General features: G+C 38.7%; 2 protein-coding genes across 12 annotated transcripts; one reads left to right on the forward strand and one right to left on the reverse strand.

The window, feature by feature from the left end:
- Positions 1–6018: 6018 nt before the first annotated feature.
- LOC140212441 (chromobox protein homolog 3-like) lies at positions 6019–22172 on the reverse strand. 4 transcript variants are annotated; one of them, XM_072283232.1, is made up of 6 exons: positions 22064–22172; positions 20772–20852; positions 16051–16192; positions 11566–11731; positions 7887–7984; positions 6019–7196 (listed from the first exon to the last, which is right to left on the reverse strand). In XM_072283232.1, exons 2-6 carry the CDS (start codon positions 20821–20823, stop codon positions 7067–7069), a joined length of 588 nt encoding a protein of 195 aa, XP_072139333.1. In that variant the 5' UTR covers positions 20824–20852; positions 22064–22172; the 3' UTR covers positions 6019–7066. The 4 variants fall into 4 exon arrangements, with proteins under 4 accessions (XP_072139333.1, XP_072139334.1, XP_072139335.1 ...); XM_072283233.1 differs by having other exon boundaries at positions 22099–22122; XM_072283234.1 differs by lacking the exon at positions 22064–22172 and adding an exon at positions 21796–22047.
- Positions 22173–22713: 541 nt separating this feature from the next.
- Positions 22714–50522, forward strand: LOC140212440 (heterogeneous nuclear ribonucleoproteins A2/B1-like). 8 transcript variants are annotated; one of them, XR_011889719.1, is made up of 12 exons: positions 22714–22884; positions 25434–25547; positions 26043–26189; positions 30075–30285; positions 31501–31602; positions 33005–33082; positions 33172–33237; positions 36837–36917; positions 41262–41381; positions 43630–43699; positions 45227–45428; positions 47089–50522. XR_011889719.1 is itself a non-coding variant. In XM_072283225.1 (11 exons), the coding sequence occupies exons 1-10, from the start codon at positions 22879–22881 to the stop codon at positions 43674–43676; spliced, it is 972 nt and encodes a 323-aa protein (XP_072139326.1). In that variant the 5' UTR covers positions 22714–22878; the 3' UTR covers positions 43677–43699; positions 45227–50522. The 8 variants fall into 8 exon arrangements, 7 of the variants coding, with proteins under 7 accessions (XP_072139326.1, XP_072139325.1, XP_072139327.1 ...); XM_072283225.1 differs by having other exon boundaries at positions 45227–50522; XM_072283224.1 differs by lacking the exons at positions 45227–45428; positions 47089–50522 and adding an exon at positions 44058–44545.
- Positions 50523–72089: the final 21567 nt, after the last annotated feature.

The following is a 72089-nucleotide window of genomic DNA, read 5'->3' on the forward strand; positions in this document are numbered from 1 at the left end:
GGTTTGTCTGGATGCTGCCTATGCCTAGATAACATAAGTTTTTTTTAAATCATGAAGTATAGGTAGGGCACATGGTCAGAATTTTTTCACCAGGATAGAACAGAGGATGTGCTTCTGAGGTTAGATGGGTGACGTTAAAAGGTGATGCAAGGAACAAGTTTTCTTATGCAGGGAAGGGAAGGCGCCTAGTGTGGGTTACAACGGATGGTAGTGGAAGTAGGCAGTTTGGTGGAGTTTGGGGTTTTTAGATAACCATGGAAGAGAGTGGAGGGATTTTAATAATAGAAAGAAAGAAAACATTTAGTATAAATAGGCACATCATGGACTGAATGGCCTGTCTGGATCTATGTTCTAATTTTATATACCTCATCTCTCAGCCTCCTTCCTTACAGGAAAACAGACACAGCCTATCCAAAACAACACACACAAGATGCTGGAGGAACAGGTCAGGCAGCATTCATTTGGCATGGGCTTTAGGTATAAAAGTAAAGAAATCATGTGCTGCAGCAATATAAAACTTTATTCAGACTGCACTGGAAGTATTGTGTGCAGCTCTGGTTGTCCCATTATAGGAAGAATATAGAAACAATGGAAAGGACACAAAAGACTTTTGTCAGGATGCTGCCTGGATTACAGCATATGAGACATAAGGAAAAGTTGGACAAACTTGGTTTGTTCTCTCTAGAGTGTCAGAGACTGAGACTAAGTTTTTAAAAAAATCATGAGAGGCATAGTAGGGCACATAGGGAAATGAATAAACAGTCAATGTTTCGTGCCGAGACCCTTCTTCAGGACTCATAGCCTAACCTGCTGAATTCCTCCAGCATTTTGTGTGTATTGCTTTGGATTTCCAATATCTGCAGATGATGCGCAACTCAGGGTTGTGTGCTTAGCCCATTGCTCTACTCTCCATTTACACATGACTGTGTGGCTAGGTGTAGCTCAAATACCATCTACAAATTTGCTGACCATACAACCATTGTTGGTAGAATCTCAGGTGGTGACAAAAGGGCGTAAGATATGCTAACTAGTGGAGTGGTGCCACAGCAACAACCTGGCACTCAACATCAGTAAGACGAAAGAGCTGATTGTGGACTTCAGGAAGGGTAAGACGAAGGAACACATACCAATCCTCATAGAGGGATCAGCAGTAGAGAATGTGAGCAGCTTCAAGTTCCTGGGCGTCAAGATCTCTGAGGATCTAACTGGGTACCAACATATTGATGTAGTTGTGAAGAAGGCAAGACAGCGGCTATACTTTATTAGGAGTTTGAAGAAATTTGGCATGTCACCAAATACACTCAAACACTTCTATAGTTGTACCGAGGAGAGCATTCTGACAGGCTGCATTACTGTCTGGTATGGAAGGGATACTGCACAGGACCGAAAGAAGCTGCAGAAGGTTGTAAACCTAGTCAGCTCCATCCTGGACACTAGCCTACAAAGTACCCAGAACATGTTTAGGGAGCAGCGTCCATTATTAAGAACCTCCAGCACCCAGGGCATGCCCTTTTCTCATTGTTACCATCAGGTAGGAAATACAGAGGCCTGAAGGCACACACTCAGCAATTCAGGTACAGCTTCTTCCCCTCTGCCATCTGATTCCTAAATGGACATTGAAGCTTTGGACACTATCTCACTTTTTAAAAAAATATACAGTATTTATTTTTGCACATTAAAAAAATCTATTCAATAATTGATTTACTTATTAGGTTTTATTTTCTTGAATTTTCTCTCTCTGCTAGATTATGTATTGCATTGAACAGCTGCTGCTAAGTTAACAAATTTCACGTCACATGCCCCTGATAATCAACCTGATTCTCATTTGCATAGCCTATTCAGGCGGTTTTGTAAAAGACTAATCACAATACTTGGTATTTGTCTCCATCTCCAGAGACAGATTTCTAACATAGCAACACACACAACACATAATGTTATCTACTAACATCTTTTACAAACCTGCTGCCCAATTGCAACAGCAAATTACGACTTCTCAATTACACATGCACAGAACCTTATACAGTCTTTCCTCAGATCTCCGTATACATCAATTGTTAGGAAATATTTCTGGAGTTATGGAATCACTGTTGGCAGAAATTAGTTAAATTGAGGACATGAGAGATTGCAGAACCAGCCTTCCGGAAATAAAATCTGTTCATAATTCAACTGCAACTATTAATTTAATTGAAGCCAGTGGGACAGTGGGACTATAGAAGGTGTGGGACGTTGTCTGATTTGGATGTAATTCTGGATAAACACGAGAAAGTCTGCAGATGCTGGAAATCCAAAGCAACATTCACAAGATGCTGGAGGAACTTAACAGGTCAGGCAACATCTATGGAAATGAATAACAAGTCCACATTTCAGGCCAAGACCCTTCTTCAGGAGTATGGATTCTCTCCATATCTGCTGTGTTAAATACTTAGATTTCCCAGTTAAAGTGTGTATGGCTATTTTGTTGGTAACAACAACTCCTTATAAAATCCTCCCATATCCTTTCCAGTATTGTTTTAAACTTTACTGTAGTGACCAGAATGATAAGCAGTACTGAAATTATGGATCTATGATTATACTTCAGCAGATACACTAAGGAAGTTGGCAAGTAGTGGTTGCTGCTTAAGTGGCAACAATTAGCAATACAATGAACCTCCAGAAGATCAAATAGTGGAGGCTCTCAAAAAGAACTCGAAGCCCAAATGGTGAAGAAAATGTAAAGGGGCAAAAATGGACTGGGATAGGAATGTGGGGATTCAAAAATAGGAAGATATTCAAAGTTCGAAGTAAAATTCACTATCAGAGTACATACGTCACCACAGATAACCCTGAGATTCTTTTTCCTGCAGGCATACTTAGCAAATCTATAGAACAGTAACTATAAAAAGACCAATGAACAACAAACTGCAAATGAAAATATAATAAATAGCAACACATAACAAGCATGAAATAACAATATAAAGGAGTCCTTAAAGTGAGACCATCAGTTGTTAGAACACCAGAAATAGCGTGAGTGAAGTTATCCCCAATTGTTCAGGAGCCTGATGGTTGAAGGGTAATAACTGTTCATGAACCTGGTGGTGCAAGTCCTGAGACACTTGTACCTTCTATATGATGACAGCACCATACGAGGGATGGGTAGAGGACCTTTGATGATGGATGCTGATTTTCTATGGCAACATTTCAAACAGATGTGCTCAATGGTTGGGAGGGTTTTACCCACAATGTACTGGGCCAAAATCCACTACATTTTGTAGTATTTTCCACTCAAAGACATTGGTGTTCCTATACCAGGCTGTGATGCAGCTAGTCAGCACACTTTCCACCACACATCTATACAAGTTTGCCAAGATTTTTGATGACATATAACCATATAACTATTACAGCATGGAAACAGGCCATCTCGGTCCTTCTACTGCGTGCTGAACTCTTACTCTCACCTAGTCCCACCGACCTGCACTCAGCCCATAACCCTCCATTCCTTTCCTGTCCATATATCTATCCAATTTAACTTTAAATGACAACATCGAACCTGCCTCAACCACTTCTGCTGGAATCTCATTCCACACAGCTACCACTCTCTGTGTAAAGAAGTTCCCCCTCATGTTACCCCTAAACTTTTGCCCTTTAACTCTCAACTCATGTCCTCGTTTGAATTTCCCCCATTCTTAATGGAAAAAGCCTATCCACGTCAACTCTATCAATCCCCCTCATAATTTTAAACACCTGTCAAGTCCCCCCTCAACCTTCCACGCTCCAAAGAATAAAGACCTAACTTGTTCAACCTTTCTCTGTAACTTAGGAGATGAAACCCAGGCAACATTTTAGTAAATCTCCTCTGTACTCTCTCAATTTTATTGACATCTTTCCTATAATTCAGTGACCAGAACTGTACACAATACTGCAAATTTGGCCTTACCAATGCCTTATACAATTTCAACATTACATCCCAACTCCTATACTCAATGCTCTGATTAATAAAGGCCAGCATACCAAAAGCTTTTACCACCACCCTATCCACATGAGATTCCACCTTCAGGGAACTATGCACTATTATTCTCATATCCTTCTGTTCTACTGCATTCTTCAATGCCCTACCATTTACCATGCATGTCCTATTTTGATTAGTCCTACATGTAGCACCTCACATTAAACTCCATCTGACATCTTTCAGCCCACTCTTCTAACTGGCCTAAATCTCTCTGCAAGCTTTGAAAACCTACTTCATTATCCACAACGCCACCTATCTTAGTATCATCTGCACACTTATTAATCCAATTTACCACCCCATCATCCAGATTATTAATATATATGACAAATGACATTGGCCCCAGTACAGATCCCTGAGGCACACCGCTAGCCACCATCCTCCAATCTGACACACAGTTATCCACCACTACTCTCTGGCGTCTCCCATCCAGCCACTGCTAAATCCATTTTACTACTTCAAAATTAATGCCTAATGATTGAACCTTCCTAACTAACCTTAAGTGTGGAACCTTGTCAAGGACCTTACTGAAGTTCATATAGACAACATCCACCGCTTTACCCTTGTCAACTTTCCTAGTAACCTCATCAAAAAATTCAGTAAGATTTGTCAAATATGACCTTCCACGCACAAATCCATGTTGAATGTTCCTAATCAGACCCTGTCTATACAGATAATTATTTATACCATCTCTAAGAATACTTTCCATCAATTTACCCACCACTGACATCAAACTCACAGGCCAATAATTGCTAGGTTTACTCTTAGAACCCTTTTTAAACAATGGAACCACATGAGCAATACGCCAATCCTCCGGCACCATCCCCGTTTCTAATGACATTTGAAATATTTCTGTCAGAGCCGAATCTCCACAAATTTCTGACAAAGTAGAGATGCTGTTGTGCTTTCTTTACAATAATATTTATAATGATGGGTCCTCTGAGATAGTGACACTCAGAAATTTAAAATTACTGACTCTCTCATTACTGCTTTGGACTTATGGCTTTATCAACTCAATCTAAACTGATCCAACAAATATTAATAAGATGCTAGAAACACTCCGGTCAGGCAGATTTCTATACAAGGAAACAAGAGTTAATGCTTCAGGACAATTGAAAAAAAAATTAATATAAATTTGCTGTAGGGTGGAGAGCAAAGTTGCCCAGAAGACAATGCTCCCAGAGTCAAAGGGTTAATAGATGAATGTGGGCAATCGAGGGATCAGCAGAGGAAAGTGTGAGCAGTTTCAAGTTTCTAGGTGTTAACATCTCTGAAGATCCATACTGGGCCCAACATATTGATAACAAGGCATGACAGTGGGTATATTTCATTCGGAGTTTGAGAATTGGTTTGGCACTACCAAATTTCTGTTTTGGGGAGAATTCTAACTGGCTGCATCATGCTCTTTATGGAAGGGCCATTGCAGAATCGGAAAAAGGCGCAGAAAATCTGAAAATCAGCCAGCTCCATCACAGGCACTAGCCTTCCCAGCATTGAGGACAGCTTCAAAAGGCAACGCCTTACAAAGGTGGCATCCATCAACAAGGACCCCATCACCCAGGATATGCCCTCTTCTCATTGCTACCATCAGATTTCTGAATCAATTAAAGTCTATTTTTAAAAATTTTGTTCTATTCTTGCACGACACATTTTATTTATTCTCATTGTTATTTAGATTTTTTTTGTTTTGCAATGAACTGCTGCTTAAATAATAAATTTCATGACTTATGGCAGTGATATTAAACCCAATTCTGACAGAACCAATAAAACAGCTGAGAAGTAACACACATAAAATGCTGGAGGAACTCAGTAGGCCAGGCAGCATCTACAGAAAATAGTAAACAGTCAACATTTTGGGCTGAGATCCTTCATAAGGACCCTCATTTGTGAAGGCAGCCCAGAATATGTGTTCCATCCAGTTTTTCCCAACTCACTACTGCAAATCATGCCAGAATGTCCGATGATCTTACGTAAGTAATGCAGATCCCATCTTTAACTCCACACACCACTTGAATGTAAGCAATAAAGAGGCAACATTTGTATTCAAAAAGACAAAATAGTTTTATTAAACTTTTTTCCCCTCAACAGTCAACGAGAAATTAAACCACATTACTAAAGAACTTAGGTAAAACACTTACAAGTACTCAAAAGAAAAATAATAAAATCTGAATTTATAAATAAAAATAGTTCAGGTTTCAAAATTAACCCATGCTTCAAAGTCGATCAGAATTCCATACTGTCTATGTTACTGCATCAGCTCAACAGTAGAGCAGGAGTTGAACTGATTGGTAATTTCATGATCACGTTTCATAGGTATAAACTGAGGGTGCAGATAGTTACAGCTTTAATATACAAACCAAATGGCATCTAGGAACCTAGTCAAATATACAATTTTCAGTTCTGCAGCTGTATTACAACAGCACTCACTGAATTTGCATTGCTTGACGAGTTTCATAGTCTGAACCATTCCAAAAACAAGCGAGCTCCCATTCCATAGAAATAGTGCACGTCAAGTTACATTTTAAAATCACACATTTACAAATACCAATTAAACTTTACAACAGTGACTTTAGAAACAGGATATCAAAGTAATTAAAACAGCTGGAATAAATGCTGAGCCAAAGATACTGCAAGTTGGACCTTAATCTCATATTATGGGTCTTAATCATTTGCCCAGATAAAGCCTTGATATTTTTCCAACTTGCAGTTTAGTTTTTAAAAAAACTTGACAATGTAAGCAAACAAGTAGACAAAAAAAAATCGATAACAATGGTGAATGGAGTCTAACCTCAAATCCTCATGGTGGATTCAGTGTAAGCTTGTGATATGCACAAACAATTTTTGGTAAACAATGCTCAATAAATGAAAAGTATATTTGATATTTTATGCATTTTATCGATGTATCCCAATGTCCCAGCTTCAATGCACAAGTTTGTTCAAAATACTTGCAGTCAATGGGCAATAAACAAACTGAACTTTATAATTCAGACACTGGTTTTAAAAACTTGGGACAGTAACAGTACATCCAAACATGAATAGACTTAATTTTTCCATTATATCCTTTAATTATAGTGCATCCTGTAGTTAATTTTCCTCATCATCTGTGGAATAGGAATGCCATGTCAATCTCTCTTCATAAAATGCAATCACAACCTGTGGGCACTTAACATTAGCTTCTTTGGACGGGACCAGATCTGCATCATCAGAATCCTTCCTAATGAGGCAGCAAATGAAAAATGTTTAAAATGATTAGGTGCAGAAGAATGCTCAAGGATTGCTTCCATCAGCCTTTGAGGAAGAAATCCAAAAGCTCAATACTTAAAAAAAAAAAAATCACATCTTAAAATATGCAACTCCTTCCTTTCAACAGTGACCCTCAACTCCCCCCCTCGCCCCACAGTTCAGCTTCTCTCACAAGAGCAAACTTCAAGGCCCAGTTGGATCTTGTTTCAATGAAAACACTCTCTTGGTCAAATAAAAGCTAGCTTTTCCAACCTTTCATCATAAAATAACCCCAACCAGTACACATTCCACTCTTGAAAAAAAAAATGAGCATACAAAGTAGAGTGATACACAATTCTTACTCACTCCCCTTAAGCCCGTTCTTTCATTCACTAAGACAGATCAGGGCTCATATTCAATTACATAATTCCCATCTACTCATCTTCTTGGTTAATTTACCTCCATTTTTTAAATATTCAGGTCCTGGTTCCATCACATTGAGAAGCTTTCAAAGACTCTCAATGAATTGACTGCAAAAGCAAACCTCTTCCCTATATATATTTTTTAAAAAACAGCACCAACTATTTTTAATTTGAAGATACAGTACATCAACAGACAGGCCAATAAATAATTTCAGTTTTCTCCTTAAATGGAGTAGACCAACTCAAAATGCAGTCCTTACCATTTCATTAGAAACATCAATTCACCGCTTGAGTCAGTTGCACCAATAATGCGTTCCGGTTCCAGTCCTCTGGCAAATCCTCTTGGTTGATTGTCATTCTTAGGAGGGGAAATAAAAAGTGTTACACATTTGCATTCCTCATCAACTAAAGTTGTAGAAAATAGAAGTTCCAATAAGTAATACAGCATACCCAAGATGGTCCAAAAACAAGCAAATTATCAATTGGAGTTGCTGCTCAAGAAAAGCCATTTAGTCGTAAATGAAGGTAGTAGCTAGAGAGATGCATTCAGCTACAGCCACAATTAAGTTGTGTCTAACTTATAATCTGATACTAGAAATAGAAATTGCCAAAGTTGATTTTCAGAATAAGAATTTACAGTTACTGTGGCAGTCTATATAATTCAGCCATTTTCATGTTCTCCTCTGTACTAATCTTACTCAAGTTAACCAGATTTAAGGCTATGGTTAGATCATCGCTAGTCTTCTGCAGTTCTAGGTTCATCTTATACAGAGCAGATCACACACATGCAATAACAAGCTCTGAAGATCAAATAAGCTATTATATTTATAATCCACTCAATTCCCTGAACTTTCTAATTGAGCAACTATTTTCACCTAACTTTCAACATTATTCTCTTTTCCATTTTGCAAAAACCCATGCAGAGCTTCTCACTTACATGATCACAAAGCATACTAGTGATGGCACATGGTAACTTTAAGCCACTCAGTTTAATCACTTTCCTCAGATGGTGCTTTATCCTTGCTCAATCCTAGCAAAATTAAATTTCCAGACACCAAGCCTAACTTTCCATTTTCCACTTCAATGTTACCCTCTGACCACTTCCTTTGTAAATAAAAACAATGCCACCTATGTTACCATTACCATGAAATATTTTAAGGACAGCCCCAATTCCCCATTCCCATTCCAACACTTCAGCAGTTTCTCTCACAAAATGCTGGAGGAACTCAGCAGGCCAGGTTGCATCTATGGATAAGTAGTCGACATTTCAGGCCAAGACTCTTCAAAGTCCTGAAGAAGGATCTTGGCCTGTGTTGGTGTTGCTTGGATTTCCAGCGTCTTGTTTGTCAGCAGTTTCCTTATATTTTGAGGTTCCTCCCATCAAGTTAAATAATGCTGCAACTATTGAAACCCACTGCTAAAAAACGAAGGAATCTAACCCAGGACTAATCCATTTCCAGATCTTCAAAGCATGAAATATCAAATAATTTCACAATTCTTCATTAACTTCAGATGATATTACAAAGGCCAATACAATTTATCAACTACTCACATCAAATCCTTCTGCTGCTTTCCCCACCATTCAAAGATGGGATCTAATCCATGAGATTTATGTCTGGATTCCTACTCAGGGTAAAATTTATTTGGAGATACAGCACAGAACAGACCCCTCCAGTCCACCAAGCAGCACTGCCCAGCAACCCGCTGATTTAACCCCAGGCCAATCAAAGGACAATGACAAATTAACCAACTAACCGGTAGGTCTTTGGACTGTTGAGGAAACTAGAACACCCACAGGAAACCCATGTGCACATAGGAAGAATGTACAAGTTTTCTTACAGAAGACGCCAGAATTGAACTCCATCGCCGAGCTGTAATAGCGTCTCGTAAACCACACTACTGTAGCACTCCATGGAGATGTTATGTATAAACATCCAATTACTCCCACTCCACTGCCTGATAACTTATCACATCTACCCTACACAGTGCATTTCCTGCTCTAACACTCTCCTGATAAAAGTTTTATCATCTCAGCCCTTGAATAACTGACCATTTATTCTGAGATTATGTCAGTGCTCTTGACCAAGCAGCCTTGAATAAGATAATTTCTTTTCTAAACTCAAGGAAATACAGACCAATCCTCCCCACCCCCCCAATTGTCACTCCTTCATTCCAAGAATCAACTCAGTGATTCTATACTGCGCTGATTGCAAAACAAGTACATTCTTCATTGTTTAAAGATTAAAACAGCAGAGAATCATAAATGAGGTTTCAAAACTTTCCCCCTTCCCTCCCAAAACAGCTTATTCCACTCACTTTCTGAAATATGGGGTGCAATTTGCTTCCAGTGAGCATCATTTTTGTAAGATTCCCTCCTTGAGTGTAGCAACTATTTTAATTATTATGCTATGGAGTTTTAACTTTAATTTTAAAAATAATTAATCGAAAGATTTTAAAATTTTGTAACATATTACTTCAATTGCTATTTCAGTTGCACAATTATCATTAAACTGTCTGTGGTTACAATTATAAACCCCTCTTGCTCTGAATTTCTATGTTCTTCAGAAAAGAGTGAAGAAACTGACCAAAAACTACATATTAAGGGAAGCAAGCGACAAGAGTGGGGTGGAAATGCAGAGCAGCTTAGAGAGAAAAAATATATTAAAGATAACTTTACTGTTAACTCTACATGAATTAACAAAACAAACCTATTATGGAAATCTACCCGATTATTAGTACCCTGCCATTTCAATCTTCAGACCAGGGTGGTGGTGGTGGGGTTGGTCCCAACCTGAGCCACAGATCCCCTGTTTAATGGTAATGGTCCATCGCATAAACAAGTTGGGAACCCCTGTTTTAGACAAACAAAAAAAAAAAATTTCTCGCAGTTCTTTCATCCTTTCACATGGATAAAATGGCTCTGCCATCATCTTCCAGGATCCATTCACCAACTACCACGCATTTTACCAAATCTACCCCTCTCATTGCCTCTAATGATTTCCATCCAACATTGGCAGAGTTTGTGTTCCTGCTTATCCTAGCTGCTTCCACCTTCATTCTCCCCTTTCCCCACCTGCCTTTTTGGCTTGCCTCAATCTTTTAACCAACTCCATCTCTCCCCCGTCTCTATCTTGCTCTATCTACCCATCATCCATCCTCAGTCCAGCAATCACCAAGGCTCACTATTCCCCCTCTTTTTATACCGGCCACCTTCACTCCTGATGCAGGGGTTGACCCGAAACATGGACAATTCCTGGTCTACTCCCATCCCCACAGATGCTGCTTGACTCACTGAAGTTCTCCAGCAATCTGCTTGTTGCTCCAGATGCTAGCAACTAGTTTTGTGTATCAATTCTGCACAAATTATTTTAAATGCATTTTTTTCCCAAATACACTACTTGCAACTTTAAATTTCACCATAAATGAGAAATTAAATACAGTAAGTTAATAATCCATGTACAACTGCAAGTTCCTTACTGCTAGTTTAGAAAGTCAATCAATCATATTGAATCACAAGGGTCAATGACAACCATGACAAATCCAACACTCTCATTTACCACTGCAAATTTAAAATAGTAAAAAAAAGTTATGGTGTTAGGCAGGTGGTATTAAGAGGCAAATTGGCAGCAGGCTCATAACATAAAATTACACCATCTGCTACATACTTCCCAATTGACTAGTTTCTCATGACAAGGTGTAATGGGGATAAGTAGATGCCTAGGGACTTATGTACATCCATATCGAGCAATCTTGTGTACCCATCCTCTAAACACCAGAGACATGGTCAAGGAAAACAGTTCTTGTTTGTCTTCTTGGATGAGAAATAGTGAAGTTAAGGAGAGTTTGACAATGAATGCCAAAGATAATTATCACTTTATAAATAGTAATTACATCAGCTGATTCACTTCTAAAAATATTAATTCAAAAATAATCTCTTACTGGATCTTTTTTCTTTTTTGGCTTGTTTTCTTCACTTTCACTTTCCGAGGCAGATTTTCGTTTGAACCCATCCGTACGTTCCTTGGTGGCCTTCTGGGAATCTAGAAACTCCTGGATCAATTCCGGACAATCCAAATTGTCCTCTGGCTCCCATGTATTGTCAGCACTAAAACAGATTCATATTGAAGTCGAGTAAATACTTAATGAAAGATGCTGATTTCCATTAAACCAACCAAATTTATAATAAAAATAGAAGCACAGTCTGCAAATCCCACCCATCTTCTCTATGTAAGAGAAAGCCATGTTGAATTTGTACCCAAGCCAGTTATTCAGAATTAAAATGCAAACAATGGATACAAAACACTTAAAGTCCACTTTCACTGTATCCTTCAAGTGAATTGCATGCCTTATCTACATGTACACTGTACATCTAAACTCTTAGACCAGGGGTTCCCAAACCCCTCAGTTAATGGCAGGGGCCTATGGTATAAAAAAAAGGTTGGGAACCCCTGGTTTGGACTCCAATCTTGATGGAGGTACCCTATGCAAGGCTTGTTGAGAAAGTAAGGAGACATGGGATCCAAAGGGATCTTGCTTTGTGGATCCAGAATTAGCTTGCCCACAGAAGGCAGAGAGTCATTGTAGATGGGTCATATTCTGCATAGAGGTCGGTGACCAGTGGTGTGCCTCGGGGATCATTTTGGTAGGTCAAATATGATAGCAGAATATAGTATTAATGGTAAGACTCTTGGCAGTGCGGAGGATCAGAGGAATCTCGGGGTCAGAGTACATAGGACACTCAAAGCTGCTGCGCAGGTTGACTGTGTGGTTAAGAAGGCATACGGTGTATTGGCCTTCTTCAACCGTGGGATGAGTTCAAGTGCTGGGACCACTGTTGTTTGTTGTCTATATCAATGATCTAGATGATAATGTGGTAAATTGGATCAGCAAGTTTGCAGATGACACTAAGATTGGAGGTGTTGTGGACAGCGAGGAAGGCTTTCAAAGCTTGCAGAGGGATCTGGACCAACTGGAAAAATGGGCCAGAAAATGGCAGATGGAATTTAATGCAGACAAGTGTGAGGTGTTACATTTTGGAAAGACAAGTCAAGGCAGGACTTACACAGTAAATGGTAGGGCACCGAGGAGTGTGGAGGAACAAAGGGATCTGGGAGTTCAGATACATAAATCCCTGAAAGTGGCATCACAGGTAGACAGGGTTGTAAAGGAGGCTTTTGGCATCTTGGCAATTCATAAATCAAAGTATTGAGTATAGGAGTTGGGATGTTATGGAGAGGTTGTATAAGACATTGGTGACGTCAAATTTGGAGTATTGTGTGCAGCTCTGGTCACCTAACTATAGGAAGGATAGCAGTAAGATGGAAAGAGTGCAGAGAAGATTTACTAGGATATTGCCAGGTCTTCAAGAGTTGAGTTACAGGGAAAGATTGAACAGGTTAGGATTTTATTGGAGCGTAAAAAGAATGAGGGGGTATTTGATAAGAGGGTTACAAAATTATGAGGGGTATAGACAGAGTAAATGCGAGTAGGCTCTTTCCACTTAGATTAGGAGAGAAATACGAGAGGACATGGCTTTAGGGTGAGGGGGAACATTGGGGGAACTTCACTCAGAGAGTGGTGGGAGTGTGGAACGAGCTGCCATCTGATGTAGTAAATGCCGGCTCACTCTTAAGTTTTAAGAATAAATTGGATAGAGACATGGATGGAAGAGGTCTGGAGGGTTATGGACTGGGTGCAGGTCAATGGGACTAGCGGAATAAAGTTTTGGCACAGAGTAGAAGGGCCGAATGGCCTGTTTCCTGTGCTGTAGTGTTCTATGGTTCATTAGGGCAGGGGTCCCCAACCTTTTTTGCACCGTGGACTGGTTTAATATTGACAATATTCTTGCGGACCAGCCGACCGGGGTGGGGGGGGGGGCTGGTGGAGGTGTTCAAGTAGGGTTAAACTCACCTCAACATGCCTTTTACAGTTAGGGTTGCCAACTTCCTCACTCCCAAATAAGGGACAAAACTAGCAGTCAAATCCTGACGAATGGTCCTGGCCCGAAATGTCGACTGTACCTCTTTCTATAGATGTTGCCTGGCATGCTGCATTCACTAGCATTTTTTGTGTATGTTGATGGGACATTTGTGTTTACCCCGAGAAAGACTACCATGACCATGAAGCCTTGTGTAGGCACCTGTGTACACACGCGTGATGTACGCATGCGCGTACGTGCCCATTTTTCCCCACAAATCGGCTTTGGCTTAATCTCCCTGACTACACTGTACATACATTAGTTCTACTTTAAATAGGCTGTGTATTTATTATATCATTAATGCTTTTACTATATTTTAGTGTTATTTTAGGTTTTTATGTGTTATTTGGTATGATTTGGTAGATTATTTTTTGGGCCTGGGAATGCTCAAAAATTTTCCGTATATAAATTAATGGTAATTGCTTCTTCGCTTTATGCTACTTCGGAACAAAAGGTTTCATAGGAACGCTCTACCTTAGCGGGGGAAATACGGGACAAGGGCGGTCCCATATGGGACAAACCAATTTAGCCCAATATACGGGATGTCCCGGCTAATACGGGACAGTTGGCAACCCTATGTTCAAGTTCAACAGTGCGTGACCGGGAGTGAGGAAAGGTGCAGCTGACTCATATCGTTTCCTCGCCGCCCGGTAGCACACGCTTTGCGGCCCAGTGGTTGGGGACCGCTGCATTAGGGACACCAATCTGATTTTAGTGTTGGACATTTTATGAATTGAAAGATAGAAAAATACAAAGTCTGAATCTCAGTTTAACACAACCACTGTTGTACAAGTGCTGAAACATTTGTATATGATGCCCTTTGGGAACAGAATCAAATGTAGATGTACAAATACACCATTCAATCCAACTAATCTATGTTATATTATTATATAGTCAGAGATACCAGTGTGAAACAGACCCTTCTGGACACCAACCCGCACCACCCAGCAACCCACCTTAGTGGGAGGACAGTTTTACAATGACCAATGAACCTACTAACTGGTTATGTCTTTGGACTGCAGGAGGAAACTGGAGAACTTGGAGGAAACCAACGTGCTCACAGGAAAAATGTATGAGCTTTCTTACCAAGGATACCAGAATTGAACGTCGAAGCCCCAAGCCATAATAGTGTCACGCTCACCGTTGCGTGACCATGAATCCCTAAACAGGCCTTTTTCCTCATCTAAAACTTTCAGCACTGTCCTCTATTCCACCTCCCTCATTTGATTCTCCAACTTTTAATGTATCAATCAAGTTCCACATTCTCATTCAGAAGAACTTTCATAATTCTTCATCAGCTCTCATGGTGATTACTGTACATTGGGAACTTTATTAACAGCACACCCCTTCTTCTTTTTAAATCTGGTGGTAATTTTAATTATCTATTGCTCTTCAAGTGATCCCTTGCCTCAAGATAAAACTAGTTTGCTCATCCCTTCCTGAGATCTTAACCCTCACACTTCTCTAAAATGAGCTACAAACATTCTCTGCATCCTTTCCAGTGCTTTCATATTCTTTTCACATGGCAAAAAGAACCGTAGATAGTACTCAAGAATAGTTTGTCAAAATTTGATACCAGTTTAGCACAATGTAGTTACTTTAAATTCTACTTTTTCACAAATGAACAGTGAAGCTTTGCAATATTCATTTTCCAAAATGGTCTCAATAACTTATGACAATTTTTTTTAAAAGGGATGATGAATTTTTGTTAAGACTTTTTGTTTCTCTATCCAACCCAGACTTTTGCCCTCCAACAAATGTAACTCTGCATTCCCCCCACCAAAGAGCATTCTCGTATTTGTCTATTTTCTACTTCACATGCCAATTATGTTTGTTCAGCAAGATTATTAAATATCTCCCCTGAAACCCATTTGTCTTTCAAAGTATTAAGTCTCTCTTGCAATCCACCCTCCAATTTCATATTACTGCATACTTAAAAATTATGGGAGTCAGGAATTGGATCTAGAGTTCAGATAACCTAATTACACCATTCTGGCTACACGTATATTGCTAAGCATTCTGGAATAAATGTGCAACTTTTTAAAGTGTTACTAGCAGCTTTGTTCATTTCCTCTCAGTGCTGTGGAATCTGTCTTCATACAAGAAGGGATTTCACAGCACTATGTACTGCAACATATTATGAAACCACTTCCCCTCAATAATCCTGCAACATGAAAGAAACACAATGTCAATGGACAGTGAATTTTGAGGCCAAATAACCATAGGCACAACAAAAGTCACCAAATGATTTGGAGATTTTTTAAAACATTAGATCAGTGCCTGCATTTTATCTTAAAATAACACATCAAATTTAATTTTATTTTCAAATTTGAGTAAGTTTTGCAGATTGATAGATTTCAAGTCTGCCCATTTCACCATTCAACATTAAAATACAAAGTCAACTTTCAAACAGAGTAAAAGACTGCCTTCATAGTGAAGTTCCTTACTCTGTGAAACCTTTCCATTTCAAAAGGTATTCAACCCTTCCTTGTACAACTCGTCTGTCTAACACTCTTTCAACAATATATTCTTCAGGCTGAACGTCTTCAGATTTTTTTGTCTTGCTACCTTGTTTTTTCCCCATTTTATCTGAAAAACACAAGAATAAAATGATAAAACACAAAGTATACTCAAGCCTAAATTGTTTAAGAACTTTAACCTAAATTCATGTAAACATTTAAACTATATTTCCTGATACTCTCATTCATCTTACAATCAAATCCAAGCTAAGATTGGAAATTAGATCTCAAAAGCATACCAGTTTTCTCCATTATGAACTGGAATACTGAGCAGAGTATACTTATATTACGGCAGCAACCAACAAGCAGCACAGGAGCTGTTGAGGTTTCAGGACCATGGCATGGCTATGAACTGACCACAAACCCATGTATTACAACTAGTTTTAAAAACAAGCACTTACACAAAAGCCAAAGTGCAGGCTTGCAGTAATATTGCAGTTTGCAAAACTGCAAGAATATGGGCATAAGACACTAACCAATTAAGAATTCAAGACCAAGGTGGCTTTGCAGCTGGCGAAAACACACAAGAACACTTGATTTTCATCCAAGTAATCTCTAAATATTATTGATTTGAATATAACTTACAGATTTTGTATTAGTTTTTAAGATCAACTCTGCCCTCCAGCTAGCACATGCTTCGTCTATTGTTAAATAACTGCAAACCAGGTGATTGGATCATATCTGCACAGATATAAGCATACAGGTTTCCCAAGGAACTGAAACAAGCAATTACTCTTTTTCTCCCCTAGTACAGGAAAATAATCCGTAAAGAGTACAGCAAAGGGCCTTTTTAGCAGACACTGCTACAACTTTTACAACAGGTATATATAAAAATGAGCAGACACAAAGAAAAGCAAGTAGTTGAAAATAAGTACAAATAAACATGGAAATGCTTAATGATGCGTCATCCCTACTTGACAAAAAGGTTTCCGCCTATAAGAAGTCAATATTAATAACTGTGAGTGGCACAAAATATTAACTTTCAAAGTGGGAGATGCAATAAACAGGTAGGCCATGAGTATTTTGAAACAAAAATGGGCTGCCTTCTCAATTTTGTTAAATGTTGCTCTGTAGCCCAAAGAACTTAAGTAACTAGTTTGCGGACAACAACTATCATAAAACGTAAATCATTAAACTATGTAATTTGAAAGATTTAAAATTTAAACCTGCATGATAAAAAAAAAAGCCTGTCTTTAAATAGGACCAAAACTCATACTGGCTTGGATTATAGTTGGGGGGAAAACTTGAATCCTGGAATGTACTGATTTTGTTAAGTTAGTATTAAGTCCCATCCTCACTTGACACGAGAACATTTAGTAGTCACATGAACATCAGACCAGTTTAATGCTGATTCTCCAAATTTGAAAGAAAATTTATTCTGCTTACAATAAAATAGTATCAGCCTACAACCATTCAAACTAACTTCTCTGCTGGTCAGTGGGATTTGAAGAGTTTCTAAATCACTCACCCATCTCTAACAAGTTTGCTGATTTTATTTTCTAATCTCATTTACCCCAAAACACATATATAGCCCAATCAACATTATTTGATTTTACAAACAACTGCTTTCGATACCACCAATAAACACACAGTGATTCCTTGAATGCAATTATCACAAAGTTACATGAAAATTCACTGTGCTTTATTCTAACTGGACATAATTTTAAATCTTTTTTGAAGACAGCAAACCTTAATTTTACGTACTTAAAGAAATTTAATTGAAGAAATTAAAGTATTTTGTGTCAGATTCGCACATCATGAAAAGGTTTCTATGGGCCGTATGATAAAAGATTTAAAAAAAGCACATTATAAATTGTGCAATTTTTGTTTTGCTTAAAACTGCATAAAGTTGGTTCTGATGTGCCATAGGTGCCGGGAACATTTTGTGGGATGGGGTTTTGTTACCAAAGCAGGGGATTGAACTACCACAAAAGTTTGAGGAAACGTGTATTAAAAAAATGTGAATTTCTCTCATCATTTTACACAATATAAGAAATACAAGGAGGCCATCTATCTCATCAAATCTGCGCCTCCATTCACTAAGATCAAGGCTGACACGGCTGTAAACTCAGTTCCATCTACCTACCTTTTTTCCATAACCTGTTATGGAAAAATCTCGTTTTACCACACAAGGTGGCATGCCATTCCTACGTTATTATTTTCCAAACGTTTCCTCAAAGTTCTAACTCAATAATCTTAAAAACAGAAAACACTAGAAACAGTAAGTCAGACAGCATTAGTGAAGGGAGAAACAAAATTTCAGATTCTACTTTCCATCAAGAATGCCCAACCTGCTTAACCCTTCAGCATTTTCTCTTTTTATTTTAGATTTCCAACACCCACAATATTTTTGGTTTTTGATCAACTAGAAGTGAAACTGATGAGGAAGTAGTACAGAATGTAAACAGCAATAGATTGCAGTAAATGGATCACAAATTGTCTGGCAGGCCTGAAACAAAAACTTCATCGCCATGGGATTTACTGGTCCACAACCAGTTCAGTTAGGAAATAAGGTGTTAATCCAGGAAACAGCTGAGCTTACTGGGCAAAAATAAAATAATTCACATAAGGATACCAGGATCTGAGCTTGGCGATTTTCATTACTCATACTTCATACACTTCATTGCAGATCAATTTAACATGTTAGAGCAATTATATATGGTACATAGAACCAACAAAAGATATCAAGAGGCTTGGTGTGCCCTGGGAGTTAAGCAGAGGTTAAAACTGGCATGATACGCTTAGTATCAAATGAAAGTAGTTTTGTATTGAAAAGTTTTTCTGAGCTAGCACAAGTTAAGAGCATCCATTGTTGCCTCTCATCAGAAACCCTCTAGTAAACATTTGTAATTGCTTGTCTGATTTAGATATTATCCCAAAGTCTCTGACTGTAACTCACTGCATTAGCACCATTATGACCACAAAACACTTTAAACCCATTACATGAGAATCTAAATTGAAAGCACATTTCAGAGGACAAGTGTTGCACAGAACAAGGTTTCAAGCAACACCCTTGGGTTAAGGAGAGCATCAGGCCCATTATGCTTGCCAAAATTCATATTTTAATCTCTAGTGAAGGCCTTTATGCATGTATAATTATCAATGCATGAAATAAAGGCAGTTGCAATATTACCTGTCTTACCCTTCTGTTGTAAATGCTAACTGTCAGGCACCAGAAGCATTATTAGCACTTAATTATCTTTTTAAGCATTGTTAACAAATGACCAACAGCAACAGAAACTCTACAACTTCCTCACCATACCAGACTTGTACAGTCAGAAGCTACCACTACTGTTTATGATAGAACCATGCAACAATGAGTGGGAAAAAACCCAGGAAACTACAATTCATGAAGATGGCTCACTAAGTTAATGCACTAAACATACAGCTGAACAAACCAAGTTATTGTTTTGAATATAACCTGTGTTAGATGCAATACCTAAATGCATGGTAAGATACAACCACCTCTGGTTTCAGTCCCCAATAGCTTAAAATTAATACCCCAATGCATATTAATATTAAGCAGAACAAAAATATGGTTAGCTACAAGAAGCTTTACAATATAGATTTTACACGAGTAAAAACAAAACACAAATTGTCACTTGAACAAGGGATTACAGTAGAGCTATACGGCACTTAGGGCTAATTTTTTGACAGAAAAGAGGAAAAAGGAAGTAGAAAAACTAAGTGCTAATTTAATTCCTGTGGGATATTTTAAAACAATACTGTTACCCAGTCACGTAAATCTTGATCTATGACTATGACTAACACAAAACACTTTCTACCATTTGACATAACAAATTTTAAAATCAGAGAAGGGAATAATCTAATTTACCTCCCACCCTTAGTACGAAATTAAAAAGGGTTCCAATACTTCAAACAATTGACTATGTAAATTACTGATCCTAAAGCTAATGCTGTTAGTTAATATAGGTTTCCCATTTTACACATAGAAATTTTAAAAATACTCAATGTATAGACTCAAGTCACAATCTAGGAGTAAAATCAGGCAAGCAAGATAGAATTTCATACCTGGATTTCTGAAACAGAATTAACACTTAAGAGTTTAAAACAAAATTATTGAAGATTAACAAGTGAAGAAATGGACACGTACTAAATGCCCCAATTTATCACATTTGATAAAGGAATCAACGATATAAGATCATAGCAAGTATATTTAAACTAACAATAAAAATCTAGAAAAATAATTTGAGCAATATTTCCTCATTAGATTTTATTCCCTACTAATTGGGTCCTTGTTGAATTCTGGATGGACAATTGGAATGTTCCCCCACCTTTAGAAAACCCTTAATTCACTAAGATCGCCAAGCAATTTACAAATTTATCAGCTTCATTACTGGCACTTTAAGGCAAGTTGTCAATCTCATCCAGTCTTCAAAATGGCAGAACTAGATTTCTGAATGGAGAATGAAGCCATGTACACTACCTCACTATTTCTTGCCCTACATAATGCTAGAGATATTAAACCTGATTCCAATAACAGCATGACCTCAGCTTATCATTCTAGGGCCTGGGAGTTTACAAATTTTACTCATCACTCTATATATTGTCAAATTATCACAAACTGTAAATGGGATATAACATGCTGATGCATTTTCTTTATTATTTGTAAACATGGATTAACTCACTAGTAGAAACAAGGCTAATAGGAGAAAAAAAGGAATCTTCAACGGTAGTCATCTTCTACTGTGTATCCGCCTACTCAAGTCCTAGGAAAAAATAATCAGCAATTGCTCACATATAAATAAATTCAGCATTTCAAACACTTACATTTTGGTGTTATCAAGACAGTAATAACTTTAAAAAAAACTTGCTTAAATTCTTTATTTCGTTTAAATTAAGAAGGGATACATAGTGCAAGATGCCAAAGGTGATTACAACTGATTATGGAGCAGCCAACTTCACGTACATTCCGACATACACTAACAGGCCAAACACTAAAATTAAATTAGCGAGTTTTATGATTCAGCTTGAAGCAGATGCGCATCTAACAACTCAGGTTTTTAAAAAACTCAAGATTGAAACTGAAATGTGCCACACACAGGAAAGTAAACAAAGGAACATTAAACTTCTACTAATTCTTCCACTAAAACGTGTTTATAACCATTAAAAGACACCTAAAAAGATCCTTTCTTACACATTCATTTTTCTGTCGGAAATTATGAACTGAGTTCAGTCTAGTTTATCTAAAATGAGTTTGGCTTGAAAGTACACTAAACTGAATTGCTCTACGTGGTAAAAAATTCACTTCCCCGTGACAAACAGCACATCCAAATGATCGAGAATACCCAACCTCATGCTTTAAGTAACCGCATAGCAAGGCTGTGTTCTATATCAGTCTGCAAACAAAATTTATTATCCAATATTTTTATTACAACACTCGCCCAGTACGTACCCAGTTACGCAACAGCCTTAACTGTTTTCTCTAACTAACCTAACGAAAATATACATAAAAAGCAACATAACCATAATACTTGTAAAAGATCACTTAACCTAAAGAACAATGCCGCTAAATCAAAGATCAAAGCAATTTTTTTACGACCACCAAGATTAAAAGACAAGATCACCGCCACCCTAATACAAAGCAGGAAAATGTAAACAAAACTCCTGAGACCATTACAAAAAATGCAGGCTCAGTTGATTTTGACATACATTTAAAAAAATCCTCGGGTTATGGCCACCGCCCCGCCCAAGGTACAAACAGAAAACTCGGGGGCCTACACCAGCCGCGTCCATAGATGGGAAAAACAAGTTTTATTTTATTTGACTACGGGGCCCTAATGGGCACGTCGCGGCAGTGCGGCTTCGGTGAGGTGGGGGGGGGGGAAACTCCAGTACAGCCGCAGCCAGTGAAACTCAGATGGCGGCGAGCGAGCAGGGCCGCCGACACCGCCGCCTGCCTGCTTGCCTGCCGCCCTACCTGCCCCGTTCGCTCTGCTCTTGCTCCACTCCAACCTCGGCTCCTGTGTCTTCTCGACCGCTCGTCTCCGCGACTCACTTACTGTCCCGCCAAAACCACGCGCGGACGCAGGGCGCACGCGCAACCTTGCGCCGGCAGGCCCCTATGATTTTTCAAAAATTAAAAAAATAATTAGCGGCGAAATAACGCGCATCTTCGCCATAAAGAGTCAATTATATCTTGTCTGTGTAAAATAAAACGAAAGACTAGACAAAGTATTTATCCATTCGCGGGTTCGTGTTACCACGTGACCGGGAATAAATTTTAGAGAATTCGCTGGGGAAATCCTATGAAAGTACTTTGATAATTTTAAAACTTCTTATTGATGAAAAAAATAAATAGCGTGATAGAATATATTTTATACGTGATATTAAAACGTTATTTTAAATTGCGTCATTCCGACAGAACTTCGGCCTTTTCCGCCGAAGGCCGCCGGGTCCTAATAGGCAACTTTCATTGAATATATACGCCATTTCAGCAAACGTTTAGAAATTATACGTTATTTTCAGAATTTTAGGGCATGATTTAAATTTTTTTGGTGGACTTTCGTGTTTTGGACGAGCTGGGTGTATTTTCCGTTGGTAGGCGCGGGTCACGTGAGCGGAGGGCGCCCATTTTGTGGTTCAGAGAAGGTTCTAGAAAAAGGACTGAGTGGAGGTGCTGGTTGAGGCTCTGCTCAGCCGTCGAGTTTCTTTAGATTCAGAGCGAACTTTACGTTGAATACAAGGCATTTGAGTTGAAGTACAGTTATTTTTCAAACATTTCTTTCGAAGAGGATGGAGGTAAGGGGTAGGAAAATGGGGCTGGAGATGTTTTTTTTATGTTTTTAAAGATTTGAGTAGTCGAGGGGGTGGGGAAGGAGGTTTCCACGAGTATGCAGCTGATAACGGAAGCAGGTCGAAGGCCAAGTTGGTTTTCCTACTGGGCGAATGAGTGTAATGATCAAATAAAACATTGAACTGTTGGGTTAATTTCTGCTTTTTTCCGTTTTTCTTCTCCCTCTCGTCTTTATCCCCCCTTTCCTTTTTCCTCTATCTCTCCTTAACTTTTTTATTCCTTGCCAGAATGCCTTTAAGGCTGAACTTTTTTTTTCTTCTCACTCCTAGCGTAGACTGAAAGTGAAGAGGGAGGTTTCGCAGACCCCTTGGTTAACAGATGAACTTCCCGAGTAGAAGTGCATGTGTGTCACTAGCAAGCCAAATGGTGACCCAAAAAAAAACACAGATGGGGTTGGGATCCTCCAAATATGTACTTTGAGCCTAGATTTTTCATTTTCTAGCCCTTCTTGCACCTTACGGCCGTGTTTTCTCCTAACTTGTTGAAGAGAAGGCAGTTAGTTTCTGTACAACACATTTCCACAAGCAACAACGTGCCAAGATGATAGACTCCAGCCTTCGGTCTAAATTTGCCTATGATTTATTTTTTGTGTGTGAAAATGAATTTCATGGTTGTATGTGGTGACGTCGAAGTACTTTGATAATTTACTTTTGAACTTTGTTAATTTACTAGCATTACCCTATCATCAGGGACCCCCACCGCCCAGGATGTGCTCTCTCATCACTACTGCCATCAGGAAGAAGGGGTAGGAGCCTCAGGACTCACACCACAAGTTCAGCAACAGTTATTACCCCTTGCCTCTTCACTGAAGTGTTTTCACAACCTACAGACTCATTTTCAGAGACTTATCTCGTGGTCTCTATATTTACTGATTATTTTTCCTTTCTGGTATTTGCACAGTTGTGCATGCTGGTTGCCTGCCCTGAGGGTGTGCTCTTTCATTGATTACTCTGGTTATTGGATTTGATGAGTATGCCCACAATAAAACAAATCCCATGGTTGTGTATGGTGTCGTACATGTACTTTGATAAATTCACTTTGAGATGATTGCAGCTGACACTGGGAGGGAGGAGAACCTTGCAATACCTCTGGCATTCACCTAAGGATTGCTGTAGTGCCTCTTCCAAGGGATGATATTATTCCCTCACCCTTTCTTCCCAGGAATTTTAGCCCAGATTGTCCTTGCATCTGGATTGTAATTTGTTGTGGACCATAGTTGCCATTTGTTCCATGTAACTTAAACCTGAGCCACAGAAATCTAATTTATTAATAGTGTATATCCCACTTCATTTATCTAATATTGGCAGGTTGTAAGTGAGGTGCAAATGAATCTCACTCATGACTTAATTTCCAATATGACAATGAACTTATAACTCCTAGGTATTTCTGAAAACATGTAAAATAAATTCAGAAGTTTTGTTTATATAGTGCATTTAATGAATGACAACATAATGTCACTTAATAAGAGCACAGTCAGATCAAAAATTACTTCCAGAGATATGATTAAGACACTTAACCCATCACAGTTCAAAGCAAATTTTATTATGGAAGTACATGTATGTCACCATATACAATCCTGAAATTCGTTTAACTGTGGGCATGTTCAGCAAATCTATAGTAACTAACAGGTTCAATGAAAGATCAACTAGAGTACAGAAGATAAACTGCAAAAACACTAAACTACTGGTTTTGAGAGTATACGCAAGGGTTTAAAGTGGATGTTCCAATGTAGGCGTGGAGTGAGGGTGAAAGTAGAAAGTAGATAAGGATGTGCGAACACCAAGCCTAGAGCAGAGATCTTAGAATGGAAAAGGTATGAGGAATTTTGACCCTTGGCTGGCTTGGCATTAAGTAAAAAATTTTAGATAGTTGTTTAAAAATTTTGGCTGCATTGGATGGAAGTGACATTTTGATATAAAGTCCAACTTAGGCTGTGAGGTGGAAAGTCTGGCGTCAAGCATTGAAACAATTTACACGCAAAACTGAAAACTTGGGTCAAGCTGAAGTCATGTGCATGGGTCAAACTGGTCTTTTTATTGAAGTGATATTGAAGCCAGTGTCGTCTTTACTTGTCAAATATGTAAAGTTAGGTAAAGAAAGAATGGATATGATAAATCTAAAGAATTTTCAGCTTCAGTACTCAATATTGAATAAGGAGTGGTAAGACAACTAACTGGCAGTAGAAATTATATTTGAAGTAAGAGTATCGTTTGTAGGTGTGGGTACAGCCATTATACCGCCAGCATTCCTAATTTGGTCTAGGTGAAATCCCTTAAGTTTTTAAAAAGGTCTTGGTCAAACTGACTTGGCATCGTCTGTAATTGCTGTTGAAAATCTTTTGAACACCAGACCTTAGCCTAGCAAAGACATCCCATAGTGCTCTGCAACATCTTGCACTAGGACTAGTTAACCTGATACTAGAGTGTCCTTTTAATGTCCCTATGAAGATAGTTGTTTACATCAATTAATCAATTGACTCTCTCTCTCTCTCCAGAACAGGGATAAGGAGCAGTACCGCAAGCTGTTTATAGGTGGCCTCAGTTTTAATACAGCAGAAGAAAATTTAAGAAGCCACTTTGAGCAATGGGGAAAGCTTACCGACTGTGTGGTAAGTTCTATGGAAAACTCGTATAATTTATCTGGTAATGTTTTGAAATAACTTGCAGTCTGAAGCCATTGATGCCTTAAAGAATGGCTAGTTATTGAACTATTAGTGTAACTTAAGCTCTATTATCTTGGAATGCATTTTTATTGATAATGGGCTTGTCCCATGTAACCACTTTTTTTTGGGAGGGGAGTATAAAAGGCCTTTTGTGTAGAAATTACATGAAAAGTTAAACTTTCAAATTATATCTTTTTTCACTATTATATACGTGACAGGAAAGCCAGCCAATAATTTTGTTGAAAATTGGCCATGGTTGCAAATGTTGAAGTGATCTCCATGGGCTTTTTTTAAAAAGGTAATTTGCATGTGGCAAAGCATCTGAACCATGGCCTTTATGGGCTGAGTTAATTATTAACACAAACATTTTCTACATATTAGTGTGGAAAGGTTATGCTTGTATTCAGGTTGATTGTGATTATAAAATTATTTGCTTCGCAGGTCATGAGGGATCCTCAAACCAAAAAATCAAGAGGATTTGGATTTGTGACATTTTCTACTGCAGAAGAAGTTGATGATGCAATGGCTGCCAGACCTCATAAAATAGATGGTCGTGTGGTGGAGCCTAAAAGAGCAGTTGCAAGAGAAGTAAGTTTTCAGTGTTATTTTTTTAAAAAAACTCCATTAAATAAACTCAGTAAACTTCTGTACTATGCCACAATCTAGTGGGCTTGCGTAGTTGCCCTGTTAACTTATTTTTAAAGCTTTTGCAATTAATGTGGGTTATTTGATTTGACTTGATCCATGGCTTAAGAAATAAGGTCTGTATAAGTTTGAAAGAATCGTGGACTTGTGCAGTATAGAGACAGGCATTTAGTTCCACAGCATCGACCTTGACCATCATGCCTCCCATACTAATCCCAGTTGACAAATTAATTTTGTATCCTTTCATGCCCTGCTCATTCAAGTATGTGTACAGCTGCCTCTAAATGTGGTTACTGTTTCTGCTATCACCATCTACTCTGGCAACTAGTTTAAGAAACCATTTATTAGTTGAGTGGAAATTTTGCTCCGCAGATCCCCTTTAAACCCCAAGTTGCCTTAAACTTGTGCCCTCCAGCTTTAGACATCATTACCATGGGAAACAGACAATAGCTGTTTGAACTTTGTGTTTTCTTTTAATTCTATATACCTCAATCACATCATCTTTCATCCTCCAGGCAGAATGGACATAGCCTAATTTATCTCCTCATAACTAACTGAAAGCTCATCGATCTAAGCAACATCCTTGTGAATGTTCTCTAGCTTAAGCATAATTTTCCTGTGGCAATGACCAGAGCTGTACACAATATTTCAATGGTGGCCTAATCAAATTTTTACTCAAGCGTAACATAATAACCCATCCCTTGCACTCAATGGCTTGGCTGATGAAGGCAAGCATTTTCTGTCATCTTCACTGCCTTACTTTGTTTGCCATTTACAGGGAACAATGTACTTGTACCCCAAGGTGTGTCTGTTGAACAAGATTCCCCAATAACTTGCCTTCATCCATATTCTAGTGGTTTGATAATCCTGTAGCAACATCCTTCTGTCTACTATACCACCATTTTATCAATCTGTAAACTTGTTAATTGTTGCCACTTGTCTACTTTCTCATCCACATGGTTAGTATATAATAAGGATTTTGCATCAAATGACTGATCAGGCTTCTAATCTTGGGGTGGGGGGGGGAAACTGTAGTGCTGCCTCCTACCACAGTCAATTTTGTATTTGAAGTGCTGGCTGGCTTGCCTTGAATCAATCCAATATGTTGTAATTTTTAAAGCAAGACCTTTGCCAAATGCCTTGCTAAAAGTCCACGCTAATCCTCTTGTCGCTTCTTTGGAAAAAGAGCTTGATCAAATCAATGTCCTGTGTACAATGTATAAGAAACTTAGAAATTTTGTTAGGCTTTAAATAGAAAAGACTTGTTTCCTCCTCAAAACCTTGTTGGGTAGATGTCAGTGGTAACTAGCTCATCACAAGTAATCTACTTGTTAGTATTTTCTGTAGAATAGTTCAAACAATTTAGTAATGTATTATAGCATTAACATTTGAGGCGATAGGCTTGTGTAATTCTATTTTAATTATGTATGGAACTGGAGGAAATAGCAGAGGTATTTAGTGAATACTAAAGCAAAGTATTCATTACGGAAAAGGATCTTGGCGATTGTAGGGATGATTTGCAGCAGACTGAAAAGCTTGAGCATGTAGACATTGAGGTAGAAGACGTGCTGGAGCTTTTGGAAAGTATCAAGTTGGATAAGTCAGCGGCACCGGATGGGATGTACCCCAGGCTACTGTGGGAAGTGAGGGGGGAGATTGCTGAGCCTCCGGCAATGACCTATGCATCATCAATGAGGACGGGGGAGGTTTCGGAGGATTGCAGATGTTGTTACCTTGTCAAGAAAGGGAGTAGGAATAGCCCAGGAAATTATAGGCCAGTGAGTCTTTCTTCAGTGGTTGGTAAGTTAATGGAGAAGATCCTGAGAGGCAGAATTTATGAACATTTGGAGGGGCATAATATGATTAGGAATAGTCAGCATGGTTTTGTTAAAGGCAAGTCATGCCTTACGAGCCTGATTGAATTTTTTGAGGATGTGACTAAACACGCTGAAGGTAGAGCCATAGATGTTGTGTATGTGGATTTCAGCAAGGCATTTGACAAGGTATCCTATGCAAGGCTTACTGAGAAAGTAAGGAGGCATGGGATCCAAGGGGACATTGCTTTGTGGATCCAGAACTGGCTTGCCCACAGAAGGCAAGAAGAGTGGTTGTAGATGGGTCATATCCTGCATGGAGGCTGGTGACCAGTGGTGTGCCTCAGGGATTTGTTCTGGGACCCCTACTCTTCATGATTTTTTTTTTATCAATGACCTGGATGAGGAAGTGGAGGGATGGGTTAGTAAGTTTGCTGATGACACAAAGGTTGGGGGTGTTGTGGATAGTGTGGAGGGCTGTCAGAGGTTAAAAGGGGACATTGATAGGATGCAAAACTGGGCTGAGAAGTGGCAGATGGAGTTCAACCCAGGTAAGTGTGAGGTGATTCATTTTGGTAGGTCAAATATGATGGCAGAATATAGCATTAATGGTAAGACTCGTGGCGGTGTGGAGGATCAGAGGGATCTTGGGGTCCAAGTCCATAGGACACTCAAAGCTGTTACGCAGGTTGACTCTGTGGTTAAGAAGGCATACGGTGCATTGGCCTTCATCAATCATGGGATTGAGTTTAAGAGCGGAGAGGTAATGTTGCAGCTATAGAGGACCCTGATCAGACCCCACTTGGAGTACTGTGCTCAGTTCTGGTCGCCTCACTACAGGAAGGATGTGGAAACCATAGAAAGGGTGCAGAGGAGGTTTACGAGGATGTTCCCTGGATTGGGGAGCATGTCTTCTGAGAATAGGTTGAGTGAACTCGACCTTTTCTCCTTGGAGCGATAGAGGATGAGAGGTGTATAAGATAATGAGAGGCATTGATCGTGTGGATAGTCAGGCTTTTCCTCAGGGCTGAAATGACTAGCACAAGAGGGCATAGTTTTAAGGTGCTTGGAAGCAGGTACAGAGGAGAAGTCAGGGGTAAGTTTTTTTTTATGCGGAGAGTGCGTGGAGTGGGCTGCCGGTGGAGGCGGAAATAATAAGGTTTTTGAAGAGACTCCTGGATGGCTACATGGAGATTAGAAAAATAGAGGGCTATGGGGAAAGCCTAGGTAGTTCTAAGGTAGGGACATGTTCAGCATAGCTTTGTGGGCCCAAAGGCCTGGATTGTGCTGTGGGTGTTCTGTGTCTGTCAATTGTAAAGCTCCATATTTATAAGCGATTTATTTCCAGTTGCAGCTCTCTGTACGTCTGTTGAGTTGAATTATTGATTCAGAGGAACATTTTAGTTGGTGTAGCTATTAACTTTTTAATATTCTATTTTAGGCACCTTTAAGCCATTGAACCTGTATTTGTATTTAGCCAACACTCAACTTTTAGGGAGCCAAATATTTTTCTTTGCAACTTTTTGGGTGACATTCCATTGTCAGTTTAAGGCAAAACCATTCTTTACAGCGAAGGCTAGAAGAAGTAAGCACCTGACTTGAAGTTGGCTGCTGCAATTCACCTCTTGGGTATAGCCACTTTTTCCTAATGAGCGGCTAGATTAACACTGGATCCAGCTTTTATGCTGATGCTAATACAGTCATTGCATTTTTTTAAAAACAAAACCAAGTAGAGTTTTGTTAGTTAAGAGTATTGTATAATTACAGATTATTGGTAATATTAAGTGTTTTTGGATTCCTCCAGATCATTTCTTTAATCAAAGTGACTTGCCATTGCAATTGCCTGAAGCCTGATTGCTATTCTGGGCCTGTTGTACCTCATGGGAGTAAAGACATCCAATGCAGGCAGTGTGACTTAAGGATTAGCAGGTTTGCTTGTAAGCAGTGGGTTGGATTGAACACAATTCAACCTATTATTTATAATTGCAATTAAAGTACAGTTTTCTTTTTCCAGGAATCTGGGAAACCAGGTGCTCATTTAACTGTGAAGAAACTATTTGTTGGTGGAATAAAAGACGACACTGATGAACATCATCTCAGATCATATTTTAAGAACTATGGAAAAATAGAAACCATTGAAGTAATAACTGATAGGCAAAGTGGAAAAAAGAGAGGATTTGCATTTGTAACATTCGATGACCATGATCCAGTGGACAAAATAGTCCGTAAGCAACCTTAGTTGAATTGCTTTCTGTTTCTGTTTAGTATGGAACTTGCTTTGTCTCTTGTCCTTCTCCAAAGCATTACCTGACCATCCTGATCACATCCTCCCCTCCCAAATGTACAGTTGCTTTTGGGATTCTGGAACATTTTTCCAGCATAGAAACTACTTCTGTTGCATTCCAGATTGTTTCCTCTGTTAAATTCTACTACTTTTGAAAAAATACTTCTGTGGCACAGTGGTGAATCTATTGGTCTCACATTTTCAGTGGCTTGGATTCAATCCTGACCTCATGCTATCCATGGAGGTTATCTGGTTATCTCTTACAATTGAAAAATGTGCGGGTCAATTGACCACTTTTAATTGCATTGCATGGTTGAAATTCTGTGGGGAATTGATGGAAATGTGGGAAGAACAGGTGACAGGAAAAAATGTTGATAATGGAGCCCTTTTTTCCCCCACCCTAAGTCAGCATGACTTTTGGACTAGAGCAGCTCCCTTTGTCCTAAATACCACATTATACTATATTTTCATGTGTAATGAAATTGACAGAATTAAGTGTTCTCACTGTGGAAGGGAGGTATATCTTCATTTTTTTAAATTTCCACATTCAAAAAGGAATATCCTAGGTAGTTTCAATCTAAACTGGTGGAAATTTGACACCGAACCTGAGTTTTAGAAGGGGGAAATGAGAACTTAGTCAATGAGGTGATTCTTGAGGCTATTAGAAGAGAAACAGTGAAAAGTGGTTGATGTCTTTGAGATTCAGCAAATGAAAGCAGAGTGCCAATAGGTGATTGAGAGAAATTGGGAATTAGTGACTTTATATAGAGCCATAGAACACTACAACACAGAAACAGGCCTTTTGGCCCTCCTTGGCTGTGCTGAACCATTTTTCTGACTACTCCCACTGACCTGCACCTGGACCATATCCCTCCATACACCTCTCATCCATGTACCAGCCCAGGTGAGATTATAAAGGAATAGAAAGAACTAGTAGATGGAATACAACAAATAGACTGGAGTTACTTCAAATTATGATATCTCTGCACATCAGTTTATATTGGGATGCATGGAGTCACTGTTGTGAAACATTTCCAATTTGCTATTCCATACTCTGTTCTAGATGTTATAGAACTTCAGATTCTAAAGTAATTTTTGCCTTTTGTATAATGTCTTGGTAGCTTACTTGATTAGTCTTGTAATTTTTTTCTTCCAGTTCAAAAATACCATTATGTAAATGGACACAATGCAGAAGTGAGAAAAGCTCTGTCTCGTCAGGAAATAATGGATGCACAAAATAACCGGATGGGACGAGGAGGTAAATAAACAAAACCAGTAGACAATGTTTGCTAGTAACAACCTACAAAGCCTGTGGGTTGCAGGAGTGTAGAATATGCTTGAAATTGTAAAAGGGGCATGCAGAATGTACTTGGGGGTTACAGATTTTGTTATCTTGATGTGTGGGAAAATGATGGTAAATATTAAGGATGTAGTAATGATACTAAGATTATGTAAAGAGTGATTATGTATGCTTGACAGATTTTTTTGAAATAGCAGCTGGTGAAGTAAGGAAGCAAAAGTTGTGAAGATTACACCAAAATGTTTTGGAGAGATAGTTGGCATGGATTAGTTAATGTTTAGACAACCAAAAATAAATAATTTTTGGGCTATTGGGTTTTTTAGTTGTGTGGAACTGAGCCAAAGACCTGTTCAATCTACAAGTCTTCCCCAGGTTATTACAGGGTTCTATTCCTATGAACTGTTCATGATCCAGAAATGTAGCTGTAAACCTAGGTTCCACACATGGCAACTGGTTAATTCATTGGTTTTCCCAGATGTTTGATCATGGATATAAACTATGTAAGTCAGGCAGTTTGTAAGGTGGAGTGTCATGAAGGGAATTGAGGTGTATAAGTAATTAAATTTGATTGGTAGCCTGATAAATGAAGGAATTATGGGTGGTCTTTGACTAACTAAATGGCAGAGGAAATGGGTAAAAGGTGAGGATATGCACTTGAGTAAATCCCAAAATAAAATATTTTAATAGGTAACTGAGCCATTGGTGTTCAGGAGATCCTTGGGTGTTCTGTACAAGAGTAATGAAAATAACCACACAGAACCAGCAAGAAATCAGAACTCAAATGGTTGCAAAAGGATTTGAAATGAAAGGGTAAAGGCAGACTGAATTTTTATAAGGCACAAGTGAGGTCTCTCCAGGGATATATGTGGGTCTGGTCTCCTACTTTAAGGAAGTATTTGTGAGAGATTTGCCATATTGAATCTGGAGTGCAGTTGTTTGGGACTGGTATGAAATTGCTTGAATGATCTAGTAAGCAGGAATACCTTGTATTTCTTCAAAAGAATGAGAGGGTGGTCCTTTGTAATAGACCAAATTCTTCTCTAGCTTCAATGGATAAGTACAGGAATTATTACCTTGTAATAAGTGCTAGGTCTTTCCAAGCAGGTGAGGTTTTTCTCCAGATGAATTACTGGTTCCTTAAGGTGTCCAAAACAGTTGAGTTGAATATATTCTGAAAAGAGATTTAGATTTTTAGATATTAAGGCTATCTTGGATTTAGTAAAGGTTGTGCTCAGGTAAGAGATCGGTCATCATCTAATTGCATGGCTATGTCTGTTGAGCAGAATGGCTGTATTTTTTTGTTCTACATTTTTGGTATTCCATTGCAAAACAATATAAATAATAATATTGTAAACGGCAGGTGGTGGTGGATTTAGAGGAGATGGTCGTGGTGGCAATTATCCTATGGGACGTGGTGGAAACTTCGGAGGTGGCCCTAGTAAGCTTTTTAAAATATGTTTGCTTATTAACATAACCATTCATTTATTATTTTGCAGTGTCTGTCTTTTAAGTTTTGTCTTCTTGTTGCAGATGGATTCGGAGGTGGTCGTGGTTTTGGCGATGGTCCTGGTTTCAACGGTTATGGTGGAGGTAGTAAGTTTATTCAAAGTACTGTTTCTGCTTTATTTTATTCTGACCCACCCTTCCTCAAAGATGTTGGTTTTTGGGCTAGAGAATGATTCCAGTTGATTTTTCAACATGTTACCATTTGAGGAGATACGTTGTGGTTGTACTACTGAATGCAACCACCATGATTATGCAGTATTTCGTTTGTATATGTTTTTATAAATAGTCTTATTTTTGAATGGGGTAGTGGGGGAAAGCAGCAGAGTGGCCGTATCCTTAGCAGTGTTTGTATTGTATCACTTTGAGTAGTAGTAATGAGTAAGCTTGGCTGAGAAATTCTTAGTTGCAGATCCCTCATACTATTTATTTTGAGTGAGAGCATGTAATTCTTTCTACTGGGGTGCATGATCTGTGTATTTCAACCTTAATTTTCCTTTGCCAAATTTTCACCTACCTACTCAACTTGTATACATCTTCAATGTGGGATGCCCTTGCTCCAATTTTCATGTTGTCCATAAATTCCTTGCACTCTAACTCTCTTCCCCCCCACCCCCAAGTCATTAATAATTAAGAGCCAAGAGTCGATCCGTGGTTCATTCCATGAGAGATATCTTTAGTCTGGTGGGGGTGGGGGAACTCAATGATAACAATGTTTCACTTCGAGTGGACAGACATTTCTCCAATAGTATGAACTCTTGTTAGACCATTTTTTAATGTGATAACTTACCAAGTGTCTGGAAATCCAAATACACTTACCTACGTTTCCCTTTTTTGACTCCGCTTGTGTCCTTTTAACGTCTGTTTCCTTTCAACCTGTTAAACTTCACTGAACGTATAGCCAAAATCTTGATAAACTCTGACTTTAAGTTTCTGGCCTTTCGAATCCTTTAATGACATCATACTTGCAGTTTCCAATCTACTGGTATGCTTCAGGAACTCAACAACTTCATCTAAAAGGGTTTGTAGCTATTGTCTTAAGAAAAATCACACAACTTAAGTTTCTGCTAACTTGTGTGATTTTAAACTACATCAGTTTTTTCCAATGCTGTGTCATTTGTGATGGGGATGGTTACAATTTCTTCTATCTTAGTTAACAGTACTGTAGCAACCAAATCAAAATGAACTCCTACAAATAGCTTTGAAATATTTGCACTATGAAGATTGATGCAAGGTATTGGTTTAAGTTATTTACCATATCCTTGTTTTCTGTTACTCCTAATTTTGTTCTGGAGTTCCACAGTTGGATACCTACTTTTTTTTGTGACTGTAGCAACACTTGTTAATTATATTGATTTAATCATGCTCTATCAATTAGTTCCCTCATTTTCTTTCTGATTCCTGAAAATTGCAGATCTCTGGGCAGTCAATTATTCCATTTTATATTTTAATATTTTCCTTTACCCTAGTTAATGGAAGGTTGATCATTTTCATAAAATTGTTCTTTAATAGAGGTAAATTGCTGGTGACTGATATAACAGTTTCTCATGTCTGTTGATACACTGACCATTCCTGTAGCATGTTTTCCCTGGTCCACTTAAGATAGCTTTTCATTTTTTGTTACTTTCTTCTTTTGGGGATGCTGGTTTTGGATTCCTTGTATCTCTTTAATCTTTATTTAGAATTCTACTATGGTGTAATCACTGCTCCTGAGAATCCTTAATTAAATGTTAGCTTGCCTTGAATCCTGTCTCTTTACAATTGATCAAATCTAAAATAATCTGTGATCAGCAAACAAACAAATCAGGCTATGTCCACACTAGACTGGTTAAATCTGTAACCGAAGTTTTTTCTTTGTTTTGACCCTCCATCCACATTGAAACGGTGTTTTTCTCCCCCCAAAGATGGAGCTTTTCAGAAACATTCTCCAGAGTGAGTAAGTCTGAAAACACCTAATATCCAGAGTAGTGTGTACAGGGTAACCGGCTATTTTTTAAAATCGCTGTCATGATGTGCCGGAACAGATGGTAGTGGCAGCGCGGCATTTCATTGTTCTCTTGAAGGCAACCTCCAACAGCACAACAATATCTTGACAATAGATGTGTAACCGCCTAATGTAACATCGTATGGAAATACAAGATAACACTGATGCAGACATGTTTTATACATTTAACAAGGTGCTTTATTAATGTATTGCTTGTGCAAACATTCAATAGATGCAATTGTTACAGCAAAATAATACACAAAGACATGGCAAAAGTAAAGGCAAACAAAAGAGGGAACAGCAAATTTCACTTTTGCCCAGTAACAAGCTTTATTGCATTTAGTTGTAGCTGTCATCCCTTTCATTGGTGAAGAGACTATGGCTGTAGGAAATGTTTCTGGACAAACGCGCACCAAGTATACCGTTTCCTCTTCGCTTGTTTTCTGTGTGTCCTGTGCATGCCCAGTAGGAGGAGATTCACCCCAATATCCGTTTTAATGTGGATGGAGGTATTTTCAAAAACACCTAGTGTGGATGCCCCTTGTTTTTACACGAAACCGGTGTTTTCAAAATTATCCGGTCTAGTGTGTACGTAGCCTCAGATGCTAGAAATCAAAGTAATACAGAATGCTGGATGAATCCTCTGGCATTTTGTGTATTAATCTTTGATCAGGCTGTTTCTGAATCATTGCTCAAAGTAGTGGTTACTAATGCATTCAGTTCCTCAGTGCTTCCTTGGTAGACTGAGATTGCCTGTAATCACAGTTCTTTCCTTGTTTGCCTCTTGATAATTCCCTGTTTCTGCTTTGACCCATTGTTAGGCAACATGCTGGAGACCGGCAGTTCAATCCCACTGTTTTCGTTCTCATTTTATATTATTTCCATTCAAACTAATTGTGCATTAATCCACATTATCTTTATTGCTGCTCACTGTTGAAATCTTCCTTGCTCTTCAGCACGGCTCCACTTTTTCAGTTTTGCCTCTTTTAGGACATCAATTACATGTCTCAATTTTGTGTCATCAACATGCAGCAGGTGTTTTTAATAATTTAGATTAAGCTTCTGTCAAAACATGTTACGTATTTTTTTTTCTCCTTCCTGTCAGGATTTTATCTTCTCAAGCGCTCTCTTCATTAACCTTGCAGTCAAGCGGCACAGACTTTAAATTTTGGGTGTTACTACTTTGGATAAACATTAGCGGTTTTCCTTCCAACTAAAAATGAAGAGACATTTTAACTATTCAAATAAGTAGTGGGGATCATTTAATAACTTTCAACTTACTGTATTTTTGCATTTAAGAAATGATGACAAATACTTCTGCATGATTGTCAGAATTCTGGTCAGATCAAATAATATGCTGCACTTCAAAAAGATAGGATTTTTTAATTTGTAAATATTTTGGAAGGTATTGAAGCTTTCCAGTTACAGTGCCCATTTTAAAGAAAAAGAATGAGCAGATCTGCAGGTTGGCACATGAGGAAATCAATGTTTGGTTTGGATCCTTGTTTCTTCTAGGTCAACATTAAGCTGTTTTCTTCCAGGTTTGATTAAATATAAGTTGAATATCTGCATCTTTCCTTTTTCAAATAAAACTCTTATGGATGCATTTTAAATGCACAGTTTGAGCCAGTTGAATCTTGCTTTGTTTTGCTCTGCCATTAAATAGCTTGCCAAATTCACCCAACTATTTGTTTTTACCATTAAGGTGGTAACTTTGGCGGTGGCCCTGGATATGGTGGAGGATTTGGCCATCAGGGTGGTGGCTATGATGGTGGAAATTACGGAGGTGAGTACTTTACAACTGCTGTTAAGTTTTAAGAAAATGTTTCTGGTCCCTGGAAGGTGTTAGAAGATACAGTTGCCATGTTAATTAAAATTGTACAGAACTGAGGTAACAGAATTTATTTTTGAACTGAATTGAGTAATGCTATAGTTTCTAAAATGTTTTCCTGTAAATTTAGAGATAATGTTCAAGAAGTTACTTAACAGAAATTCTGAATTAAACTATTCCCTAGGTAGCCTTTACATCCTGCAAATGAGTTTGAGGTACTTCTGAAATATGCACAAGAACACCTTGCACTGAAATTAAAAGAGAAAATTAAATGATAGGAAAAAAATTGAGGAAACCAATTCTGAGCATTAAATAAGAATTATAATAATGATGCAGCTGATAGAACTCTCTTGTGGCCACTGCAACCCATAAAACTAAACCTTGCTGTCTATGTTGGGTTTACACATTTGTCACTACAGGTTGGCCTTCTAATCCGGCACCACTGGGACCTGAGGAGTGCCGGATTAGTGAAAATGTCGAATTGTAGAAGGATCACATTAAGCAGTAGCTAACCGTCTCATCATATCTTTTAAAATATCATGTAAATCAGTACAAGTTAGATAATGAAACAAATATTAAATGAGTAGCAAATGAAATTTTACTAAAGTAATATACTGTACAGGCGCAGATAAAATAAAGGATAGAGGTAAATGTACGGGAATTATACAGAAAAGTTGAGCACTTCTAAAGTGAGACAGTTAAAATACCTTCAGGCAAAGTTACATGTCTGCAACTGGTGTTATCAGGATCATCAACATCTTCATCTTGAAAAATGAGCGAAGCATCAGGAACTGGTGCTGAAACTGGCACAACAGTTTCTTCAAAAATTGTTGATGTTGGTGGCAGCACATCTGGGTGAGCTGAAGTTGATGGTACTGGATTTTGAAGTGTTAGCTTCCCTGTTGCACTTTTTCTAGCAATTTTTTGAATGCATTTTCCAAGGTAAGCTGTTCCATATATTTTGGTCTCTCTCTGGTTAGCTTATCCTGCAGCATATAAACTTATTAGTTCTTTCTCAGTTACAAAATATCGTTACTCTAATCCTTCTAGCAATTCACTTGTCAACTTAATTAGCCTGTTAATAGAAAGTCTCTCTGCTACAACTTCCTCATCTTCATCACTGCTTTCTCCTTCAATTGTCTTCCCTCTCTGGATGTACAACCATCTACACAATTTCCAAGTCAGTATAATGATGAACAGTAGGCTCATCCTCATCTATATTCATCCATTCTTCAACATTATCATCATTAAACCTTGATGCAAGATCCTTGGCAGCAGGATTAGTTAGCTCTTGAGCAAAAGAAAGCAGTTCAAGTATCATCTGTTTTTCCTTGGAAACTCTAAAGCCTGTAAAGTTGTCTCCAGTGTCTTCACTGGCTGCAGACTCAAACATTGAACCTATTTCTTTATATCGTACACTGTGGAAGAGCCAATGTTGTAACACTCGCACAAGCTTTTCACCAATACACCACTGTCCAGTTTTTTTTCCAAGAGTTCGACCTTATCGATAATGGATAATGTGTTTACACTTCACAGCACGAGGTGCATTTCCTTCACTCACTGGGCCCATAATTGGGGCTAAAAAAGAGCCAATGATATTAATAAATGCAGGAAAACAAGCAGGAATCGCCTGTCTGTGCTTACAAGAGCACGCCAACGTGTGAATAGATCTAGCACAACAAAAACAATGTGCAGCAGATTGGTACGGTCGCCCGGGAAATTTGAAATTACAGATGCTCGGAAAATCTGAAATCAGTGCTGGATTATCGAAGGAACCAGATTACAGTTAGTTGGATTAGTGAAGGTGGACTGTATAAATTGACCCTACTGTATAGGCCAATGGCAGAAATCAATGCTTGATGGTCACAAGGAAATAGAGGTGTCTGGGCCCTCAAGCACGTCCCATCATTCCATATGATGGTTTCAGGTTTGCATCTGAATAGTTTATTTCAGTGCCAGTTTCAGTTCCCTGATATATTAAAAAAAATCATCTAATACCTCCCCGATCTTGTTTTAACTCTGAGGTAGAAAATGCCAGTGCTGCTTCACCCCCTGAGAAGGAATTCTTCTGCACCTCGGTGTTAATTGACCACCCCCTATAACATTTTAGTGTGGGCATCTCGGCATCAGCCCTGACTAAAGATGTTAAGTTCAAAATCATATTTTAAAGCAAAGAGTACAATTTTCATTAACTCATCATGGTGTTGGCAGATGTAACTTAATCCTTGACAAGTATGAGATTATGCATTTTTGAAAGACAGAATAAGTTTGGTTATATGTAAAATGTTAGGAATATTGATGAATGGGGAGACCTTGGGGTACAAGTCTAGTTCCCTGAAGGTGGCAACACAGGTCATGACACGGAATATAAATTCTGGGTGGTTGTAACTTTTGGAAATGTTAGATTGCTTGACTATTTAGTTTAATCACCACACTCAAGTGATTACTCTGGCAAGAGTGCACAAGGGGTTCACCAGGATATTGCTTTGATTTGAGATCTTCAGTTATGAGGAGAGGTTAAGTATGCTGGTTTTTTTTTCCCCTGGAGAGAAAAACGGGTGATTTTCTTTTAAAAAAAAGTACACATTTGTAAGAGACATAGATAAGTAAGATGAGCATTTTTTTTTCTTCAGGTAGTGTTATAAAAAAACAAAAGTGTATATTTAAAAGGTGAGAAGAGAGAGTTTTTAAGGGAATTTGGTGAGTTTTATACTGAAGTAGAAATCATGAATTCTCTTTCAGAGGAGTTACTGGAGTTAGATTCAGTCATTGTTCAGTGGTCATTTGGAACGCATATAAACAAGACATAGAAGACCGTAGATCTAGTATGGGCAAAATGGATTAGTGCAGATTAACAAAAATGTTGGCATGAACAGGGAGAGTCATAAAGCCCATTTCTGTGCTTTATAACTTGCTTTGTATGGTAGAGAATCTTATCACATACCTATAATTGCTTAGTGAATTTCTTCTGGACTGTCTACTGTTGGCATTGGAGAAACAATGAGGACAAAATTGTATCCAGTACACTAAATGTGGCCTCATCAACATTCTGTGGAATGCTAGCAACACCATTTCTAAATTCAAACCCCTTTGCAATGAAGACTAGTGTGCCATTTGTCATAATACTTGGTCTACTTTTATGTTAGCTTTATTTCATATGCAAGAATACTTAGATATCTATTCATTTGCTGTGTTTTTCTTCAGATAATACTTCTGATTTCTCTTGCTAAGCTGCAGGATGTCACAAAATTCTATTTGCCATGTTTACACCTCTTCATTCAACCCATCCACATGAGCAATATGTTCTTAATACAGCATGCCCTCCAACTTCTCTTGTCAGCAAACTTGTGAAGCTGAATGGTCTGCTCCTTTTGAATCATTAATATAGTTAGAAAATTGTTTGGGACCAAGAACAGATGTTTCTTCTGGTTGTATCCTTCCAGCACAAAAGACATTTGTTCTGACTGTCTTCTGCATGATTACCAAACTTCAATACTGCAAGTTCGTGTTGTACCCCAGCCTTGTGTGAGACTTTACCAAAACCTAGATATCCAGATATACTGCAATTACAGTTCCCCTTCTGTTCATTGCTTGTTGTATCCCCAAAAGTACAAATACTTTTTTCCTGTTTGATTGCATTTTACTCCTAAATGGCTAGCTATTTTCTTAAGCCATGGATTCTAGTGTCTTGCTATCAAAGGATGTTAAGGAGATGTCCATCATAAAGGATTTTATAAGTTTTCCCTATGTTTTTTGAATATAGCCACCTGTTAGTTTGGGGTATTTGTTGTGTAATCTTGCATACAGGGAGAAACAAAATATTGGTTTAAATCTTCCTTGTTTCCCACTAATGATTCCCCTGTCTCATCTTCCAGGAGTCCCACAGCAGCTGTTTTGAGACAATTCTTTAATGCTTCTTTTCCCCTCAGTGTGATGGCGCTTTTCAATTATGTAACTATGTTGGGGTTGAGGGCAGGTGGAACAGTTGAATTTGCAATAAACTGCCATGAAATAAATGTGGTCCTTAAAGGTCATAATTTTTTTTCAATAATTATTGGTGCATGTTTGGATTCCAGACCATTAGAAAGTACAAATGTCCAACTTCGATTTTGCTGTTTAGTGTTTGCATTGATAGTGATTTTTTTGGGGGTGGAGAATCTGCTATGTAAAAGAAAATATGGAAAGATTTGTGATTTTTACGAATGACATTGAAATCTTTTCATAAACACAACAAAGGATAATAGAGTTAATGAAAGGGCTTGAACAAAATATAGTAATCTGCATTTTTTTTAACCTTAGGAAATTTTGGTGGTGGTGGTAACTTCAATGATTTTGGAAATTACAATCATCAGAATTCTAATTTTGGACCAATGAAAGGTGGAAACTTTGGAGGTAGAAATATGGGTGGACCATATGGAGGTAATTTCTCTTGTTACCTTATGGGTAGAAGGTTTATATTGGGAGGTTTGTAATTATTTTTCTTGTCTGGGATGAGAGGTGTTCTTAGAAAGTAGAATCATGACATTGTTTTTAAATTCTTGAGTAGATTGCTTTGAGCAGTTCCAAGGTGAAGCTTCTTTCTACTAGAGTAATTTAGCATACCATGAACGAAGTTTGAAAGGTTTGTCTAAACTCCTTCTGTGGATATTAAATTTTGCATTATCAAGGCTGTTTCTGTTCATCTTTACAGCACTCAAAACATAATTTAGAATTAATGTGTTACCTTCCTTTATGCTTATTTAATGGAGCTGGCTATACTGTTACTCAGTGACAGATCCTTCAGGTGTTGAGAGTGTCAGATCGATGAGATGATCCTACCCTCAGTCATTGTCCATTGTCTAAATGGAATTGCTTGACACCTTTTTCAACAGGGAATTACAGTTGTCCCTTAGTTGTCTGCTGCTGGCAGGTTCAACATTCTTTTCACTACCTTTTGCAGAAAGATGCAGGCTGACTGGGAAAGTTTTCATGAAACTGTTGCAGACTATCAAGGGCTGTCTTTCAAATGTGATGCCACATTATGTTCCTATCTGCTGTATTGGGAATGCATAAGATCCCATAGAGGTTATCTCACTTGTGGTAGCATTATGGGACTTCGCTGTCCACAAATTGGTTTTTCATTGGTTATTTTTCAAAGGTGATTTGTGCTGATAAACTTGCAGGTATTCTCATGTCATGATAGTTCTCTTCCATTCTACCCTCCAGCTAGCCTAGTGACATTTTAATTTTATGGGAGTATTTCAGTCATTAAGTATTTTTTGCTTGTTCAAAATAGAAAATATAACCTGCACAAATAAAGTGTTAACTAGGAATTTAAAATTATCTGCATTTGCACAAATGTCTAGTGTTAAATGTTAATTGCTAAAGTTACATTACATTAAACGTTGACCTGCTATTGAAAAGAAACGTAGTTCAGTTGTACTTATCACTCCTTACTGAGCAACAGCTTGCATTAAAATCATCTTTATTTCCTTGTAATAATAAAACAAAATTGGAATCCTGTGGCTTGAACGGTTGTAATAAGCATTAGTCTTGGACATTTCACTAAAGAAATTTAAGTGTAAACTTGAAGTTTTAATTAGATAAAGTCTTTGTCTTTGAGCCCTTTCAGCTTTGACTTGGATCTTCAAGAAATTAACCAGGGCAACAATTTTAAAATGCAATGATATATGAAAATGACTGGCAAAGGAAGGGCAATTTTTGAGAATTTTAAATTGGTGAATAAATTTCAGCATCACTAGAAAAGTTTAAATACTGATTGCTGTGGATCCCTTGCAAAGGCTACAAAATTCTCAATTTTTCCTCACAGAATAGCATATGGAATGAGCTGCCAGGGAAAAGATTGGTAAAGACGGGTACAATTAGTGATTTAAAAGACATTTGGATAGAATATTTTCTATATATGGGCAAGTTGGATATGGGTCAGCTATAGGCAAATGGGACTAGCCCAGGAAGGCACTGCAGACTTGGGCAAAAGGGCCTGTTTCCTGTCTTGAATAATGTTTTTTTTTAAATTACTATATTTAATTCTGTAGGTTTGTTTGACTTTTGTGTAGATTTAGTGGTTACTTGTTAATTCTGCATTATTAGATTTTAAAATCTAGGACCTTATTAATTGTACTAGATGTAACTTGCCTAAAAACTGAAATACTTGGTTTAAAATATTTGAGAAATTAAATTCTTCAATGATGGTTTAGAATTCTTAACTAATGAACTTGGTATCTTTAGACATTATTTGTTTGGTATTTATAGAAAATACTGGAAGCACTGAAGTCAGGGTAGAATCTGTGGAAGAAAACATGGATGTTTTCTGTTGAAAATCCTTCAAGGGAGCTCGCCTTTCAGTTTAATGCAAATTTCCTAAGTGAAAGTTATTCCCTATTCTTAAACTAGAACAAAGCTAAATCTTAAAATGTAAATTGCTCAGTGTGCCCAAAGGAAGCTGTTGGTGTTAAGAGGGATTCAAGGCTTTTTTTATCTATGGAAGAGTGGGTGATCCATTGGCATTTGAGAAGGACTAATGATCAATTTACAAGGTTTTCTGCTGTGGCTGAGTTGTGAATTCTGACATGTACAAGGGGAAAAATGAACCGAATATGTACTACAGTGTTTCTGAATGAAAACCTACTTGAATTGGGTAAGCACATTTTTAAAAATTTAATTTTAGGAAACTATGGTGGAGGAGGAGGATTTGGTGGCCGCAACAGATATTAATTTAACAACAACCCATTCCAAGGGTAAGTGTGTGATCCATTCTGAACATTTTACTGTTAATAATACTTGTAGCAAAATATGTAAACTTCAAACATTGACATTAAATGAACCTTTAAATTGTTAAATCTGGAAGGATTCAAGTAATCTTAAAAGATGATTTTCATGTATTTGGAGCAAAGACATGCACAACTATTCATAATTGTAGCAAGTCCTCTGGGGAAGAGTAATGTAGTTAAAGTTATTGTAACTAACTTCTGGAAACATAACATTTGGCAAGAGGGTCTTTGAGGGCTTTGTACCGTTTTTATGTTAAATAGATAGTAACATTGGATTTTTGTGATTAACTGCTGCTTACTATTTACCTTTATTTTATTGTAACAGGCATCACTATATAAATAGGGGAGGATGAGAGCCCAGAGTTTACAGGACAGCTGCAGGTTATTCTCTCAGCAAAATTTTAAGGAAAAAATTTTATCTCAGCGGAACATAAGGCAGTGAGATGACGGAAGACTCCAGTGCACAGGCAGAGAAAACCATTTTGTCAATGCTTGGGATTGTTTATTGAGCGGACTCTTGATGTGGAGAAAGGACTGTAAAGATGCCTTGGAGACAGATTTCTAGCTTTTTAATTTTCTTTGCTGTAGTATCTTTGTAGTGTTCTATACAAGTTCCAATGTGGAATTGTTAAGAGTTTGAGGGGATTTTGACTTTTAAATATTCTTAGATGCACTGAGAATTTTGAGAGCTATGAACCAGGATCATGGAGTTATTATATACAGCCTTTCTATGTTAAATATCTGCAGTGTGTAGAGTTTGGAAAATGTTGTATGTCCACAGTAACTTTAATAAAATCCCAAAAAAAAAGAAAAGGGGGTGTGTAATTGTTTTCTTAGGTAGATATTATTGTGGGTGGGTAAATTCCAGCTTTTATCACAGCCAGGGAAATGCAAGGACTGCTAATCAGGCAAAAAGTGCAGAGATGAATCGTCAAGTCCTCAGAATTTAAAAACTGCTAGAACTGGTTTCTGCGAGAAGGAGAGATCGTTAGAACGTATAGATACAGCAGCTACTTCATCGGCCAGGAAAGGCATGATCCGACGTTAAAACAGCAAATGGTTTACACTTCCAAGGAAACAGGTCTAGCACAAGAAGTCTGGACAAAGAAGCCTAATTTCAGCCAGCACTGTTGTAACAGTGAGCGGTATTCATGGATCAAAAGCTTTTACTGCAGTAAATTTAAAGAGGAGGCCAACGAAAACAGATGTGTCTTATAGAGCAGAATAGAGCTAAGCATCAGTTAAACTTCACCATGTAGGTAAGATATTATTTAATTGTCTTTTATTTTACAGAAGTGAAGAGGTGGTCAAAACTTAGCTCATAGAAATCTAGCAGATAATTTTTTTGATATATCAAATTTGTTCTGTTCTATCACGTGGGAATTTCTTTACACCAAATTCACTTTGGTGGCTTTCCAATTTGCAAGAACAAAAATAAAATTTCATTCTCTTTGTGCCTAACTAATAACATTTCTATGCCATTTATGGTTTTAGTTTCTGAAGGTGGGTGTTGATTGTCCACTGGATCTTAAAGTGAGAGCTGCCAGTCTTCATTCCACATGTGATCAGAACCATCCTCAGCCAGCATCTGACCTCTGTCAACTGGTCTGAGCTGCACTGAAACTGAAATCACAGTGGTGAGGGCAGTGATCTTGGCTGTAAGCCACATGATGAATTTTGGTCTCTACTGAAGTAGGTAAGTGTACAGAACTGAACCATAAGTATTAATTTGAATGCTGAGACTGAATGTTTGCTCCTCAGAACTGAAAGCATTGATGCCATGCTTGAAAATTATAAAACAAGTCTTGATCGCCTTGCCTAATGAAACATTTTTACTTGTATAATAGAGCTTTTTTTAAAAAAAACCCTTTTGCTATTAAAGCACTGGTAATTTGAAGCAAAGTCTTTATTGACCCTTGTCCTGTACAAAATCAGTCAGTCAAGTTTATTGTCATGTGTACAAGTATACTGAGCTACGAATGGCAGGGGCCTTCAAAAACAAGACCTTGTCTTGAATAGCTTTTTCTTTGCATTACCACAGACAAAGGGCAATAAGTGGTCTCTCTTGCCATTGCTGTGGTGAGGTTGGGGTCGTGCAAGTTGGCTCAAGAACCTGAATTCATTCCATTGATCAAAAGTACCTGTGCATGAGGTTAACTTTTTGGTGATCTGTCCAGACCTATTAATGTTTGTGCAGTCTGCATTCAATGATTTGGTGGTGTTGAAACTAGGTTTTAAACTTACAGTATGCAAATGAAAACTCTAAATAAGTAGATTTCAAACTGACCCATGTAACAGAAATATTCTTTAACGCAGGCTTTGCTGTTCCCACGTGGATCCCAAGTATCTAAATGTATTTAGATATTTGGTTCATTTGCAACATCATAGGAATTTGGACTTGATGGTATCCAGATGTAAAATATGCTAAGGTTAATAGGAATGGGTAGGATTTGTCATTGTTTCTTACTCTTTGGAGAGAAATCTCTTTACAGTTCAGATGTTTTAGCAATGTCTTTTTTAGTTGATGCTTTGAGAAGGATTTGGGAAAGAAATAAGTGAAAGTGATAAATGCTAATAGACTGATTAGGCTATGTTTCATGGAGTGGAGAAAGTTGAGGGCAAATATTGATAAAATAGACTGGTGTAGATGGTAAGAAACTGTTCCTTTTAGCAGTGCTTTCTATAGCTACTTGGGTAGGTAGATGATTTGGGTGCTTTTTAAGAATTTTTGTTGAAAGTACTCACTTCAACAGCCCTCTAGTTGTGGCTTCCAGACTTCCAGTCACACTTTCGTTGAAAATTAATCTTTAAGCAGTTGGAGTGCCATGCCATAAACGATGCTTAGGGCTGAGAAAATAGAATTAGTATAGAGAAGTATGTAGAGCTAAAGGGATTGTTTCTGTGCTAATTGGCCGATTAATACAGTTTCAGACTATAGGGAATCAAATTTTAAAACTTCTGCAAAGAAATTAATGGTGTAGGTAAGTATAAGGAATTGAGTTTTATGAAGTTAAAATGGGATAATTTGAAAAGAAGTGGCTCAGAAGTTGATAATTTAACCATGGTGTCCTAAAAGGTTCTATGTATTAGTTATTCGGTACAACTTGTCTCAGTGTCTAAGCTGGAGTTATTCTGCCTTTATTGTTAAAATTGAATATTTTTGGTTTGGGGGAAAAAGTCGAGTGTGGTTGTCAGTTTTTTTTTGGTCAGATGTCACTTAAAGTGGTTGCTAGCTCAATCTTGCACATGACTAAAATCATTTGACGAGGAGTTATTGTATTAATGTTTTGAGAATTGTTTATCCTCTTAACTCATTCTATGAATGTGGGACTTATATTTGTGTTTTTCTCTTGCAGGAAGTGAAACAGAATTCTCTGGATCGTGAGAATTTTTGAGGATGCTGAGTTCTTTGAATTAATAGCTTTTTCATTCATGGCAGGTCTTAAAGGTGGTTTTGACAGAAAGCTCCCAATTTAGTGGTTTTAAAAAAGCCGGTGGCAATTGAGTTGCTACTTTCTCTTTAACATTGCAGTATTATAGACTATACAATTTGTGTATGGATGGGAGTGGCAGACACAAGCATGAAAAATTATTGAGCTTCAAGCTAAGGGGATACTAAAACAATAATCAGGAAGTTGTTCATATTGGGTAATAAAAATAAGGAGTGGCCTTGTCGATGAGAGTAATGAAAACCTGAGACATTTGGATCCTGCTGATGTGCTAGGAGATAGCAATAGAATTACAACTTTTAATTTACATTTCTGCCGAAATATGGAAGCCAGACAACGGATAGTTTTCATGAATACATCTGCCTTCAGGATAAATGTTGAAGATTATTGAAGTGCTCAAAAATTGGTTAATTTGGACCACTTTGTGTACTAAGACTTGTATGACAAGCCTCTTGTTGTAGAGTTTGTGATTACTTTCCTTAGTGTGTGTATTGGCATAATTGACTGAGTTTTCCATGACACTGAAGAATTTGGCTTTGTTACACCAATAAATTTGTCATTGGCTTGAAAATGGTACTTTTAAAACCTGCTGTGTATGGATTTGTGCTGCAGGAATAATGAATGGAGAACCTTGATGGTTGAGGGACAGAAATATATTTGAGAAATAAACACATGAATCACTAGGCGTTCTAATAGTTGGGTCTTACTCTAGGAATTTTTGGAAAATTATTAAGACTCTGTTGAAATTTGCAAGTGCTATTTTTCCTTGCTTGAGTAGATTTGCTTGCCTACAATTGTGCTTCTGTGTTAGTTTGCACTAATATCTTTAAAAATATAATAAATCTGACAAACGAAACGTGTCATCTTGGGTGGAGCTTGGAGAAATGTTGCATCAGTTTTGAGAATACAAGATAGGGAGATTTATGATCAATGTCACAAATACCTATAGCATTCTGGTTCTTGTTCCCAGGTTTTATGATGGCTTGGAATATCTAATTAATGTAAGTATTGTCAAATTGGTGTCTGGTAAAGGGCATACTTTCATCATGCAAATATTAAAGGGTACTCAGAACTTAAATCAGTACTATCAACCAGATGCATAATTGTGGAAAGGTGAGTGAAATTATTTTGTTAAAAGTAATTCAAGTTAAACCTAGGTTATAACCACTATTTATGAACGTATATAATTTGTGTTGATAAGTTGGCCTGAGAGACAGAAGACAACTATATCTTAGCTGAAGCTTGGATAACAGTAACAACAGTTTGTGGGTACTTATAGTACTTCATATAAGTAAATATATTCTATTGTGCAATTAGCATCTGAACTATTACTTTTAAATTTGGGATTCAACTGAATACTGAAAATTAAAAATCGTGATGTCGTCTATGAAAATTCCAGATAGGATTGCCTACACTTAAGGCCAGAATGCACTTTTTTCCCCCCTAGATGAGCTTCCCACCAGCTCAGATTATATTTTATAATCTATAAAACTAGATTTTATTTATTAAATCATATTCCTTGTGGCTTGAGAGCAGAATGAATGGGATGCGATTTCAAAGGGCAGATGTAATACTAAGGTCTGAAGTTTTCTGTACTTTGGTTACACAATATATGGAATGCCTTTTAATCTGAATGTATCTACTTTGGAATTGATTGACTTGTACATTAAAATCTAAAATTCAGCATTGCAAAGGAATGTAAATGTGCAAGTGGAAATGTGGCCCGTACATTGAGCTAACCGAATGTAGCACGATTTGTGGAATAGCAGTGATTTGGGCACAGCCTGTAGAGAGGGTGATATTTGGAAGTAGACTGGGCAGACCACTTCATTGATTATTTAAAGTAGTTACTTGTGGCAGTGCCCCACTAAGAGCTCCTAAACCTTGTAACTTGGGGGTAATGTCAGAAGTCCCAAGTGGAAGCATACCACAGCCTGTGCTGGGCAGTTCGGTTATTGCAAAAGTCTATTTTGAAAGTGGCTAAAAGAATTTTCTGCATTATTTTATAATCTTGGTGATTTGTTGTTCTCTTTATTCAGTTGACTTTGCTGTGCCTCACCTGTCTCTTTCCTCTTCAGCTTCAGTGAGACTATTTTCTTTGTTCTTGTTTGCTTCAGGAATTCCCAAAGAATGATTCTCTTGAATTCATCTATACCAGGGGTTCCCAACATTTTTTTTTAATGCCATGGACCAATACCATTAAGCAAGAGGTCAGTGGACCCCAGATTTGGAACCCTGATCTGTAGGGAATCTTAGCCAACTTGTACACTAACTTTGTTTCCATTGTGGGATGTAATAGGTACAGCAGGATGTATTTCGGCCATTTAACAAGATGATCTATTTTATGCATTTTTTGTCTTCATTTGCTGACTTCCTTAATTTCTAGTGATCTATTTTAAATGAACTCTTCCACTGCCTTCTGGGATAAAGAATTCCAAATAATTGTCACCTATGATGTGAAGAAGTTTCTTCATCCTTTAAATTCTTTATTCTGTGACTGGTTTACTTTGCAGTAAAAAGTCTTTCAGTTTTTCAACACCATTGTGATTTAAAAACCAGCATACTATTAACTTTCCTGATAGCTTGCTGTGGTTGCATGTTGGTTTTAAGTGAATGTGCAGGAATATTCCCTCATGAATATAATTTTAACCGGTCTCAAGAGATTCTGTTCTGTTATATACTACAAAGAAGGTGACCTCGGGTTTTGCTAGGTTATACTGGTTCTTACCCACTCACTCAGCTTGCCTATATTCCCCTATTCTCCATCCCATCCAGTATAGTATCAGCAAACCTGGAGGTAGCAGAGATCAAATGCTCTGTGGCTTACAGATTATGAATAACTGGTACTTCAGCATGAATATAAATCTTCCATTGCCAGATAATCTGAGCGCTCTTTGTTTAGTATTCCATTGGCTGAGAGATGCTCCAGGCCATTCTAAGAAAGTCAGAAGTCAGCTGGAGGACTGAAGTATTGATATTTTTCATTTGTGTTCTTATCCTTGGGCACTTCTGTATTTCTCCTAGATGACAGAGTAAATTTGGACACATTAATGACTGATTAAATAGAATCAAGTGAGTTATGTTTCCACTACTGATTAGCTGTAGTGGCATATATTAAGTGTTGATGGTGGGTCTGGGTAATCATGCATTCAAGAAATCAGAATGGATCCTTTGGGGCATTATTCTATCAGTTAAAGGGTTTTTCAAAAAAAGTACTCATTGATGTTGGTTGCTATATGATGATAAAGTGTAACTGCTGAGTATAAAATTTTAGATCAACAGTGCAGAAAAATAATACCGGATTTATGTGAACTGCAGTGTTGGAGGAGGGTAAAGAGTGCTATGATTAGATTATACTTGTAAAAGCATAGAACACCAGTACAGTAATGCCACAAACACATTGCGATATATGGACAACAGCATTTAGTCTAGACTGATCCTACCTCAGAAATGGTAAATATAATGGGATGTAGAAATTACTGACTTGAAAACAGTTGAATTAAGATGAATTCTTTTGCTATTTTTATACAAAATATATTTGCAGGCATATTTCTCAATAAGATATCTGGGTGTCCTGTTTTTCACCAGGTATAATCTGTAGTGGAAACAATCCAAACCTGAATTGAACAAGACTGGCCTGAATAAAGCCAATTTATAAAAAATGACATTTAAAGTCTAAACCTTTACAGGATACTCCAAGTTAGGTGGCAGTGCCTGGAATTCTTTATACAATGCTATGCTTGAGGCAGAACTTATTTTTAGATGATGTTTGCATTCGGCAGCATTCTAACCTTGTAGATAACAGATGACTCCCTGTGTTCGAACTGTTTGGGTAATGGAAATTCATTGAAAATTTGCAAATTGCTACTGAAGATTTTGAGAGAATAATGTTCAGTTGATATGAAGGTGGGAAATAAGAAAATACAAATTTTCAACTTGTTTATTGACACATGATACTGTTAAGGAAAGCCATGATATGGATAGTTTACTGGAAATATAAAAACTTGTACTGCAATATGGTAATTTTCAAATAATTTAACTTGTAATTTTTTCATTTTAAAAAATTTCCTATTTGCCCTGCCATTGAAATTGAGACAGATTTTGGGTTCTATACCTGGGTCTGACTGGTACTAGGATCTCAATCATACAAGTATATATGTGTGAGTCAGCATTTTCGAGAGACAACATTGGGGTTGCATGTGACACATCCTGGAATTCTAAACAGAATGAGCATTTGCAATGCACTGTTAAAACATTTGTTTGAGGGCTGAATGCTAGCAGTTGCCTTTTGGAATCGTGAGCCTCCTGACAGCACAATTCAACCCAAGAAAACAGTAGCAAATGGGGAAAAAAATGCAGTCAACTAAAATAAGCTTAAAGCTTTGCATATAATGCCATGATGAAGACTTGTTTGATTAGTCAGAATTCGAATTTAATAGTGTATTTTTTGTTGCTATTAAACTTAAAAAATTCTCCAAACATGTACCAGCAATAATTAGCATAAAACACCTGTACCCTTGCTGTGTTCAATTCTAAAGTGCATTCTGTGAAGTGCAATTCATCTCAATGAGCAATATAACCAATTTTATTGTATTTATAGAATGTTTAATTTGTAAATGGGGTACTTTACTATTGATAATTGCATGGAACCATTTCTGCAATATGTATGTTTATCTTGTGAACAAAACTGAAGTGATTTTGAAATAAATCTGTGAAATGCCATCTTATTGCCCAATATCTGAATTAAAACATATTTGAGTTCCTTGATGTATTAGCAGGTACCGTATTTACAGCATGTCTCTTCTGTTACTGACTGAAAGTATTTGTAATTTGTATTTTGATTAACACACAATGCACATATGTTAGATTTGTGTCCAGATGCATCACAATTTGTGCCGTGGCAAAAGTGAAAGAAAAATGTTGGCTGGGGAGTGGTTTGAGAGTACACAACTGGATCGGTGCTCTAAGGGAGTGTAAACAAAATGAACGTTTAATATTTAACTGATTAGTGAATAAAACACTAATGTATGCTCGGTGCAGCAGCATTATGGGTAAAGTATGGAAAGCTATTTGAAAGAGGTGTCAAATTTGAACATGCTAATTAGAAGCAGATTGTTAAGCCAGTGCTTTTACACTTCATGGATAAGTTGGGCCAGGGATCAGTTTCGAAGTAAAAGGTTGGCTATTTAGTACAGCTGAGAATTTTTATTCCCAGCTCGACACGGTGGATGGATTGAATTCCAAAAGGGATTGTAATATATGACACTTTTTAAAGATACTGAGATAGTGCAGTTGAGGTAAATCAGCTATATGATTATAATGTTTACACTTCCTCCCCTTGTAAAGCACTTTAAACTACATCATTATCATGATAAGTTGTGTTGAGCTTGTATTCTTAATTGTTTTCCTTTTCTTCATACCCTTCAACTTGTCCTGCAATAGAATTTGCAGCTGATACATGCCCTTCCTTTAAATGATGCATTAAACTTTGAAACCAACCTGAAACTTATTCCTCTATGCTAATGAACTATAGAGACAATGACCTTATTGCTGTTTGTTGCCTTGATTTTTGATGAAGTTGAAAAAAGATTGCCCAGTGTTGTGGGCTAACTAGAATTCTTCCCTGTAACTTAACTGTTTTGAGGAGTTGAATTGTACCTGTTTTATAACCTCTATTTCTTTGGTTAAATGTTTTAAATCTGACTTGATTGTAATTTTTTGCTTTACCATGGTTAACAAATCTGTCACCCAGTAGATCATTTAAATTTCCTTTGTTTTGCTCAAGGTAATTTAATGTAATTGCCAGACAATGCACTACTATCGCTTTGGGTGCCTGGCAAAGTTGTGCGACTGTCCCATTATGTATGATTTTGGAAATAAATGCGAACGTCAGGGAAAAGTTACTGGCTGTTCACTTATGGTAGTTATTCAGCCTGCTACAATTCAGCTGTCGTATATATTTGGGAGTCAATTTATCAGGCCATGGCAACCAGTACCAGCTGGTTTGAAAACGTGACCAGTTCCACCATTTGTGCAGTGAATAACCAAATGGGAACTATCTCATTTCCGTTATACTAGTTTACTTGAAGTTAAATTTATCGTGTTGAATTGACAACAGTAATTAGTGGACAAGATAAATGGAATGGAATAATTGCATATAGCGCAATTGTCAAACATGTTTTCCCTGGGGTGATGCACACTTCTTGCGGTCCACTAAGGCAGCTCCTCAGGGTGAGCAGTTAAAAAGGATCCTTGCATCTTTCTCCACACCTTTAGTAAGTCCACTGGAAAAAGTTCGGTGTCTTCTCCACAATGCAGTATTCAAGCTATACCTACCTGCTAGTTTCTCCCTTTTTATATTTAATCAGATTTAATATTTGCAACCTTTCAATGATATTTCTAGTACTTGGAATTTTTAAAAACTCCTTCGAACTAACTAGATGCAACTACATTGTTACGTGTATTTCACTTTGAGATCTGTTAGTAAATAGATTCCATATGATCTCATCACAGCCGATTTGGGCTATGTAGGTCTTTCAGGTAGCCCTAATGAAGGGTCTTGGCCCGAAACGTCGACTGTACCTCTTCCTAGAGATGCTGCGTTCACCAGCAAACTTTGATGTGTGTTGCTTGAATTTCCAGCATCTGCAGAATTCCTCGTGTTTGAGCTATTTTCCGTTAGGAGTTTGAGAATTGGTATGTCACCCAAGACTGGCAAATTTCTGAAAGGTGTGTCGAGAGCAATGTGACTGGTATGGAGGGGTCGCTACAGGCGATCAGAAAAGGCTGCAGAAAATTGAAAACTAGCCATCTCCATCGTTGCCACTAGTTCGCCAGCATCCAGGACACCTTCAAATCGCCGCATCCATCAGTTAAGGACCTGTATCCCCAAGACAATTATCCTCTTAATGGTAGGAGGAGGTACAGGAGCTTGAAGGCGTACTCAACGTTCCAAGAACAACTTCCCCTACACCATCAGATAATCTGACTAGACAACTCGTGAATATCATCTCACTATTTTTTCTCCTTTTGCACAATTTAATTTATTATTTTGTATGTACTTATAATTATCGGTTTTTACCATTGTGGGCCGAAGGGCCTGTAATATGCTGTAGATCTTCTATGTTCTATTACTATACTGCTGCCGCAAAAACAACAAATTTCACTACATATGCCAGTGATGATAAACCGGATTCTGATTCTGACCCATCATGAATAGCAATGCCTAAATTTTGCGTGGTAAGATTTGCAGATGACCCGGAACTGAGTCCTGTTTTAATTAACAAAGGATGACAATTTTGTATCTTGCTTTGGAATAAGCATTTCTCTGCTACACAATATAAAATTGAAGATGTATTTGCTATGTGATGGAAATCTAAATATTTCTATGCAAGGCCACCAACCTTTCATCTGGGCTTCTTGAGTGTTTTAGGGATACTTTAATCATATTTAGAAAGCTAGTGCAACACACATCAAAGTTACTGGTGAACGCAGCAGGTCAGGCAGCATCTCTAGGAAGAGGTACAGTCGACGTTTCGGGCAGAGACCCTTCGTTAGGACAAGAAGTTATCTTTTCTAACTTGATATTCAGATCTGGTGGTTTTGCACTTCTGGTCTTTCATGATTAAACCTGTTATGACTAGATCAAAGTAATTCTGTAAATATAAAACGAATTTTGGATGGTTGGTTTATCAGGAAGCTGACAGTGCTATTGTCATTTAATGCACATCATTAAGTTTTTCCAATAAAAGCTGCTGGTTGTAATTCAGCACTGGGAGTGCTTTGATTTTTGCATTGTGGGATAGAGATGCGAGATCCTGACAGTGTTTCATGTAGATTAGACCAGTGTAAGATTACCACATGGTATGCTATACCTGTACAATTGGGACATGCCAAAGAAGCCTTGGAGTGATACATGATCTAAGGTGGTAGTTTTGATCAATCCTGGATACAGAATTCTATTGGTTTTCTGTACAGCTGATGTCCTCGACTTTAATTTGGAATTGGATGTTTTGAACAAGAGTAAAGCATTTACTAAGTTTGTTTTATTCAGAGTTTACATATGTTGTGGCAGTAGGTATGTAGGAATGGGTGTATAACAACAAACTGATACGAATTGTAAATAAGACAGGTTATGAGCCAACCAATCCACTATTTATTCAAGTGAACGCTTTAAAATTTAGAGATTTCGTAGCTTTTAAAATAATACAAATTGTGTATAGAGTAAAAAATGGACAGCTACCACAAAGTTTCCAAAGGTTGTTTAAAATGAGAGAAAGTCAACATGTTTTGAGAGGAACATGTATATTTCAAATACAAAGGCTAAGAACAAATATAAAAAATCATTGTATTTCAGTCAGAGGGGTGAATCTATGGAACAGTTGTAGTGAGAATTTAAAAACATGCACCCCACTTAAGTTCTTTTAAAATTATTTTAAAATAATTTAATGAACAAATATAAAATACATGATTTAAAATGAATGGGAGTAATGTAAGTAAATGATACTTGGAATTGGATTTTGTGTTACAAGATTATGAAATTTTTTGTTTTGATGTCATGATTGCCAAATATGTTGTTCTATAAGTAAGAGGGGGTAGGCTTAATAAGCTGTAGCTTCAACCTACACTTTTTCGGTCTGTTTTAAAGAGTATCTGTTTTTTGTTGTAATTTTGTCCTATGAAATCATCTTTGAAACTGATGCTTTTTGTTATGTTTGTGCTGACCAAAATAAATTTCTTTCATTCATTCATTCATTCATACATAATAGTTTGGGACCTCTTTTATTGAATTCCAGATGAATAACATAATTTAAATTCCACAGCTACCAACAGTATTTTGAATACTGTTTTTCAGTTATCCCGTGTTGGTGGCATTTGTCTTAATAACCTGTCAAGGTTCTTGATCTTGGCTGTTTTCTCTAATAGTCCCTACCTTAGCAAATATTGTTCAGATATTTTACACACTGAATAAAGCAACCTTTTTCTCAACAAACGCTCTCTTCATCTGTGTTTGTAACTTTGCACCTCTTGTCAGTAGCTAATCCATGAATGTGAGTACCTATTGACATTAATTTGTAATGTTATTTCATCAAAATCTATTAGGAGCGTAAGTGTCATTATTTTGACTTGCTCTCAAAATAATGCGGATTGATCACTTTCTTTGTATCTTCCAACGACTAATTTAATTTAATGTTCACAGCTGTGCTTTTAGTCAAGTAGCTCCCAGCCTCGTATATCTAAGGCGTACAATTTAAAAGATTTCAAAGTTGTAGGTTTCTAAAACTGAAATAATTTCAAATAAATTGATTAAGTTTTCTTGACATTTCCACCTATCCTGTCAACTGGTGAAAATGGAAATTAGGGTGTGCTTTTAAATGTATTTATAATACTGTGTACAACAAATACTGAAGTTGGTATGAAAGGAAGTAAAGCGTCGTCTTCCACAGGAAAAAAAAATGAACATTTTAATGAAAATAAAGGCTTTGGTATTCACCAGGGCAAAGACTTTGGCAATCGTGGGGAAGACTTATAGCAGCCTGAAACGCTTAATCACATAGACATTAAGAACGAGGATGTGCTGGAGCTTTTGAAAAACATTAAGTTAGATAAGTCACTGGGCCTTGACGAGATATACCCCAGACTACTGTGGGAAGTGAGGGAGGAGATTGCTGAGCCTCTTGTGATTATCTTTGCATCATCAATAGGGGTGGGAGGAGGACTGGAGGGTTGCAAATGTTGTTCCTTTGTTCAAGAAAGGGAATAGAGATAACCCAGGAAATTATAGACCAGTGAGTCGGTTCATTGGTGGGTAAGTTGTTAGAGAAGATCCTGAGAGGTAGGACTAATGAGTATTTGGAGAGACAATCTGATTAGGGATAGTATAGCTTTGTCAGGGGCAGGTCATGCCTTACGAGCCTGATTGGATTCTTTCAGGATGTAACACACATCGATGAGGGTAGAGTAGTAGATTTCAGTACGGCATTTGATAAGGCTCCCCTTGCACGGAGACTTCAGAAAATAAGGAGGCATGGGATCCAAGGAGACCTTGCTTTGTGGCTCCAAAATTGGCTTTGCCACAGAAGGCAAAGGTTGGTTGTAGGTGGTTCATATTCTGCATGGAGGTGGGTAACCAGTGGTGTTCAGCAGAGATCTGTTCTGGGACCCCTCCTCTTTGTGATTTTTTATAAATGACCTGGATGAAGAAGTAGAAGGATGGTCAGTAAGTTTGCTGTTGACACAAAGATTGGGAGGGTTGTGAATAAGCTGGAGGGTAGTCAAAGGTTGCATTGGATGCAGAAATGGGCTGAGAAGTGGCAAATGGAGTTCAACCCAGTTAAGTGTGAAGTGGTTCATTTTGGTAGGTCAAATTTGAAGACAGGATAAAATATTAATGGTAACTCTTCACACTGTGGAGGAGCTGAGAGATCTTGGAGTCTGTATCCATAGCTCACTCAAAGCTGCTGCGTAGGTTGACTGTTGTTAAGAAGGCATATGGTGTGTTGGCATTCATCAACCATGGGATTGAGAGCAAGAGCCATGAGGTAATGTCACAGCTATATAAGACCTTGGTCAAACCCCACTTGGAGTACTGTGTTCAGTTCTGGTCACCTCACTACCGGAAGAACGTCGATACTATAGAGAGAGTGCAGAGAAGATTTACAAGGATGTTACCTGGATTGGCGGGCGTGCCTTATGAGAATAGGTTGTGTGTACTTGGCCTTTTCTCCTTGGAGCAACGGAAGATGAGAGGTGACCTGCTAGAGGTGCATAAGATGATGAGGGGTATTGATCAAAAGCCAGAGGCTTTTTCGCAGGGCTGAAATGGCTAACACGAGGGGGCATAGTTTTAAACTGCTTGGAAGTAGATACAAAGGGGATGTCAGAGTTAAGCTTTTCACACGGAGAGTGGTGGCTGCGTGGAATGCACTGCCCGCGGCGGTGGTGGAAGCGGATCCAATAGGGTCTTTTAAGAGCCTCTTGGGTACATGGAGCTTAGAAAAATAAAGGGCTATGCGCTAGGGAAATTCGAGGCAGTTTCTAGAGTAGGTTATATGGTTGGCACAACATTGTGGGCCGAACGGCCTGTAATATGCTGTAGATTTCTATGTTCTAAAGCCAGTGAGTCTATGGCCTCATTTGAGCAGACTGGAAAAGCTACACATTATATTGACCATGTGCTGAAGTCATTGAAGATGATGCTCGAGAAAGGATGCGATTGGGCCAGAGGACATTTGCAGAATCAAGATGGGGATTTCACTAACAGTGAAGGGTTAAAATTGAAAATATAGAAGTAATTAACTACAGTTTGGAAATTGCTCTCTAGATAATTACCTGCAGCGCGGCTCAATCCTCATCAATCCCAGAAAGTAGCAACAGATCGATCAAGTGGTGGTTTGGTTTATTACGGTCACATGTACCAAGATACAGTTGAAAAGCTTGTCTTTTTAGTGCTCATGAAAATCGAGTGATTACCTAGTGCATTGAGCTGTGATAAAGTAAAACAGTAGCAATGAAGAACAATGTGCAGTGTCTACCGAAAAATATACCGGAAGAAAGTGCAGCGCAGCTAAACGAAACGTCCAAGATCATAACGAGGTAGATTGTGAGGCCAAGAGTCCACCTTTTCGTACAAGAGATGCGTTCAAAACTGATACAGTGGGTTCGAAGTCGTCTTTGAGCCTGGAGGTACGTGTCTTCAGGTTTGTACAGTATATCTTTTGCCCGATGGGAGAGGGTCCCCAGAAACGTCGACTCTTTTTCTTCTTCGTTGATGCAGCGCTTCTCCAGCATTGTGTGTGTTGCAGAAGAGACAATGTTCTGCTGTCCATCTGGTTTCTCCCTATGACTCCGGTCCACGGCTCAGGTCAGGTCAGATGGAGGCACAGTTCCGGGCCGAGTCCGACAGGTAGACAGCGGGGACTCGGCCGTCAATCGTACACAGCCCGCCCAATCGCGGCCGCCTTCAGTGCCAATCACGACCCTCCCCCCGCCGCGCCGCAGCCAATCGGCGACCGGCTCGTCCCGGAACGTAGCATTTCCACGTCGGCAAAAGAGACGAGGATGGGGGCAAATGGAGAGTGTGGGGCATCGGCAGCGGTGGCAGCAGAGGTTCGGGGCTGGGCTTGAAAACCGCCCTTACTGCCCCGTCTCTCTCTGGGCTCGGCAGGGAGCTGGATTTCAACACAACCCTCCGGCTCGGAGGAGATCTGCTCTTTCCCGGTTTCCGCTGGATCACGAGGGCTCTGACCCGACTCTCACCTCTGGTCCGGAGAGCCGCGCTCGGACCTCTGTCTCATGAGAGCTGGGGTCTGAATGGCCGGTGTCTGGCACGGGTGAGATACGACTGGAAAACTGAGCTCCGCTTCAGTGTTCTGGCCTGGAAAACTCGGATCAGTCTCTACCTTCTGGCTGAGAGGAGCTGCCCTTTGCTCTGCCCTTTTTTTTTTGCCTCTGTTCTGCCTCAGAAAACTGAGATCTGCCTCTATCTTCTAACTTGGCAGGGCTGTGATAAGACGTCCTCTAGTTCGGTAGCTCTCTCTTAGTTCTCTGGCTTAGACAAACAGTGGTCTTACACAAGAGGCGTCTGGACAGCTGTTCTTTGGTCGTGGAAAGCTTCCTCTATCTCTGTCCTTTGGTTTGGGGAGACCTATGTTGCAACCCAGTCTTCTGACTCAGGAACAGCGTGCTTGTCCTCTGTCCTCTGGCTTGAGGGTGTTCTGAACTGCCTGGGGCTCTACATCTGTTTCAGAACACCTAATTCCCCTCTTGTTCCTCTGCCTTGGAAAAGCTGTGCACTGGTGCATGGGAACTCTGACTCAGAGCTCAAAGTTGCTTATTTTCTTTGGCTCCAGACTACCTGCTGGCTGTGGAGAGGTCTCTGCTCCCCCTCTGCCCTTTGAAATGTTGAGGTGTGGTTTTAGCCGCAAAGTGAAGTTGTAGCTCTCTAGTTGTTAGACCACACTTAGAATACTGTGTCTATTTCTGGTATCTCATTCCTGTATAGGAAGGATGTAGAAGCTTTAGAGAGGGTGCAGAGGAGATGTACCAGGATGCTGTCTGGATTAGAGAGCTTGTTTTATGAGGATAAGTTGAGTGAGCTGGGGCTTTTCTCTTTAGGGAGTTGGAGGATGAGAGGTGACTTAATAGAGTACAAGATGATAAGAGGCATAGATCAAGTGGAAAGCCAGAGACTTTTTTCCCAGAGCACAAACAGCTAATATGAGAGAGCATAAATTTAATGAGCTTGGAGGAAAGAGTGGGGGGGCATGTCAGGGGTAAGTTTTTTGTTTTTACACAGAGGGTGGTGGGTGTGTGGAACACTCAGTCAGGGATGGCAGTTGAGGCAGGTACTTTAGGGGCATTTAAGAAACTCTTAGGTAGGCACATAAATAGAATAAATTGAGGGTTATGTAGCAGGGAAGAGTTAAATGGTTTTTAGAGTAGGTTATAATGTTGATATAACATTGTGGGCTGAAGGGCCTGTACTGTGTTGTAAGTTCTATGTTTTAAAAAGTGGATGGATTTAGTGGTGGCCAGGGTGGAGTCATTGACCTTGGCTTGGTTATTGAGGGTAAGTGGGTAATCTTTGCTCTAACTCAGGGCTGTGTCTGTTCACTGATTCACTTTCCCCCTTCATTCAGGATGCCAAATGATTTCTGATGTCAATGGTTCAGTCTGCAAGACTAAGCTGTGTAGGGACTGAGTTAACGTGGTGTCTGGACCATTTTCATGTTTGCTTCTGAGGTGAAACGTGTTTCAACATGCAATCATATTGTCCAGTGCAATATACTTAACTAATTCTGTGGTTGCTTTCAGAATATTGAGTTTGGACTTCAAATATTGTTTAAAAATTCAAGTTATTAAATGTACTAATAATTAGAAATTATATGCATTTCAGATGTTTGTCTAAAACAAGGAATAATGTGCTTCTTTTTTCCATCCACTAACATATATGGTGTATAATTTTTAAGTGTTGTTACGTCCTGGGGCCTGGATAACAAATTTGATCCACTGTTGTAAACTGCTGCTGCGAAAGTGCTTATAGTTTTACCTTTTAAAATGTATACAGGCTTGAAGTGATCTAATAGTAAACTTGTAAACCAGCTTGTTTTTTTTTGTGCCCCCTTGTATAGTTCGGAGATGTGCTTAGCAGTTTCGCTGAAAGTTTTGATCACAAGTTTGGGGATTTTAGTCTTTCAAGGCAAAGTTCTGTAACACTCCGGCTCTGAGTAAATAGTAGTCAGTGCACTACAGAACTTTGTTTTGAGAGTCGCTTCACTTTGGATCAAAGCTATAGATCGTGAGATTTGGTAATCGTTCCCAGGCAGGTTGAAGGTTGGGATCACAAAGGATGATGGTGCTGCTACTACAGACTTTTAAAATGTAATCGTAATACCTTTTGTGGTCTTTAACAGTGTAATATTAAAGTACTTGATACAGTTCACAATATTTCAGAATTGTCAAAATCTGTACTGTTTGTTTAGGTTTTATTTTATCGGGCTTATGTGAAAAAGTATTTTTTTATTATTCTGTTAATGATATAAGTATGCCATTGCTTTAAAATCAATTCATTAATATTTCAAGTTCAATTGTCGTTCAACCACACACATGTATATAGCTAAACAAAACAGTGTTCCTCAAGGGCCAATGTACAAAACACAGTATATACAGTCACACAGTTACAATAGCACAGACAGTCACAAAAAACATGAGCACAAGTCCCTGGTTTAAAACCAGAAAGGCCATAACCCATAGGAGCAGAATCAGGCCTTCTGGCCCATCGATTCTGCTCCACCATTCAATCAAGTCTGATCCTTTTTTCTTCTCCTCAGCTCCACTCCCCAGCCTTCTCCCCATAACCTTTGATGCCGTGTCCAATCAAGAACCTATCAAGCTCTGCCTTAAATACACCCAATGACCTGGCTCCACAGCTGTCTGTGGTAAAAAAAAATTCCACAATTTCACCACCCTCTGGCTAAAGAAATTTCTCCACATCTATTTTAAATGGACGCCACTCTATCCTGAGGCTGTGCCCTCTTGTCCTAGACTTCCCCACCATTTCAACGTTTGGAAGGTTTCAATGAGATTCCCCCCCCCCCATCCTAAATTCTATGTGGACAGACCCAGAGCTATCAAACGTTCCTTGTATGATAATCCTTTCATTCCCCGAATCATCCTTGTGAACCTCCTCTGAACCCTCTCCAATGCCAGTCTGTTCACAATACTCAAGGTGAGATTTGTAGTGATGCAGCCTTTAAAAAGTCATAAACTTGTTATAATCCACTGTGCTTACCTTGTGTAGAAAGCATTTTGTCATTCCCATAAAAGAAATGCTTTACTTTTTCCGCCTGTCACCTTGCAGATTCTCACTTCATCCCATACACTGACCTTCCTACTCACCTGGCTTCACCTATCACCTTCTAGCTTGTATTCCTTCTTCTTCCCCCACCACCTTATTCTGGCTTTTTCCCCCCTTCCTTTCCAGTCCTGATGAGGGGTCTCGGCCCAAATTGTCGATTCTTTATTCCTCTCCATAGATGCTGCCTGACATGCTGAGTTCCTCCAGCACTTTGTGTGTGTTATTCTGGAAATATCAATATCACCTTCCCCAGATGAACTCGGAATATGTTTGTTTTATTTGGAGGTGAGTTTTTTAAAAAAGTTTGTTTACTGTTTTTTATTCCATGACTGTTAGTTATTTTGTTTTACAATTTGACTGCACTAATTTCTCAACCCCATTCTCTTGGCTTCTCCCAGTAACCTTTGACACTCTGAGCCTATCAGCCTGAGCTTTAAAACTACCCAATGACTTGACCTCCACAGCCATCTGTGGCGATGTATTCCACAGGTTCACCACTCGCTTGCTAAAGAAATTCCTCACCTGTTCTAAAGGGGTGTCCTTGTTTAAATCCTATGGTGATGTCTTTGACCAAGAAGTCTTCTCAACGCATAGTTTAAATGGGATCCACTAGGATGAACTGGACTTAATCATGATTCTTGATGTATATGGATGCGGTCGTGAAGAAGGCACACCAGCGGCTATACGTCATTAGGAGTATGATGAAGTTTTCTATGTCACCAAAGACTCTACCAGACTTCTGCAGGTGTACCATGGAGAGCATTCTAACTGGTTGCACGTTGCCTGGTGTAGAGGTTCCAACGTACAGAGCAAAAGAGGTTACAGAAGGTTGTGAACTCAGCCAGCTCCATCATGGGCACAAGCCTCCCTACCATGGAGGACATCTTGAAAAGGCGATGCCCTCATGAGGTTGGCATCCATCATTATGGGCCCCTCATCACTCAGAACATAACCTCCCCTCATCGCTACCATCATGGAAGAGGTGCAGGAGCCTAAAGACACACTCAATATTTTAGGAATGGTTTCTTCCCCTCTTGCCATCAGATTTCTGAACAGTTCCTGACACCACTTCTCTACTCCTCTTTTGCACTACTGTTTTATTATTTGCAACTTAAAATTTACACTTATTTTTTACTGTAAGTTATAGTATTGTTTTATGTATTGCACTGTACTGCTGCCACAGAATAACACATGTTAGCACAAATGTCAGTGAAGATAATTGTGAATCTGACAGTCTGATATATTTACAATAATTTGATGGCTTCTGATGTGTTAAGGATTAGCTTTATTTGTCATGTGCATCAAAATGAACAGTGAAATGTATGATTTGTGTCGATGACCAGCACAGTCCAATGATGGGTTGGGGGCAGTCTGCATGTACCGCCGTGCTTCTGGTGCCAATGTAGTATGCCCACAACTTACTAATCCTCACCCATATAGTCATAGTCATAGTCATAGTCATACTTTATTGATCCCGGGGGAAATTGGTTAATGTCCCAAATATGTCTTTGGGAGTAAGCTGGAGTACCCAGAAGAAGCAACGTGGTCACAGGGAGAACCTACAAGCACCTTATAGACAGCAGTGGGAATTGAACCCCAATTACCTTTGCTGTAACTGTATTGTTAACTTCTCTGCCACCCAAATGTTGCCTTATGATTCAATTTCCTACCGAGTTCCCACAAGTAGAGGTCTTAGCCACGATAACGAGGTGTTTGGACCGGGACAGACTATTGATGATGTTCACATTTAGCAGCTTGAAACTCTCAGCCTCAACACTGTAGATGTAAATGGGAGTGCCATTCCCCTTTCCAAATTCAATGACAAACTCTGTCATTTTGTTTTAGTTTATTCACAAGCTGCGAGTTTAATTGGCTAGAGTATTGCCCAAGAGAATGCAGCTGGGAATCATTTCAGTCTGTGTGGTAAAGGGTGGAAAGTTCCAAATTTTTATTTGGGGACAATGAAGGCAGAGAAATTATAGCTCCAAGTCACCACTAATTGGCCTGGAAGGGAATGTCTAACGGCCGGTGTTCACAAGCACCAGCTCTCTTTGTTCTTCTAGAAGGTCAAGGTCCAGGGTAAATCTTGAGTCAATATTTAAAAACTTTGTCCTTTAGTTGAGCAAATATCTAGTTCACTTATAGTCCGGTTCACAAATGAGATATTGAGAATGTAACCTAAGTACTTTGTGAATACTTTGTTCCATACTGATCTTGTTAAAAATATAATATACTGTACACAACATGCAAACAGTATATACGAGGCAGTGATATTTTAACAGATGAATGTTTTTACATGGTGAGATTTATGAAGGTGGTGAGAATGTTTAAGGATCTCATTTTATTTTGGGTCACATGTATAAGATCACATGAAGTATTTAATATTATTAATTGGTATGAACAATTGCATTATCTTATTTATAACAAAAGGCTGGAGTACTGCAGCAGTTAGAGGCTCCTTGAGGATGCCGTTATTAAACAGTTTACTCTTGAAAATGTACAAGGACAACTTTTTTCCTCACACGTGCCTTTTTGAAACAGGGCGGCACAAAGCAGTTAGTGTAGTTTACTGCGCTGGTGATCAGAAGATGGGTTTAGTTTTCACCGCTGTCCTTAAGGGGTTAGTACCTCAGAACTTGAAGCTCTCCCTCCATCCTTTCAACATCAACACCATTCCCGTAGATGCCGGCATATGCACCACCCCTCCCCCCTTTCTGAAGTCAATGACCAGCTCTTTTGTTGACTTTGAGGGAAAGGTTGTTGTCATGACACCCTGTCACGAAGCTCTCTATCTCCTTCTTGTGCTCTGACGCATCGTTATTTGAGATGTGGCCCGCGACAGTGGTATTATCAGTAAACTTGTAGATGGAGTTAGATCTTGGGGTAACTGTGGTTCCGCCATGTAGGTGACATAGCTTTGCACACTGGCATCGTGTTTTGAAGCTCAAACTTCAAAGTAAATTTATTGTCAAAGTACATACATGTCACCAGATTCATTTTCTTGTGGGCATTTACAAAGAAACACAACAGAATTGATGAAAAATTGCACACAACAAAGGTGGACGAACAATAAATGTGCAAATAAAGAAATGTAGTAAATACAGAGATCATGAGTAGTTTTGAGAATGTGGGTAGTTACTGTAATGTTTTACAGAGCCAGTTGTAGGAACAGGATTCAATCTCTGCCACCGTCTGTGAGGGGTTAGTACGTTTCCACATGTCCATGTGTTTTTCCTCTGGATGCTCCGGGAGAGGGGAGGGAATTAGAAGCACCAGAGAGACATTCTGTAATAATCAATTGTTGTTTGGAATTGAATGACTTTGCCTGGTGTCTCAGAGCTGAGTGTATCCGCACCCCCCCCCCCCCACCCGGCATTCTTCCGCCACTTATCCCACACCCCTCTCGTGGCACTCCACCCTCTCCGTTCCAAACATCTTTTATTTCCACCTGATTTACAAACTCCCTGCCCGCTCCATGTTGATAAATACAGTACGGTCTTTTGCACAGTGCCACACGGATTAGGGTCAGCAAGTTGCTGGAATGCTATGTTGGTGTAGGAAGTGTGTTGACACTTGCTGATGCCCCCCAGCACGTCCTCGGACTACATAGAATCCTAGAAATCTACAGCACATTACAGGCCCTTCGGCCCACAATGTTGTGCCGACCATGTAACCTACTCCAGAAACTACCTAAAATTACCCTACTTCATAGCCCTTTATTTCTTCTAAGCTCCATGTACCTATCTAAGAGTCTCTTAAAATACCCTAATGTATCTGCCTCTACTACTGTGCTGGCAGTGCGTTCCATGTTCCCACCACTCTCGGTGTGCAAATTTTACCTCTGACAACCCCTTGTATCTACTTCGAAGCACCTTAAAACTGTGCCCCCTCGTGCTAGCCATTTTAGCCCTGGGAAAAAGCCTCTGGCTATCCACACGATCAGTGCCTCTCATCATCTTATACACCTCTATCAGGTCACCTGTCAACTTTCGTCACTCCGAGGAGAAAAGGCCAAGTTCACTCAACCTGTTCTTGTTGGTCATCGACACAAATGACACATTTTACTGTATGTTCCAATATACATTTCACTTTATTTTTTAAGCGTAATGTACTTTGACAAATGAAGCAGATGAAACTAATCTAATACATTAAATAATCTTCCATTAATTCGAAAGATCAGCCAACATAACATGGTGACATATGTTTGTGGGCAGCTGAATACTCCACTGTTGACTGAGTCAAATCCTTAATTTGAGGTCAAGAAAAGCCACTTGGGGCTGCTCCCAGAATTTTTCTTACAGCTGGTACAGGGTGAAGATGATGTTCACTCTGCCTTTAAATGAGCTCCTTTTGTAGTAAGAGGTGACTGTGGAGAGCCCTGGCGGTGCCTTTGCCTGTGGCTGACCCGTTACAAAGGTGCTGGTAATCAGAATCAGGCATATTATCATTGTGACATGAAAGACAGTACATCATATCATTTTTTCAGCAGCAATTTCAGAGCAAGGATTACGTTTGATCTCTGGCACACTTGCCTTTTCTGTATATGATGAGAGAATGCATTCAGATTTTGTCCGTGTCTTTGCTCTTTCCCCTCTTTTTACATTCATACACGCAAGCCACTGGGGGGAGAGCTGATAGAGGTTTACAAGATTTTGAGAGGAATAAATAGAGTTGGCAGAGAGTATCTATTTCCCAGGGATGAAATGTCTAATACCGGAGGGCGTGCATTGAAGGTGAGAGGGGTAAGTTTTTTTACTCAAAGTGGTGGATGCCTGCAATCCGCTGCCTGGTATGGTGGTAGAGACAAATACATCAGAGGCTTTTAAAAGATGTTTGGATAGGCACATGGATGTAAGGAAGATGGTGGGATATGGGCATGGCGTTGGTAGGAGGAGTTAGTGCGTGGTTGTTTTTGATTTGCTTTTCAGCTAGTTCAGCAGAGCATTGTGGGCCGAACGGCCTGCTCCTGAGCTGTACTCTTCTGTGTACATTGAAACAAACAGTGAAATGCTTCTTTTGCATTAATCAATGATGTAAAACTGATTAACATATCTTCATGTACTTTGGTACGTCACCAAAGACGCTCGCAAATTTCTGCAAATGTACCGTGGAGTCTATTCTAATTGCAGGATCACCGTTTGGTATGGGGAGGGGGCCTACTGCACGGGATCGAAATAAGCCGCAGAAAGCTGTAAACTCAGTCAGATCTATCATGGGCACCAGCCTCCCCAGCATCCAGGGCATCTTCAAGGAGCGATGCTTCAAAAAGACGGCGTCCATCGTCAAGGGTCTCCATCACCCAGAACCTGCCCACTTCTCATTGCTACCATCAGGGAGGAGGTACAGGAGCCTGAAGGCACACACTCAATGATTCAGGAACAACTTCTTCTCCTCTGCCATCCGATTTCGGAATGAATATTGGACCCATGAACACCAGCTCACTACATTTTTGCACGACTTATTTAATCTAGCTTTTTAATGTATTTACTGTAATTCACAAATTTTATTATGTATTGCAATGTTCTGCTGCTACACAATGACAAATTTCATGACATACGCCAGCGATATTAAACCTGATTCTCATATTCAGTATTGTGCATTGTGTAATGACGGTGACTCTCGCATTCCCCATCCTTTAGAAGTGAATCAAAACAAAGTTAATTATCGCTGACAGTTTATTTTGCAGCAACGATGAAGAGATAGAAACCAGTGATTAAAGTGTGGTAGAACAACTGAAAGATTTATAAAGTTTTAGAAAAGACAGTTGTGGCTTATCTGGGAACGCCACATGGAATGCAGAGATATTTTCTCCTCTATTCCTTCCAGAGGTCTGATTCTTATTTTGTTAAATATCATACTTTTGCATGAGGTGGCTTCACGTGACAGAGTCTGCTGCGATCTTAACAGAACAAAAACGTTAATAAAGCAGGATGCCACAGCCTGTCAGTTTTAAACAAAAGAATAGATTGCTGGAAGTACTTGGAGGGTGGAGTGGAATCTAGGCAATCTCCTCACCTGCTCTTTGACCCGCTTAGTTCTTCTAGTGCTCGATTTTTTACTTTTAGTCTCTGTCTTTCAGTTTTAAACCATTACAGGAATAAATTCCATGAAAGAGAAGAAAGGGAAGTTGTTTGTAAAGCCTCATCTTTGAGTGGGGTTTGGGGTGAGGTGATGGGTGTCCTCCATTGAATTCTTTTGTTTCAGTCACGTTTTGTAATTAAGATAATAGACCGCACATGAAGGAACACACACAAAATGCTGGCGGAACGCAGCAGGCCAGGCAGCATCTATCAGAAGAGGTACAGTCGACATTTTGGGTCGAGACCCTACGTCCTGACTCTGCGTTCCATCAGCATTTTGGGTGTGTTGCTTGAATTTCCAGCATCTGCGGATTTTGCATTATGAAGGAAGGCCTCTTAGCTTCTAATTGTTAACCATTTGTGAACCACACCATGTGATTATCAACAGTATTGTGTTGAATGCGTTGCTTTGTTTCAAGATATTATTCTCTGTAACAAACAATGAATGTTACTGCAATACCATAACCAGAACCTAAAATGATTTTCTTTTTATGACTGACACGAAGAAGCCACAAAATGAAATTTTTCTCAATGTTCTTCTTAATTTTCTGAGTATTTCAGAATGGTTCAAGCTGACAGGAAGGTGACAGTAACTCAGATAGCCAAATGTTACAATAGTGGTATGCTTAAAAGCATCTCTGAACATTGAAGTGGATGGGCTGGAGCAGCAGAAGACCTCAAACATACTGCTAAATCGTATTCTGGAGATTGGGTATATAATAAATATTAATTTCCACAGCAACCAATCTTCAGGTTTGAATGTGGATTGTAGATCGAATTTAAAGTGCAGCTCTGAGCAATAGTCTTCAGACTGGAGCTGATTGCAAAACAGGAAACCCATTCACATGATGTCTCCATATTCATGAATAGAGAGAGACGATGCTGATTAATGTTCATTTTGGGTGTCTGGAGCATGGGTGTGAAGGGGGTGTTTGAAAACTATATGTAATTCAAAGGAAGTATTGTAGATATTGTAACTATAGAATTGTCCAACTGCTACCTTTGATCTTTAGCATATAAAAATGTCATGTAGTATTGGATTGGGCAGGCCAAGAATATCTCGAAGGCTGAATAAGGGCTTCTATATTGCCCAGCTTCAGTTTCTCTCCAGTGACTTTGTTTACTGTCACAACACATACACTCAGAGGCCACTCTATCAGGAATGGGAAGTACCTAATAAAGTAGCCATTGAAGGTATATTTGTAAACATTTACTAATTTTTCTCTAAGAGTTTTGCATCCTTCAAAGTAAAGCCTTATTTTGATGGAGAACAAAGACCTTTCCTGGTGTGGATTCTGAATACTCTCAATCCAGATCAGGCATAATTAATACTCTGCTGGTCCTCACAGTGGTCATGAATGCACCAGTGACAGATTAATCATGTATGTCAGTGCAACATAGTTCTATTTTCTCACATTAACCCTTAAAAATACCTAATATGACACTGATTTGGATTTGATGGCAGCTAATTAATTTGACAGAGCAAATGAAGTTTAAAAGTTCACATTACATATTAACATAATGTAAAATGTAGTTAATTTAGAGTTTATCTTGGAAAGACGTGAAAGCTTTAGAGAAAGGCAGAGCAGACTTAGCAAGGTGCTGCCTGGATTAGAGACTGTCTTCTGAGGACAGGTTGAGCGAGCTCGGGCTTTTCTCTTTGGAGCGAAGGAGGATGAGAGGTAACTTGAAAGAGGTGTATAAGATGATAAGAGGCCTAGACAGCCAGAGATATTTTTCCAGGGTAGAAGTGGCTAACATGAGGGAAGCATAAATTTGAGGTATTTGGAGAAAAGTGTGGGGGGATGCCAGGGTTAGTTTTTTTTTAAAGAAAGCTAGGGGGTGTCAGAGAGTTGTAGGTACATGGAATGTTCTGCCAGGGTGGAGGTAGAGGTGGATGCATTAGGAACATTTAAGAGACTCTGAGGTACATAAATGAAGGGAAAATGGAGGGCTTTGATGGAGGGAAGGTTAGATTGATCTTGGAGTGGGTAAAGGGTCAGCACAACATTTTGGGCTGAAGGACCTTGTATTGTGCTCTATGCGTGGGCTAGCTTCTAGTAGTCAGCATCAGTGTCTAAATAATTACTTGCCTAGGTACACCCAAAGGTTTAAGAAAATAAGTGGGATTAATATTCTGGACAGAAATGACATGGAATAATAAAAATGCTCAATCAAATATTTATCATAGGTTTCCAATTGAAGCAGTGGATTTTTTGAAGTAAATTCTGAATCGTAAGAGGTAATCAATGCCATCTTTTAATATGATGGCCATTTTTACAAAAAGCGCAGTCATTGGCCATTATTTCATTTTAATTGCATACAAAGTGAGTTAATGTGAGGTTTATTCATAGAATAATTGGCTTATTATAAATGAATGTAGTAACAGGATGTAGAATCCAGGTTGCTTGTGTTTTTTTTTGTTGTGTAGGGAGAATGGAAGAAAGTCATGGCAACCAGAGTGGGCTGTAGAATGTCCTACTTCATTGTCTCCAAGCGGAATCAAATTTATTATCACTAACTTATATGTCATGAAATTTGTTGTTTTAAAGCACCAGTACTGACATAAAATTACTATAAATTGTAAAAATAAGCAACAGTTAAAAAAAATGGAATAATGAGGTAGTTTTCATGGACTATTCAGAAATCTGATGGCGGTTGGGAAGAGGTTGCTCCTAAATTGTTGAGAGTGAATCTTCAAGCTCCTATACCTCCTCCCTGATAATGATAACAAGAAGCTGGAATATCCCAGATGGTGAAGGTCCTTAGTGATGGATCAAACTTACTTGAGGCATCGCTTCTTGAAGATGTCCTCAGTGGTGGAGAGGGTTGTGCCCATGGTGGAGCTGGTTGAGTTTACAACCCTCTGCAGCCTGCTTTGATCCTGTGTATTAGCGTCTCCATGCCAGGCGATGATGCAACCAGTCAGAATGCTTTCTACCACACAGCTATGAAAATTTATGAGTCCTTCATGACATACTGAATCTCCCCAGACTCCGAAGGAGTAGAGCAGCCAGCATGCCTTCTTCGTGATTGTATCAATGTATTGGGCCCAGGATAGTTCTTCGGAGATGTTGATACTCAGGAATTTAAAGATACATACCTTTTGCATTGCTGACTCCTCAAGGAGAACTGGTGTGTATTCTGACTTTCCCTTCCTGAGGTCCACAATCAGCTCCTCGGACTTGCTGACTTTGAGTGCGAGGTTGTTGTTGCAGTCGGTCAATCTCGCTCCCGTAGGCCTCCTTGTCGCCGTTGAGATTCTCACAACAGTGGTGCCAACGGCAAGGTTACAGATGGTATTTGAACTTTGCTCAGTGGCACAGTCATGAGTGTAGAGAGATTAAAGCGGTGAGCTAAGAACACATCCTGAAGTGTGCCTATGCTGTCAGCAAGGACAAGTTATTATCACAGATCCATACGGAATGTGGGCTCCCAATAAAGAAGCTGAGGATCGAGTCGCAGTGGGA

Source organism: Mobula birostris, chromosome 19 (genome assembly GCF_030028105.1).
Source record: "Mobula birostris isolate sMobBir1 chromosome 19, sMobBir1.hap1, whole genome shotgun sequence".
Taxonomy (NCBI): Eukaryota; Metazoa; Chordata; class Chondrichthyes; order Myliobatiformes; family Myliobatidae; genus Mobula; species Mobula birostris.

Bases quoted from the DNA above. Each gene is read 5' to 3' on its own strand.
- LOC140212440 (XM_072283225.1), top strand. The intron at 25,548-26,042 runs GTAAGTTCTATG...TTTGCTTCGCAG, and splicing joins GAAAGCTTACCGACTGTGTG to GTCATGAGGGATCCTCAAAC. The intron at 33,238-36,836 runs GTAAGTTTATTC...TTTACCATTAAG, and splicing joins CAACGGTTATGGTGGAGGTA to GTGGTAACTTTGGCGGTGGC.
- LOC140212441 (XM_072283232.1), bottom strand. From the start codon at position 20,823: ATGACTACCGTTGAAGATTCCTTTTTTTCTCCTATTAGCCTTGTTTCT. The intron at 11,732-16,050 runs GTAAGGAACTTC...AATCTGTTTTAG, and splicing joins AAATGGAAAGGTTTCACAGA to TGCTGACAATACATGGGAGC. The intron at 7,985-11,565 runs GTAAGAGATTAT...TCCCCTCCTAAG, and splicing joins CAAAAAAGAAAAAAGATCCA to AATGACAATCAACCAAGAGG.